The sequence below is a fragment of the Argopecten irradians genome, chromosome 2 (assembly GCF_041381155.1).
Source record: "Argopecten irradians isolate NY chromosome 2, Ai_NY, whole genome shotgun sequence".
NCBI classification, from domain to species: Eukaryota; Metazoa; Mollusca; class Bivalvia; order Pectinida; family Pectinidae; genus Argopecten; species Argopecten irradians.
Genome location: NC_091135.1, coordinates 50,212,676 through 50,276,316, shown reverse-complemented (window position 1 = coordinate 50,276,316; position 63,641 = coordinate 50,212,676). Strand labels below are relative to the sequence as shown.

The window sequence follows — 63,641 nt, the reverse complement described above, 5'->3', positions numbered from 1 at the left end:
TACGCCCTACATGCCGGGTTGTGAAATATTTAAAGTAATTAATATACAATTATGGCCCTCTGTGTCGGGATACATCTCTAGAGAATTGTCTCCCAGCCGGAGAGAAAATAACTCTTTCTAGGGAGACAATTCTAGATGTATCCCGACACAAAGGGACATACTTATTTTATAAAACAAAAAAAAACCCAAATAAACCGCTTGTTTATGGATTTATTCAACATCAACGTGTGTAAAAGTTACAAAAACACATAAAAATGTTCTCCTGTGTTGATACATTAGTTGTTCTCATTGACGTTGAAATTAACTACACAACTTGCAACACTAGCAGCTTCAGGGTTTTTTCTGTTTTCTTTAGATTGTTAACTAAAACTAACATCAACAAGTTCACCATTCAATAGACTGCGGACGTTACGTTAGATTAGGATTTCAGTGATGGTTCAGATTAATGACCTGAGACAGACGTAATGTCCCTTGCATGAAACGTATTAAAATAAAATAAAAACTATAATGGATGTAGCCCTGATAGAGTGATTATTATATTCCCATGAGAGTTTTGGTTGTTTTGAAATGATTAACATCATTTTGGACAAACTGTTCTTTCCAATAGAAACGTTGCAGTACCATACTTGATTTTTGTCCAATTCATCTGTCTTTTGGTACACATATTCTTTCTTTCTGAATCCATGCCAACCCCGAAGGTAGGTTTTGTTCGTTCCTCCCAGATTTTCCCTTTCACGTCTACAGAGGAAAACCATCAAACTTTTTGCTGCAGGCCAGAAGGCGTGTTTGGACTGTGGTCAATGCTAGTGTACAGCGTTTCCAATTCAGTTTCGTCTCTGGATTGTGTGTGGTCAATTTTCCATAGCCCTTTCCTCTTCAAATCCACACTCACGGCCTGCAATATTTCATTGGCTTTGCGAAATTCAGCGTCTTTGATTATATCAATGTCAAGTTCTGCTTTAAAATACCTTGAGAGCCCTAATCGTATAGCTTTTAATGCCGAAACTTTGTATTGCGATGAGTCTTTTTTTCTTTCATCCATGTAGAAACTCGCCAATAATGCTGCTAAGACTGTCGGATTGGAGTCATTTAGATTGATATCTCGCCCCAACTCCATGGTTTATGCCGTTAGTAATACATGGCACATTTCGTAGACTTTTTAAATTTTAGTGTTTCCAGCATCATTTTCAGAAAGAATTTTCACAACATCGTCGTCTGTTGACTTCCCAAACCGAGCTATTTTGGTTGGAATTTGCAGACGATCTTCCATTTCCGGTCACGCGCGCCGGGTTCACGAGGGGTTATTTCCTCGGGGTTATTTCCCTGGGGTTATTTCCCTGGTGTTAATTTCCTCGCCTACCAATTTCGGGGAGATATCCAAGTTATCCAATGTCACGTGATCAAGTGTAATCCAATCAGAACGTTCTAAATGAAAGTGAGGTATAATAACATATATCGTATAACCATTCATCAACAAAATATGTGACGACAGGTTGACTTCTGACTGCAATGATCATTAGGTCAACGTTCAACAAGCGTGTGAAACACGAGTTTGAGGTCAATGCTGATATAAAATGTCAAATAGGACATGACGTTTTAAAACTTCTGGGTTAACACGCGAATATGTTCTAAGCGTACTGTCTAATACTACCTTCACCTCTGTGGGAAGAAATTTATGTCTCTATCTAGTTCGTTGAATTTCTGTTCGATGTGTGTAAATATTCAGTAAAGTTGAAGTTGACGTTTAAGTTTTCTTTTGCAATTTATATATTCCATGTCATAAAATATACTTCTTACTTGGCATGTTCTCTACGTATTTCCAACATATAAACGCATGAAACTGATCCCAAGTGTTATTTGTATTTAGTTTTCTTCAAGATTCCTGAAGAGAAGTCTCAAGTCGCATATGCTTATCAACTACGTCCGTCGTGGTGCATCGATTATAGAATATATATGTAAACAATTTGCATTTCGACTTCTTCACCAAAACCAACATTCTTGCAGAAACTATCATCGCTAAAGATAAATTAAAATGGTAAGTTGCACAACCCATATTCCAGGGCAGAACGGGGTCAACTTGCCAGATAGCTTCTTGACCCCAGAATATGTTAATTAAAATTTAAAAAAAATGTGTTTAGAGGGATCTTTGTGTCCTCAAAATTGAAAAAAAAGATAACTAACTTAATTCCATGGCCCTGCAGGTAGGGCGTTAGAATTGTACCTGCTGCCCCTATTGCATGATCGTAAAAGGCGATTCAATTTAGGATCTTATCTTTTCTATTCTTCCTACCTGACTTTATCTTTCCTAATGCCTTCCTTGGCACAGCCTCACTTTTGGCCTCGAGTTGAGCGTTCGCCCCTGTGAGGAAGGCTCTGGGTTCTGTCCCATGGCCGAGACAGACCAAAGTCTTTAAAAGTGGTAGTTTCTGCTCCTCCTTGGCGCTCAGCATACAGGAAGTGGGACGACTGGTTCGCCCGTTGTCAGTATAATGTGACCGGGTGGGTGTGTTACTTGGTGTCTTCGGCGGCATGCTTCAGTGATATAGCACTATAAAAAGGGCAACAGTTCCACTATACAAGAATACACAACACGAACATACCACAGTCTCCCAAAACACGCACCTCGCACTTCACACACGCTACACACTGCATACATGGGAGGCCGTCCTTACATGACCCTGGCTGTTAATAGGACGTTAAAATAAGCAAACAAACAAACAAAACTTAATTCCAAGACTCTTTTTCCCATTTAAAAAGCGTTAATTTGTGTGGGACATATTTTGTGCATTATTTATTTTACAAATGCACATCCTGTACAATATTTCCATGACGAAATCATTCTTTTCATCAGAAGCTAAAGTCAATCTGATTTTTAATAATACAATACTATGCACATAGGGTTCTTGCTAACATGATACGGGGATAAGAACCAATCAACACTCAGTGAACCGTTTAGGCCGTTAATCACTACTCAACTGCAAGTTGTAGGCCACAAACACACGATGTGTTAAATGTAAACATTTTGGTTTGATGAGTGTAACGTCCTATTTACAACCCTGGTCATTTAAGGACGTATCAGGTAACGATAGCAGAGGAAAGTCGAAATACCAGTGAAAAAAGTCAGCGGCCAACGCTCAGTACCCATTTTGAGCGATACTAGCTAGTTATACATATATTTATTGATTATTTCCGAGTCATGTCGTCTAAAGATTGATTTCATAATCATATATATGTAATCAGTAACTTAAGCTATCCCCTAATATAACTCAAACAAATGAATAAAAGAACAATTAGAGAAAATGTACATCAGGTATAATATTAATAAAAATCCGTATGAAGCATTGTTAGAAAGTAAACAGATCGTTTTCATTTCCATAACAACACATTCGATTGGTTTATATTGTTGGCTCTGTTATACAAATAAAGTTACACGGTTTTAGATCAAAATTGATTTATTTACGTAAAATGATAAATATAATGTTAAAGGAGCGGGTCGGTGTGGCTTGTAAATAGTGTTAAATACGGTCTCTGTCACTCAGCTGACGGAGCATGCTGATTTCCACGCCGGAGACCCGGGTTCGATTCCTGGTCGGTGCACTCGACAGGAATGTGTATTTTCCTTGTTCTTCTACATTGGCGCCCAACGAAATAACCTATGGAAGGTGGTTAAAGAGTTTCGGTTGAGATTAAGGAAATCTCAAGAAAAACAGGGGGAGTAGTGTAAAAGGAGCGGGTCGGTGTGGCTTGTAAATAGTGTTAAATACGGTCTCTGTCACTCAGCTGACGGAGCATGCATCTTTGGCTCAGTCGGTAGAGCCGTAGATTTCCATGCCGGAGACCCGGGTTCGATTCCTGGTCGGGGCACTCGACAGGAATGTGTATTTTCCCGGTTCTTTTACAATAATAACAACAATGTCTCCGAGCATTATTTTCCCATCTTTACTACATATATATTCCGTCGACACATGCATACGTGATCGAGGTTACACATGTTATCATAACCAGAAGTAAGTGATAGTTGTTCATGCACACTTGACAAAGTAAATACAGTAAATGTTAGTAGGGTAGTTGTCGAAATTTTAAACTTGAGATAGTTTTATGATTATTTTGACGCACACATAGAAGTAGTGTAGTTGTAGATAGTGTACATTTAGATGTCTATACCTACACTTCTTCTATGTGTGCCGACACGGAACGAACAGTACTGTATTATCGGCTGATGACATAGCCTAGTTTATCACCTACACCACATTTACCCAGGACCGGCGTGAATACACCACCGGAGGCGTACACATTACATAGGTGAGAACATATAAATTCATGTGTGCATGTGTTATATTTTGCAGAACATTTAAGAGTTTAAATGCCAATGGGTTTAGTCATTAAATCACGTACGTTATGATTTGTGAATATTTCTACAGACGATGAAAATATGATTTTATTCTTTGATACTTTTACAGCTAGCCAAGGTCTACAAATTATTAATAAAATTAGAAGCTACTTAACAGTGGGTTCATTAAGTGAATACAGTTTTAGTTGGTAAGCCGACTCGGGTAGTGATATAGTACACATATACACGGAGTTTAAATGTCACAATAGCAAACGGAGTTCGGCATTTGGAACAATGATTAAGTTGAAGGCACATAGTCAATAGCAATGTATTCAGAGACCCGGCGTCACAGCACAGTTGTGAATTCAGTAACCTATACTGGTACTCCGGTCAGATAATGGGGTCACAGGAATTGACTGTTTCTTTCATACCTACAGGTGTAATACTGACTGATCTAGGGCAACAAACTCTTGTCGCCTGAGGCTGTATTGCATGACAACCCATGCAATAAATCCTCGTGACGTCACGGCGTCAACAAAATCTCTTTTTCCTCGACAAAATTTTAACATTTTTTCACAAATATGACCGGTTTTACTATAAAAGATGCAAACAACGGAATTTGTGTTGAAAATAAGTGACTTCCAGTCTTCGAATTTATTTCAAAATGGCGGGATATTATAGTTGTAAAATTGCAATAAAACGTCGAGGTATGAAAGAAAAATACTCTTTCATAAGTGGATATGAAGGATAGGAATATTCTACCCTCGGGATCACAAAATGTTGCCAAACCCTCGGCAAGCCTTGGGTTTTACTTCATTTTGTGACCCTCGGGTAGAATATCCCTATCCTTCATATCCACATATGAAAGAGTCTTATACTCTATACTCTGTGACCTTTTTGTACGCGAACCTTACACTAAAGCCTTATGAAAATGCGTGATGCATAAAAAACGGTGTGGTTTTATACTGAAGCCAATTAATATATGTGTGATATTTACTTGTTACATATGTAGTTGTTAGGGCCATTTTATACTGTTTTGTATACATCACGCATGCATATGTGCAGTGAAAAGGTAAAATGTTTACTTTAAGGCGCGGAATTTTACTAATGGCTGCGGATTATATCAAAGTATATTAAACGATATTAGTTTGATATGTTCAATGTACACATCACAATTTTGACATGTCTTCCTCTGGAAATAAATCACTGTCACCGGAAATGTTAAACTGGTCGATATTTCGCTCAAGCAATTATTTCATTTGTATATGAAGATTAAAATATGTTAGGTAAAGACACGTATGCATTCAATTTGTATTTCAGATATCACGGAGAAACATGGCGGAAGGTAAACCAAAACCCAAGTATACTCCAGGTAAGACGCATAACTATGGTGTTAATTGAGCGACTTTTGATTCAGATATCATTTACATCTTTACATACTAGTAGTTTGGTCACAATCCTCCATGGAATGAGTAACAGACCAGTAGTTTGGTCACAATCCTCTATGGAATGAGTAACATACCAGTAGTTTGGTCACAATCCTCTATGGAATAAGTAACATACTAGTAGTTTGGTCACAATCCTCCATGGAATGAGTAACATACTAGTAGTTTGGTCACAATCCTCCATGGAATGAATAACATACTAGTAGTTTGGTCATAATCCTCCATGGAATGAGTTACATACTAGTAGTTTGGTCACAATCCTCCATGGAATGAGTAACATACAAGTAGTTTGGTCACAATCCTCCATGGAATAAGTAACATACTAGTAGTTTGGTCACAGTCCTCCATGGAATGAGTAACATACTAGTAGTTTGGTCACAATCCTCCATGGAATGAGTAACATACTAGTAGTTTGGTCACAATCCTCCATGGAATGAGTAACATACTAGTAGTTTGGTCACAATCCTCCATGGAATGAGTAACATACAAGTGGTTTGGTCACAATCCTCCATGGAATGAGTAACATACTAGTAGTTTGGTCACAACCTCCATGGAATGAGTAACATACTAGTAGTTTGGTCACAATCCTCCATGGAATGAGTAACATACTAGTAGTTTGGTCAAAAGAGAATGGGGATCTTGTTTTGTATAAACTATGAAAATAGTTTAGTATTTATCAAACTCTTATGCGTTTAATTTGAAACCAAACTAATGTACATAAGCAACTCCAAAGTATCAGTGTAAATGATCAAACGCGGGTGAAATGACGAAGCACCTTTTGGTGATGATATTGCGTGTTGTTGTCTAAGTTGGATAGAGAATATATCGGCGATAACTCTGTAATACCTTTGCTTATAGATGTTTTGCGATGTAGTAGCATTACTTCGGAATTATTTTTCAAGTTATTACCTGTTACCTGTCGTCGAGGTCTATTATCATAGGCGGTCGTCGCCTCTCTGACCCATCACAGTGTTTCTTACTTCCGGTTCCGGTTGGTCTGAATAGGAGATTTCAGAAAAGATGGCGTGACGTCACAGAAAATTTACATCCGGGTCCTCAAAGGTACAAACACTGTATGTCGACTAATGAAAACAATAACAGATACGTACAGCCCTGCTACACAATCGATACTGTGGCAAAAGTATACACTTTCATACTTGCAAATTCTGATTTTAAAATGGTTTCTTATTGTTTAAGAGGCTACAGACATTTATATTTTGATATTTACAATTGTTTATTGCTAAATATATTTCTGTAGATTTAGTGTTGAAGCCAGCTTGCGAAGCGGTGCCGGGTCGTCACATCACACGTACCCGTTTTTTGTTCACACGTAGAAATCCATGTTGTGAAAAAGTTATGAATAGATAATTGATTTTATTGTGTCATGTTTCTGTTGTACATGAAAAAGCTGCTCACAACACTATATAACATAACGAAAGGTGGACCATATCTGGCCAGACCACGGCCGCTCGTGCATGGCTTCGTCGCTGGTAGATCACCGCAGGCCACAGCATTGTTTGGAAAATAAATCACATTAATAATTACCAACACTTTTATCTCAATAAGGACTTGTTTAAGATATATATTTTGTTATTTAATATGTACATGTTGTTTTAATGGAATGCTCTTGTATCGTAACAAAATGACGAATAGTAATTAAACTACTGTGTTACACGTACACGTATGGCTGCCGATCTCGAAAAATAAAATGGTGAAATCGTTCAGTTTTAATGCTGCAGATTTCATTTTTTATATTTCATTTTCAGCCGCTTTTATCCCATAGACTGCTATGTTAAGTCTCAAATTGAAGTGGTATTACTTTTAGAAAATTTGAATACATATTAGTTAGACTTCATTTAAATTGATATAAATTAATGATCGTAGTACTGTAAATGCCGACCAGGATACATTGCGTACGGCTTCGAGAATCATAAATACTCTAGTTTTGTTTGAAAATGTGATAAAATGAACCTACAAACTGACTCATTTGTATGTTATAAACTAATTCCCAAAACTGATGACAAAAAAAAATAACCAGAATACGTATTTTTTGACACTGAAAATGGACGAAATTCGGGTTCTCGGCTGTACTGTAATGGCTGCCGTGGGCTTGGGGTAATCTACGAAAGCAAATGTTTAATTTTGCACTAATCATACATTGTAAGGTGTTTTATCAAGTAACACTTCGAAAACAGAAATAACTTATAATAATATTTTGGGGGACTTTGAATTTAATTTGTAATTTCAAGTTGATATTTGCAATATGTCTGTCAATGTTATACGTAATGGCGACCGTGTTTTCTCGTAGCGGTCGAAAATGGAGTATAAACAGAGTAAAATATATGAATACCATATGTTTAAATTTGTATATTATTGTAAAATATTTTTATTTACACTTTTTGAAATTAAAATAACGCAATAGTTCTCGGTTTGCCGTACTATTTATTACAATAAAATGTAAACAAACATCGCAAGCGGCTGTGTTCCCACCATGTTAATGTGTACAGATATACGGAGTTGTACCTTTGAGCGCCCGGATGTACCTTTGTGTGACGTCATCGCCATCTTTTCTGAAATCTCCTATAGCAATCTGGACAGAACCTGATTTTTTGTTTCTTCCATAGTTCATTTACAGATGATTTGAACTGGTTCAAGGTAGGAGATGGCACTACTTCTTCAGATAAGTTGTTCCATATGTTTACCGTTCTTTGCAAGAATGAGAATTTCCTGACATTTAATTTACAGTGATTTTTAACAGCTTTTTAACAGTTATTTAAAGTTTTTTTACCACACACACATATATATATATACTAGTTGGTATGGTGTATACCCATTGTCCTAAAGCAATAGTTGTTGCGGGTAAAAGAGACCGACATATGATCGGGTAATCAACTAAATACTGTCCTATAGTTATTCTCGGCGTTTCTCAGGATTGTTCGACTTTATAACCCGCCATGTTTTATAATAGGTGAACTGAAGGACGAGGATATCATTAGGATTCCAGACCAGAACGGAAAAATAAAGGAAATCATCAAAGTGGAGGGAATAACGATCCCCTGTGAAGTTATCCGAAGTGGACATATCCCAGATATAAGGCTTAACCTGCCAAAGATTAGGAAAATGACGTGTCGGGAGGACGACATTTTTCTGTGTGCTTTCCCAAGATCAGGTTTGTGTGTTTTTATATCCGTTTGAACATATGTATAATATATACCGTTTTGGATACACAACAAAAGATGCACAATGTAACGAAACATGCTAACTTTAAACCACATGTTCCCGTAAGGTTTACGTACATGTGAAAATGAATATTTCAAAAGTAAAAAAACAACAATAAATGATAATCATCGCGCTCTTGTCAAATACAAAATAAATGCATCTATAACCGACGGAGAGCGGTTTGACGTATTATTGAATTGAACGTGATATCAATCATATAGACTACTTACCTAGTAACAAAAGGTTTCACTGGGAATTGGTTTTCAAGACTACGATAGCCTTACAGGAGATTATCCACGCGCACATGGTAGTGTCGGAGGGTTTGGTTTATTGGTTATAATTACGTCATATTAACAGCCAGAGTCATTTCACGACGGCCTCCATTCCATACATCATTTTGTGTCTCTTTGCAATAAGACAATTTAGTACATGCAATAGGGGCATTAGGTACAATCTAACGCCCTACATACAGGGCCAAAGTTTAATACATGCAATTATTGTGATACATAATCATTTTGTTTAGATCCTACCAATTAATCCATTACAAGCTTTTGTTTTAAGTCAATAATATTTTTTGTTCTTGACATTGTCTCCATCACAGTTTGCGATCTCTATCTCCTTTTTCGTTTGTTTCGTAAGGTACTCATTGGACATGGGAAATCATTAACATGCTCACAACAGGAAAACTGGAATACCTAAGTCAACCGAAGGAATCCGCTATGATGGAGTTCCATTATCCTGAAGAATTTGACAATATTCCGTCAAGGCGGATACTAAATACACACCTTCCTGTGAGATTATTGCCTACAGATGTCAAAGAGAAAAACCTTAAAGTAATTCTTGTACAACGTAACCCTAAGGATGTCTTGGTGTCAGCGTTTCATTTCTTGCAAAAAGCGAAATTAATGCCATTCGAGGGAACTTTTGATGAATTTTTCAAGATGTTCATGAAAGGAGGTATCATTATCATTTTAATCATTATGAATGGCGGAATGTTTGGACTTTGATTGACGAAATTAATATGGGATTACTGCGAAATATCCAACTGTTGGTACACGTAGTGGATGTTTGTTATTCCGGGATGTGACTAATGACGCATGCCAACAACCCCTTTTAATAGACCTTTATATTTACAACAATGCAATATTCATTAAAATTGTATTTAAAAAAATGTTCACTCATCGCAAAAAGCTATAAATGTTTATTTTGTCCAATTGTTAAATCATGATTCTACAATTGTAAATAGTATACGGAATTGATACATCCAAGTTCATCTGTATAGCATTTGCTTTATATTTTCATGCATGAGTGAGAATTCCTCTTCATTTTTACAGGTTTAAGACAATCCTGGTTTGATTATACCCTTGAGTCGGAAAAAGCCGTAAATGAGAAGGAATTAGATATGCATGTGATCAACTACGAGGAACTCAAAAAGGTATTGAAAGTAATCAATTAAAAATTATAAAGACTTAGAGAGTTCATAATACCTACCATTCGTTTCCCATGGTCGCCGCATTAAATGTCTTAATCGACATCAATCAAAAAAACCTGACTTACGAGACTTATATTAGGAAGTTGTCTTCATATTTGGCGGGATTCATTCAAATCGAGCCAAACATTATCATTTAAATGGTATTATAGTATAACTAATGTTATTACCAATATATTTCACACATTTAAATTGACAAGACATGTTCTGATTTAAATAGTGTTGTTAAAACAATTTTGTTGTCATTACTTCCTGACACCAGGCAGTGGTCTGCATATTACGATCACAATTATGGTCGATGGCATATAATACATACCTCTTGTGAGAATTCTGTAATTAAGGAAATTTTTTGTTGTAACTCTTTTTATACAGAATACAGTACCAACTATCAAGAGGCTCTCGGAATTCCTTGGGACTAACTGTGACGACGAATACATAACGAAGGTAGCAGAAATGTGCAGCTTTCAGGGAATGAAGAAAGCCAATGACGAAGTTAAAGATATTGACAAATTTACATTTGAGAAGGACTTAATGAAGAGTCATTACAGAAAAGGTAATGATATCAATGTTACACACGTCTGAGAGGTTGATAGAGTTATCTTATTTGATCTGTAAAATCACAAGTGTGCATATATTTTGTAATATAATATTGGCATATAATCTCATCATAGAACCAACACAATCCGAATATTACTCAAACGACGATATTCTCTAGTATATATGCGTAAATGAAATAACTTGAAAAAGTAATTATATAAACCAATTGCGGTTTTGCGGAAATTAACCGTAGAACTTGGACCGTAGTAGACCGTAGTTGTGAACCGTACTAACCCGTGCTACACCTTAGTAGGCCGTGGAAAATCTTAGGGAAGGTCAGAAATATTGAACATGCTCAAAATCTGACTACGGTATTTCGACCATGAGACATTGGGTATACCTAAGCCACGGTCACACATTTACGGTTCACCTCGCCGAATTAGCTACGGATTCAATCCAGCTACATTCGTGGTATTCTGAGATTGTCCGTAGATTTCCGTATAGTAGCCGTTGTCTTCCTTAGTTACACTTGGGTGTATTTTTGTATCCAAGGAAAATTTTGAACATGTTGGATGCGCATTCACACTACTTGCGGAAGTCAGTGTTCCGGTGTTTGTATTCTTGCGCGGCAACCACTGCGTTTACGCAAGTGTAAACAATTTCGCAGTTAGTAAGGTTATACAGGAAAGAGAAAACGGGAATGTAAATATTACTCTTCACTACGGTATTTTTGAACTACGGTCTACAACGGCGAGAACGAAAGTGTGTCCAGGCCTTAAGATAATGATACATTGTAACACAGAGAGAACATATCTTTGTTTACATATTAAATTATTTTACTTGTTATTATATATAAAGGCTATGAGAGTTATAAATATATGCACTTGCTATTTGGAAATAAGTAGACATATTGCATGCGATATTTGAACGATATACTACTTCCTTTTAAGCCTTTACAGAACATATTTTGAAAATTTACATCTAAACATATTAGTTTTTGTTATCTAACGACAAATATGCGGAAACCATCTGCAATTGCTCTTTAAATCAATTTAGTTTTTTCATTGACAGATTTACTGATGTTATGTGTTTTGTTTTAAGGTGAGATCGGGGACTGGAAGAACATGATGACAGTGGCACAAAGTAAACAGTTTGACGAACTATTCGCCGAAAAGATGAAAGACTCTTCCTTTAAGTTTGACTTTACAAAATAGATAATTGATGATGTAAATATCATCGACAATATCTTTTAAGTGAATCAAGAACTCCAGAACAATACTCATTGTGCATTCAAGATTGCGACAGCAAACGTTAATACCGTTCATTATATACTTATCTATTGTATCGATGTGATCAAGGAAATAAATGTACCTTTAAATATGTATTCAGAAAGGCGGAACTACAAAGATTAATGTTTAAACGAGTGTAATAGCTTATCTATATGTTTCGTGCTCATAGATTTAACATGCCTTTATATATCCTATTCAATCACTGGCTGACGTTCACATTGAGTTGTACGTTACGTTCATATTCGTAATTACACAGAAGGCTTGTTCACAGTGTCTTTTCCACATTCATTTCCATTGCCTTCTTCATTTCAGTACATATACTTAGTTTACAGTATAGTTTATATAATATATCTGAAACATATTATTAGTATTTTTCTTTAAATAAAATCACATCAGAAACCACTTAAGCAAAAATTATTAATTATTTCTTATACGCTTAGTCAACGTACGTTATAGAAACTGAGAAAACATTTTAATCCAATTGAAATGGATTGATATAACTTACATATCGTGGTGAAAAAATGAGAAGACAAACATCAAAATGACAAATTACGTCTACGTTTTATTCTTATGTAATTTGCATTGACTAGAAATGTGTACAGAAGCATTTGCATTAGTTACTGTTTCATCGCCTACATGACTCTACCTATTACCAGACTATGTGTAAAAGCCTGTTCATTACCACACATGTACGTATCATCATAGTGTAAAGAAAACCCGTAACGGTATATACAGTGCCATTACGATATTGGTTTCCGTTCTTCACCCGCTATCGTCATAGTTAACTTACTCACTGTTGTCATGACACCATTTTTATTTCATACTTATACGAAATTGACACTTTAAAATTGTATTTATTAGCCCACCATCATCAGATTGTGGGCTATTCAAATCGCTTTTCTTCCGTTGTCCGTACTTCCGTTCGTCCGTCCGTCCGTTAACAATTCTTGTTATCGCTATTTCTCAGAAAGTACTAAAGGGATCTGTCATTTCATCTAGGGCCCTAGTTGTGCATTTTGCAGTTTGGGACCAATCGGTCAACAAGATGGCCGCCAGGCAACCATCTTGGATTTTGATAATTAAAATTTGTTATCGCTATTTCTCACAAAGTACTGAAGGGATCTGTCTCAAATTTCATATGTAGGTTTCCCTAGTGGCCTAGTTGTGCATATTGCGATTTGGGACCGATCGATCGATAACAAGGAATTTGATAGTTAAAGTTTGTTATCGTTATTTCTCAGAAAATACATAGACGCGAAAACATGGCAAATATGTTCTATATACCTAATAAATAGCCAGTCTGATCTGCATTGATTCCTCTGTCGAAAATTGTCTTTAATCTATTAGCCATAACCACAAATGTTGTTTTATAAATAATGTTCAATCGAGTTATTGGTTTTTAGAAGCAGTTGTTCAAATTTTGATTGAGCTGCTCACAACAAATTAAGATAATTTGTTTTTATTATTAACGAACTTGCCAAAATATTACTTATGTTCTTTAAAAGTACATTGTACCCCATTCTTGTTACTGATCTTACGCAACGCTATGAATCTACAGATTGGTTTGATGTCGGTTATGTTTCAGTCGATTTTACGTTTCAAATTTGTTTTTAAAAGATTACAGATAATTCTTTGCTGACATAATCTTGGCTTCAAACATTTCAAATTATTCCGAGATGACAATTGTGATTACAAGTCCCTTTTTATACTTCTATTCAACTATCGGCTTAAAATGTTGATTCCGCTATGATTTCTCAATATTTCGATATTTTCTACCACAAGGCATAATACTGAAATTATATACATGTATTGTTGAAATTCCTAAAACTTACATGTACATGTACCACTTACAGGTACTTGTAGCCTACATTACAACTGTACGTACATGTAAGGTATTTTCCATTGACACTTACCTGATAAACATGACGACGTCTTCGGTAACAGTGTCCGACGGATACATTTACTAACGTCGCTTCATTACGTCGACGGAGATGGTGTGATCGGCAACTAGCTCCGCCCAATTTTTACGTCGCCTGGCAACTGATTGTGTGATCGGAAATAAGTCCCGCCCACCTCGAATCTGATTGGTTCGACGGAAATATCCGAGTCCGGGTGTGTGCTAGCTTCCAGTGGTGTGTTAGTTCGAAAGACTAACACACGGACTGAGCGAGATTTTGGGGGAAAAGTAGGGAGCTTGCCATTTTAACCAAGTCACTTTTATAGAGTGTAAATAAAGGAGAGGTATATTAACATATATTGTATATGAGTTATTCATTGCACCATACGGTACTTATATTTAATTTCTATTTATAACATTTCCAATAGATTAATTTACAGTATGTTTTCAAATGACTCATCTAATATCATTAAAACAAGATTATAAGATTAAAGATAACACGTCGCTACTTATGTTCCATTGTCGTACACCTGATACGAAAATATTTCAATTCAATTCATTTTATTCCGAATGCAAACAGCACATAGGATTACAATAAACATACATATGACAACATATTAAATATGTGCAAGATGACGGAGAGCAGAGCCAATGTTATACAACACAAAATACAAAAAGTATGTGTTAATATTAATAAGTTTGCCATCAGAAAACAAGAAATAAAATCTAGGTGTGTCATACAATTACAGTTAATTTGCAACTACAGTTTTCAATCCATGGCATCTACCATTTCGGTAAAATGAGTTTCTATTACAAAACAATAGTATTGGAGGTACCTGGAGACTCGATATTTTGATCATTGCTTTTGGCGCGAAAGTACAGATTATCTCTAGGTAAGAAATCACAGTCACTTGAGACTTCTACTCAGGTGACCTAAAAACAGCTTTATCATCTTTGTAGTTTCCACACACGTTTGGATGCTTTTACACACACATACTCCCTCACTCTCTCTCTCTCACACACACACCCACACACATACTCCCTCTCATTCACACACATACTCCCTCACTCTCTCTCTCTCACACCCATACACTCCCTCACTCTCTCTCTCTCTCACATACACCCTAACACACACATACTTCCTCACACTCTCTCTCACACACAAACCTATAGAGTCTTGTAAGCGTCAAGCCTTTGTTCTACATTGTGTTATCATCTGCTCACATGAAATATATTGATATCAGTTTTGCCACGTGTACACGGAGATCAGCGTGAAAAAGCTACACACTACATGTACCTAGCGGGGAAAGAAAGGTAAACAGACTTTTAGTGCTTGTGTGTCAACATTTTTTAAATGAGTACTTCAAAGTGACATTGACAAAGAATCCAGCCAGGCAGCGGTAACAATAGCACATACATTTTATATTATTATTGGTTTCTGTTATTTATTGAGAAAATGACTATTTGTTTGATACTTTTATAGCTATAACTTATGATATTAAAGCTAAGACTAGTGATGTTAATGATGGTAGACACTTTCATTGTGTTGGTGTAAAGCGATCACATTTTAAGGGCATCGTGCGTGTGTACACAGACTTAAAATATCACCACGGCAAACAGTTCAACATTTAGAACATGATAACATAAAATGAGTAACAGTCTCAGATGCATGGATGTTCAGCGCTATTCTGTTTTTATTAGAGTTAGCAATTGTATAGATTAAAGGTGTACTGTGGTCAAGTTATCGGTGACAAGATGTCTGTCAGCATACACGTCGACAAGGTCACTAATATTCGGTAGCTGTTGAAAGCTTAATTTTTTAATCCTAGTAACTTGCGCACCTACTTAGAACTCCTCATTCTTGTCAAGGTAGTGCGATGTACAGATATAACTTAGTACTATACATTTCCACAAGGATGATATGTTTACTAAGTCGTAGTAACTAAACAAAGAGAGTGTATTAATGGTATACGTTAAAGCGAATAGTCGGGCAAGTGACTGTAAAATCGGTAAAAATGGTATTAATATATCCGGTATAATTTCTTATGAATTAGAAAAATAAAACTTTCCGTCAAAATCGCTGTACATGCGAAGAAAATAATGATATCTATGGGAATCCTAAAAGTCCTCCCGGACGGCTAAGAGTGCAGTTCAATCTTAACGCATGCGCAACACCCACCACTCTCCGTAGTAAACAAAACATGGCTACCGTAGTTTTGAACCAAAATGTTTCCGCCAAAACAACCAACTGACACACCTAAAATGCGAAAGGAAAGGCAATGGAGCAGCGACAATCCCAACAACTGACTCGGTAAACATTACGACGCATGGAGAGTGTTAATACAACTTGTTATAGTGAAGAGAACAGTTCAAACGAGCACGCGGCTCCGGACCGCTACTGTACGTACCTAGGCCTACTACGTACCCGGTACTCCCTGCTCAGCTGATTGTGAGTGAGTCTTCGTATTTTGATCATTATGTAAATAGTCCCTAGCAGTATTTTTTCATAAATGAGTGGTCACATATGGTCACATGTTTCATACCTGTTCCCCAATCGCGTAAAACGTAACCCTGGGGTAAATAGCGGTTCTTTAGTGGGGCCTCTTTAGGGGTAATGAATGCCCTGTATGCTACCGGTCAATTCATACAGTTCTGATGTATATATTTATAGATTTTTAATTTGTAAATTTTTGTTCTGTACATGTTCTGGTAGTGTTATACACATACATTGTATATAGGATTTACATTGTAGGTTAATTGGTAAAATTGTATTGTATATGTTCTGATATACACATATACATATGTACATGTAGGTTTTAGCTTGTTCTTTAGATATATTTGGAGGACACATACAGTATTATTTCTGGTCATAATAATAAATAGTGTTTGTATATTTATTACAACTGTACCTGGTTCATGTGTATATGACAAACTTTACAGAGTTGAAATGTACTGCAGCCATGTACATGTATCATTAATAATTATTCTGAATTTTTGTTGGAACTATAGATAATGAATTTTGTATCTTTTTTGAAACAATATTTGATTCTATCAAATGCATCAGTGACACATTTACAACTTATAAAATGTTTTCTCTAAAATAAAAAAAAAACCTGTAGAATGAACCTACATTTATTCACTTATATATATTTGAAATTGATCATTTCAATTTTTGTCATATTCAACAGTATAAAAAAATTGCTGGTTCTTTTTTTCAGGCACCATGCATGCATAGTGACATGAATACAGAAAGTTCATCCCTTGGACCTGTATACAAGTGTATGTATACATATACATACAATTAGCATCATATGAAGACTGAAGAATGTTGATTTGAGTGCTCTTGAAAGTAAACTTTTCCAATATGGACCTAGAAGATCATGAACAGAACATTTAAACAGTATTAATTTATTAAATGTTCCTTTCAACTGTAATCATTAAATAAAATTATGATGCAATACTTTTTCATTGTTTAACTTTGTAGAAATATCTGTTTATATTAGTCCTCTAGATCCAGTGATTATAATTCTTGCATCCATATGCCTGCCCATTTGTTTGTCAGGGCTTGTGAGATAGCTTTTCAATTACTTTTAAAATATAAGGATTTTTTTTTTACATATAGCAATATAGATAACATTGTCTTAGGATTTCTAAATTCTACTTTACAAGAGAGTAGACTCAACATATAAATAAAACCATAAAACTAGCAAGTTATCTGAAATGTTAAAAATCTTTTTGTCTGAACCAAATTTCACATTTATTGTCTATGTGTAACTTGTACATAGACCATTTATGTATTAATACTGTAGTAACAGTGATTACAAACACATAGACTGAAATGTAGTATGTAGTACTATGTACATCTGTCTTTGATTTGAGTTCTAAACAAAAAAGTGGTACCTATTGGGAAGTTGTGACTTGGGCGGAGGGTGAAATACAGAAGAAATAGCTACACATGGAAAAAAGAAAGATATACAGTACCATATGGATTCAAAGTTGCTCCAAAATCAATGAGACTAAATAACCAAAAAAAAAGCCATGTAAACCCCAAATATGCAATGACCAGATCAATGATAAAGCACCCTTCCACTTCCAGTTATCTGTAGCTATTTCTTCTATATTTCAACCCCCCACTCAAGTTACAACTTCCCAACCTCATGATTCTTCTGTCTTTTAGCCCCCCCACCCCCACCCCCCAACACACACATACCTGATTGATTGTCATGTTATTTCAGGTTCCTATTCAGGTATTATTCCTAAAAACCAAAAAGGGTATACACACTGTGTACTCTCAAAGGAGGGGAACCACTTCATTCAAAAATGGAATTTACAATTTCATCTTAATTTTGAAATTTTCAATTTAATTATTAATTACTGGACTATTAAAACAGTATAGAACCCCTCGGCTACAGACAAAGTACTGTGGTACACATTTCTCTTAATTAATTACTTTTCTTCAACTCAATCATCTTTTTCTCCAGAGCACAAAAAAGAACAGGAAACAACAGAAAAGGAAAGTAACATACATGTAGGCCTATATGTTTTCTGGAAATATATATGATGTGTTAATTCTCACAGCATAGGCCTACATGAATGTGAAGAATTAAATATTATCAATGTTTGAGAGAATTTCCTAGTTGTAATTCTATAGCAGCTACATGGAATGTACGTTTACATATATACATTGTACGAGCTAATTTATTTTCACATCTTTGACAGCTACATGCATGGACGTTCTATGGAACGTTTTCGTGTGGTTTTAAATGGGAAATTATGTTACGATTATTTGTATTTAACCTTCATGATTCGGTTGATGTAAAATACGACGAATGCTATGCTGCAATAATTGCCCCTTGCCGGGGCCCCATCTCTGCATCGGCCGAATATTTGTGTCGATTTCCATGTACAAGATGCTTTTATCGAAAAATGATTACAAAGCATTGTCATTAATGTAAGAATACTTCATTTGCATCAAATGTATCATCTCAAAACAACAATTTGCATACCGCATTAGTGGTTTATCACACGAAACGAAACCGACACGACTGAGAAACACATGTCCATGTTGACATTTCCACGCAGCCTCGTTTTCAAAGAGTTTGGAGAATTTATATTTAGAACTGTGCTAAATTTACACGGGGCTTCCCCAAAATTTCAATGGTCAAAACTGGACACCGTAAGCAGAACTTGACCATCATTATGGTATACAATGACTTTTGGAAGGCCAAAGAACGCATTTAGACTGGTTTCCTTTGCCCGACTATTCACTTTAATCTATGGTTTGAGTCATTCTAGGGATGTTAAACTGTATTTGAAACAATTACTTGGAGAAAAACGTCATTCGTATCATGTGTAACACATGTATATATTTTAGATAATTCAGATAAACAGATATGGAGGAGAGTAAACCAAAGTACACTCCAGGTAAGTGAGTCATAGGTGAAGTGATAATTCGGCGGTTTAAAGGCCCACTACCTTTCCGAAACGGCTTTTAATTTTTAAAATGGGAATGTAAAACAAGATCGATAACTTTGTAGAGTCCTAAAAATTATTAACTTACCGTTAATACTACATTTATCATCACCTTCTGAACGATTTGGTTAAAATAAATAAAATGTTTATTTTCATAACGCGGGTCGTATTATGTTTCCCGCCGTCGTCCTAAATACCGCGCGGTAGTTGACTATCACTGCGCCAGACGGCAAAACAGCGAATTGACTCTCCACTGTTTTCATATATTACGCAGGCAATCTTGCATATGTTTGGTGTCGTAACCTTATTTTAGATCATCGGTATGCATTTTCTGGTGTTATTAATGTTTTTTAAGAAACCTTTATATTTTGCTCCGGAAAGGTTATGGGCCTTTAAAAGCCAAATTGTTTTTTGTGTAATATTTATTCTAAATATTTTTCTGTCTTTGTTTCCGACTACGGTCCCACGAATTTGATATACTGCAATGTGTGCATGCATGTACTTAAATTATTTGCTAAATATTGGTAGATTAAGTAAAAGAATCACACATTGATCGTGATATTGCATTTATTCAAAAAGTTTTTTGATAACTATCATTAAGTATTTCAATAGATATCTAACATAGGATATACAGACTGTATGATAATCAAATGTAGATAAACAGTTGCCAAATTAAACAGATAAATATGTGAACCCTGTAGATAATATCTTTATCTACACAAAATAGGAACAAGAATATCAATGTAATACTGATGTTCTAAAACATAATGTTTCTTTCATTATTTATGATATGGATATTGAAGGAAACGAGAAATCAAACTCTGTTTCTTTCTTTTTTTCCAATTTGATTTTCAATTTTTGTCAGTTGAAGCAACGCAACCTGATAAGATTGAAATAATTAAGCATGCAAAAAGCTATGAACGGAGAAGAAGAATAAGACCATATTTAACCACTTTGAACGTTACAATAACTATAACATTACATTTACGTTACACAACATTACATAATGTTATGTAACGTGATTAGAAGATGAACCGGTATGATATTTAATGTTACGGTTCAGGTTACATGTACTTGATAATACAACATACAATTTATTTTTTTATTTTTATTTTTTCCATTTCATTTTACGGTACCAAAAACTAATACTTTCTTGTTAGCCATGTGATACATTGTATAACTCCATGTTTTACAATAGGTGAAGTGAAAGAAGAGGATATAGTTCGAATCCCAGATATGAAAGGAAACATCAAAGAGGTGATAGACGTAGAAGGAATGGTAGTTCCTTGCCACATTATCCGTAATGGACACATCCCCGATATGAGGGAGAACCTGAAAAAAATCCGTACCATGAAGTGTCGTGATGACGACATTTTTCTGTGCGCTTACATGAGATCCGGTTTGTGTTTGCATTTTTCCTGTTCTTACAATGCATGCAAAGATAATCAAATTATATATTTATATATAAAAGCGGTTTACTACTATAAGTATACTTAATTAAGTAAGTCATTAAGTGTTACGTTATTCTTCGTTACTGCCTCTTTCTATCTTGTTATGAAAAACAGTAAACACTATCTAAACATGTTGTTTAGGTTGAAAGGTATGGTGTTTGTAATGATAGTGTTTTAGACCACCAGAGTAAATATATACTGTATAACCTATACGACGTAACACTGGGTCATAATGTCACCGGTTTTAGTTCATCTCTACCGTTTTGTAAATGTGGTGGGTTTCTAAGCAATAGCTTACTGGCGTCTCTTCATCAATTTTATCAAAAGGTACCCACTGGGTCTGGGAAATCGCCAACATGCTGACAACTGGAAAACTTGAATATCTAACCAAACCGAAGGAATCCGTTATGATGGAATTTCATTATCCTGAAGAATTTGATAACATCCCATCGAGGCGGATACTAAATACACATCTGCCACTCCGACTACTGCCTACAGAGGTCAAAGAGAAAAAACTCAAGGTCCTTCTAGTACAGCGAAATCCCAAAGACGTGACGGTCTCATCCTTTTATTTCTTACAGAAAGCGAAAATGATGCCATTCCAAGGAAATTTTGAAGAATTTTTCATGATGTTCACGACGTTAGGTTTGTATTTATCATCAGATTTTTTTTATGATAATAATTATTTTGTTGAACGTCGATTATTCTTTGGAAATGGCATTGAATTTTTAAACAAATGAGGATATTCAAATACATATGTACTATTTGTTTGATTGACAATAAGTCGAGCAAATCATGATGAAGTACAGTTATGCCATTTATTTTTTAATGAAAAACATGTTAGCGCCATACTATGACTGAATAGGTAAGCCTACACGCCTCTAAACACTGTTATTGGTCTTTTCAATAACAAATCTCTACAGGTTTAATGGTATCCTGGTTTGACTACACTCTCGAAGCAGAACAGGCTGTCAAAGATAAGGAGCTAGATATACACGTGCTCTACTACGAACAACTCAAAAAGGTATGGAAAGCATTTCCTTCGAGCTTAGAAACTTGTGGCCATAATAGTTTGAATTACTCTACATTTGTCAATCACGGACAATTTCTTACTAGTTTGGTATTTGCTCGCTTTCACTTCATTTTGAACTGTATCGAAACCAGTAACAAAAGAAATGTTCAATCCATATTAATGCTTCATACTAATGCTTCCACATACACGGTATATTAATTCATAATAAGTAATATGATCTGGAGTTAACTAAGGACATTATTCATGAAGCAAATTATATTTAATTTTCGCAAGAAATTTAAAGCATGAACATTGGAATGTTTAGTTCAATATACTCTCATGACACTACCAAACATCTGCACCATGAAATCGAAAGTAAAAACAATTTCACATGATTCGCAGGAATACATAAAATAATATTAGAGAAAATGACTTAAGATTATAAAATCTTTTACAGAACCCTGTGTCAACTATCAAAGGCCTCTCGGAATTTCTTGGTACTGACCGTGACGATGAATACATTGCAAAGGTTGCAGAAATGTGCAGTTTCAAAGGAATGAAGAAAGCTAACGAAGATGTCAAAAACATCGAGGAATACATGTTTGAGAAGGACCTAATGAAGGGTCACTATAGAAAAGGTGAATATACATACACAGTGAAACCTATCTTATCAGACAACATGGAAGCAACTCTTTCGGTCGGTTTAGACAGGATGTCTGAAAATTCAGGTAGTGTAGTTTACAAGGGAATATCGAAATTCTAAAGCTGATGAACTAGTGTACATTGTAAAACTGTTTAAATTCTTTAAATTGAACAGCGTTAGTGGGAATGCTAATTGAAATTAAAATGAAACCCGAGACTGAAGATAATAGTCAAGTATAAAAATCATTTTCTTAACATAATAATCATTAAAATTTCCCTGGAAAAAAGGATTAACTAATATAATGTATGTGATATACGGTGTACTATCAATGTCATTCAAGGAGAAATTTATATACATAGCATATGTGAATACATAATTGAATTCCTTTACATTATTAAGTTACACCAAATAACACCAACTGTCTTAAAGTACAGATGTCTTTTAGACCTAACATTATCAAATACTAGAGACTTATTAGTCATTAACAAGCTATGTAATGAATCTATACCGTCGAAGGCTCTTTGAAATATTTAAGTAAAAAATATTATAAATAACTTCAAACAAATGACTCAGATCGTATGCAATATTCTCCTCATCGCATGACATAAATATGTTGTTATCGTCCATTTCTACAAAAAAAAAAAAAAAAAACAGAAATATTTTAGCGGATTGCCATTACTTTCGATAATGTTATTTGCGTAAACTTCCACTGCCATCTGCGCAAAGAACTACGTTAGGGACAAAGAACGACAACTCTATTATCTAACCCCAATACGATATCGATCATAATAAGACTATATCTTGGATCGTTGTTTTAACTTTATTTGTGGACATGAAGGATATTTCGCTCTCGGAATATCAAAATATAGTTGTAAAACCCTCTACAAAACTCGGGTATTAGCACATTTTGTGATCCTCGCATAGAAATCACAATGTTTCCTTACTACATGTCAATGACATTACTTTATTTGATTTTCTTATTTGATTTTTTTATATCATTAATTGTTTGTTTCCTACTCTGCCTGACACTAGTCTACCCAAGGATTAAAATATCAATTGAGCTTTGTTTTCTTTGACACGTTTAATGATGATTTCCTGCTTTATTTGAAGGTGAAATCGGGGACTGGAAGAACACGATGACGGTAGCACAAAGTGAACAGTTTGACGAAATATTCTCAGACAGGATGAAAGATTCTTCTTTCAAGTTCGACTTTTCAAAATGATTTAAAAACCATTGACGGTTTTAATGAATTATTGAATAGTTTCAGAACAAATATTTTACAATCACGTTCACACTGTGGGCGTTTTGCTCTTCTTGTACAATCAGTGACCAAAGAAAAAAAAATTCGAAAAGAGAGCAATAAATAATCAGCCATAAACGAGTGAACACTATCAATATCGAATTAAGTACTCTTTCGACATAATTAATTTACTGACACGTCTACATGCTGTAAACTACTTATGCGTTCAGCATACATAGCTACTTTTTAATTTTCACTTTTCACTCGTTTGGTTCTACTATCATTCTGCTTGAATCATTGATTACCTTTAGCGACTTGTATCGTAAACGTTTATCAAGCGTGACAGGACGTTGGTTACAGCATCAATGACTGGAACACTGTTGCAAAAACGGACATTGTTATATAGCTTTTCATTCAGCTATTCGAAAAATTATTTTTTGATATTTTTTTATTTTTTTTTTTACAAAATCATTAACATCTGTAGATGACGTGCTTATTTTCATCATGCTCTTTGAGCGCGCTCCGGAACAACGTGGTGAATTATTTGATGATATCCAAGTTAATAAGATATAAAATGAACAACAAATAAATGCATGCACGGTATAAAACGAGTTATCTTTATTTAACAGTCTTTATAATTTTGTAATGACTGTTTCTATTCCTTGATTTTATCACATTTTTATTATATCGTAGAAAAGACAAAAAGGTTAGACAAAATTGTCTTCATTTTCTCAGTAAATTGACATAATGATATCGTCCAAATCTGGTAGTTTATAATTCTCAATTTGAAGCTTTTCTTGAGCATCCATCTTGTACTTAAACTCGATAATTTATCGACAAATCTTAATGATTTATTAAGATTTTTTTATATATAAAATACAGCTGCTTGTATCGGGTAATATTTTAATTGGGAGCGATTAACAAGTCTTGCGTCCATCAATCGTTCATTCAAAGACATTGTTTCACTTTCTTCTCAATTATGCAATTACCTATCAAGTACAATAACAGATATATTTACAGTTGCTTTCAGTAAAATAGTCTAAAACATTAGAGGACTACAACTTAAATATTTGACTGATGTCAACTTGCCTGATCGTTTGATTGGTGTTTCTAGTAAATCCATAAGCGATGAAACTTCATCTTTTGGTAATTGTCAAATCAAATAAGCGAACTCGGACAAATTAGATGAAATCAATGAAATATAATGACAGTGTGTTAACAACAGTGAATTACTTACATTTTGAACATCGAACTGAATCCATGAAAGCAATTTTGAATTTTCTGCAGAATATAACACATACAAATAAAGTACTCGCAGAGGCAAACCAAGTCAGACAATCTCAAACAATGCCGGCCAGATCCAGTTTTCTATTTTCAAACATATTTTCTGAATTACCTATTCCGGATATAGTATAATAAAATAAAACTATTGAATTTGGTAACTCGGCTGATAGAAAGATGCACACATGTGCCAACGACATATACGCAACCTGAAATCATGATTTCGAAGATGCCGATTGAAGCTGTGTATTTGCTTTAATGTAGCTTATACCAATTAATTCTAAAACAAAGAGACAGAGGCAAGGCGAAAATAGAAGAATCGACGTTCTAAGTGAGAAGCTAAAACTCTTCAAGTCGTTTATCAATTCCTTGTCGAATGATTCTACAATCAGCATCGTGGTTATGGTCTTATCATACTCAAACTTCGATTGAACTTCTAGAGATTCTGCATTACATAGCATTGTGATAGTCGGGACAGCAAATGCCAGACGTACACAGAAAGTAATCACACTGTATATAATGGTGCTCTTGGTTTTCAATAACTCCCCTACCCTGAAAGGAAACGAAATGATGATATATTTCTGAAAAGCTATTCCTATCGATATAAAGACTGAAACAGTATGAAATAATGATGGAAAGATATCGACAGAAAGAAATACTATTACACATATTGGGTATTCCAGAAAGTCAGAATTCATCTGAAAAGTGGCAAAGTACAGGAGAACTGGTATTTCAAATACTACGACAAGTGTATCAAATATAGACTTCACGCGTAATAAGATGATATTACTATTTGTTAACATATATGCTGATGAAATAAACAATATCAAACCATTTGTTACAAACGTCACAGTTCCTAAAGGTCATTTAGAGATGTACTTAAATATCGTGATTCCATGCTGAAGACAAACTGCTTTTGTAGTAATGTTCGCCACAGAAGCCAGTAAGTCCTCGTTCGTTACAAAATAGTTCATAGAATTTCCATTTCATAACAACTTTATCTGGTTTGCTGTTTCGAATGCTTCGACCATACGAAAGCATTGCCAGAACTCCGCAGAATTGATATCGTTGAATATATCTGACAATATACCGAAGATCTTCCGCATTCTTCGGTGCATTTCATGTCGGGAACAGTTCTTTGCATGTAAACCGCTTTACAAAATGCCACTACATGTACTTCTGCGACTGTTTTCAGAACTAGTGGTAACGCGCCCCATATAATATATTCTTAGAGGAATTGCTCCATACAAGCATGGTTAACATAAAAACGAAATCTAATCCATATATGATATCTATTACATAAATGTTCAGTGTACCCTAATACATGCGTTTGCGACGATTGCCGAGAAAACGTTATCAACAGAGTTTCTTTCTTCAGAATGATTATTATTAAAGTAATTAAGTAGAAACTGCCGTTTGAAATCAGGAACGGAAAAGTGCTTGATATGTAGTCTCCTGCTTGGTAGCCCGCCTACGTTTTGTCTATGCAATGGTGTTATTTCTGACCGGCTTTAATCAGCAAAGGATGGTATTTGTAATGTGACCTTGCAACGCTTCTGGTAACACAATTTGTAAAGTGACATGTACGTAAAGGATAGGGTGTTAAAATAAGATGACAGTGGAATACCACATGCTGAGATGAAACAAGTATTTCAAATTTCTGATTGCAAATGCGCCCCTGGTACATTTTGCATAGTTTTTAGGTATGTTGAATGTCATTTCTTATATAAGTCACCTGGTTATAAGTGACACGATTACAAATATACAAGAGGCATCTGCAACCAATTTAAACAACATCTCAACACGAATATTTTAACATGCATTGTCTGCTTTAACTTGATGCATTGTTCATTTTTAATTCTCCCATTTACCTTCTTGAAACTAATCATACAACAACAAGTGGAACAAACTTTTGGATGAGAAAACATAAGAGGCATAATACATCTTGTGTCGCCTATGTAAGGTGTATGGGTTCACTGTGGACAATGCTATCACATCAAGTATCATGGTAAAATGAACTGTTCTAGATGTATACATTATAATCTACACATAACTAACTATCACTGTGTCTTAAGAAATGTATATCTGCTGGAACATTGGGAAACGAAATTTAAAACTTTTTTTACAAAATCTCATGAAATGAACACGTACTACACTAGTGACACATACACATTTAAATGTATTACACGGGCGAAATCGCTGGATATCAGAAGCATTATACGATACAATGTGATATGTCACGAGCATTCCCATATACTGTTGTATTTAAATGATTTGACCTGACCCGAATTTTGACTTGTAATGACCCCCTAACAATTCTGGAGCCTATACAAGTTATTTTATCGGTTTTGGCTGGAATAGAATAGAGCTATATGTATATCATTATACAATGTTTCTTTTCTGTGAAAACATGTAAAATCAAAACTCCAAGTCAGCTACCAAATTATGCTAAATGTTTTGTAAATCTACTAACGTTAGAAACAGATGTAAATTTATAAATAAAAATACGATGTATCATTTTAAATTGTATACATTTTAATCATAATTATAACAGGACTAGTGATATACCTGGAAAGTAACGAGAATTTAGTTCACTGTCTGCCATTCCTGCTCAACATAGTCAAAAGCAGGAAATAGAATACTTTAGTTTTTATTTTGTTATATTAGTTGTACAAGAAATCCTTCCATCGTGATTTGAAAATTGTCTTTAAAGTACTGATTAGTCTCATCAGCTAACGAATAACTGGGCCCTGCGCCCTAATAACCTAAAATTACTTTAATCCAAAAGTCACCCAAGAGCAATTATTAAACGCCTTTACTTTTCCGGAACGGATTTGAATTTTCAAAATGGGGATGAAAAACGATATTGTTAATTTTGTCGAGTCACAAAAAATTTATTAGCTAACCGTTAATTAGTCATTTATCATTACCTTCTGAACACTTAACTTACATGTAAAATATAATCAATGTTAATTTTCATTACGAGTGTCGTCATATGTTTAACGCTATCGTCCTAATTACCACGCGTTTTTGACTATCATCGCCGCAGACGACAAAAGCGAAATGAATCTTCACCGTTAACATCAATAACGCAGGAAAATTGTTTGGTGTTGTAACCTCATCTTAGGTCATCGATGTAATTTTATCATTTGCTTCATAACCAGTGTTCTTTTAAAGAATATTATGTTAAAAACAAATCAACAAAACATCTTCCTTATTACCTTTAATACATAAAACCTCATCTACATACATTTTGTATGTATAGCATGATTCTTGTGCAAATCATGATTCCTACGTAGCACGAGTCTATTTTTAGACAATCAGTTGTCCATATCCCAACACTCTCTGTTTGCAAAGTCTGTATATTACAAAGTCTGTATTAGATTGATGAATAACAGTTATATTTTATCTCGCTAGGTGATTTAGTTTAAATGTTTTTCAGTCTTGTTTCGCATCCATCCCACGTGATGAAATATATCTGTTTCTCATCAACAAGCAAGGAATATCTTCATCGTCATTAATATGTCACTTGACTAAATGTCTTTAGAGGCACGCCATTTTGGTTTTGCCAGTCTTATGTCAATCAAAGTATTGAACAAAAGTTAAATTGTTGAAATTATTCATATTACTGTCACTGATGTAAGACATTCTAGATACAGGAATTCTTTAAAATATTATAGTACTTCACGTTTATACCAATGTATGTGATTAAATGAAACCAATCACATGGCCGGTGAATGATGAAGGATAGGTATACTCTACCCGGGTCACAAAATGTTATACAACCCTCGACAAGCCTTGTGTTGTACATAATTTTGTGATCCCGAGGGTTAAATATCCATATCCTTCATATCCACTTATGAAAGAGCATTTTCCTCTTTTACCTCAAAGTTTTACTGCAATCTTATTACTATGATTTTCCGCCATTTTGATATAAATTCGAAAGAAAACGGGACTGCAAGTCAATTCTCCATACAGGATACTTTCAACTAATTCCCCGTTTTAGTATCTTTTAAAGTATATCCAGCCTAGGTTCTGAAAAAATGTTAAAATTGTACCCAAAAAATAGTAATTTTTTTAACGTTGTGACGTCATGGGGCTTTATTGCATGGGTAGTCATGCAAAATGCCTCAGGCGACATGAGTGTATTGCTCTAGACCAGCCAGTATTACACGTGTAGGTATGAGTGAAAACATCGTATTTCCCCCCAGGGAAAATAAAATATCTCATATTCCATAAATGACAACGACTCAAACCGTCCTGTCATATCATCATAAGGCCAACAATTGTTATAATTAAACATTAATATTTTACTTTCAAGGTGTGAAACATTACATGCTGTAATTTCCGGCACTCTATGTTACAGAACATTTCGTGTTGTGATACCAAACTGTTTGTGTTGTGATACCAAACATTTTTTGTTGTGATACCAAATCTTTTGTGTTGTGATATCAAACATTTCGTGTTGTGATACCAAACATTTCATGTTGTGATACCTAACGTTGTGATACCAAACATTTCGTGTTGTGATACCAAACATTTTGTGTTGTGATACCAAACATTTCGTGTTGTGATACCAAACATTTCGTGTTGTGATACCAAACATTTTGTGTTGTGATACCAAACATTTCGTGTTGTGATACCAAACATTTCGTGTTGTGATACCAAACATTTTGTGTTGTGATACCAAACATTTCGTGTTGTGATACCAAACATTTCGTGTTGTGATACCAAACATTTTGTGTTGTGATACCAAACATTTTGTGTTGTGATACCAAACATTTCGTGTTGTGATACCAAACATTTCGTGTTGTGATACCAAACATTTTGTGTTGTGATACCAAATGTTTTGTGTTGTGATACCAAACATTTCGTGTTGTGATACCAAACATTTCGTGTTGTGATACCAAACATTTTGTGTTGTGATACCAAACATTTTGTGTTGTGATACCAAACATTTTGTGTTGTGATACCAAACATTTCGTGTTGTGATACCAAACATTTTGTGTTGTGATACCAAACATTTTGTGTTGTGATACCAAACATTTCGTGTTGTGATACCAAACATTTTGTGTTGTGATACCAAACATTTTTTGTTGTGATACCAAATATTTCGTGTTGTGATACCAAACATTTCGTGTTGTGATACCAAACATTTCGTGTTGTGATACCAAACATTTTGTGTTGTGATACCAAACATTTTGTGTTGTGATACCAAATTTGTGTTGTGATACAACATTTGTGTATACATTGGATACATATTTGACAAATTTGTGTTGTGATACCAAACATTTTGTGTTGTGATACCAAACATTTTGTGTTGTGATACCAAACATTTTGTGTTGTGATACAAACATTTCGTGTTGTATACCAAACATTTGTTTGTGATACAAACATTTTGTGTTGTGATACCAAACATTTTGTGTTGTGATACCAAACATTTTGTGTTGTGATACCAAACATTTTGTGTTGTGATACAAACATTTGTGTTGTGATACCAAACATTTTGTGTTGTGATACCAAACATTTGTGTTGTGATACCAAACATTTCGTGTTGTGATACCAAACATTTTGTGTGTGTGATACCAAACATTTTGTGTTGTGATACCAAACATTCGTGTTGTGAATACAAACATTTCGTGTTGTGATACCAAACATTTTGTGTTGTGTACAACATTTGTGTGTTACAAACATTTGTGTGTTGTGATACAAACATTTGTGTTGTGATACCAAACATTTTGTGTTGTGATACCAAACATTTTGTGTTGTGATACCAAACATTTCGTGTTGTGATACCAAACATTTTGTTACCAGATGTGTTGTGATACCAAACATTTTGTGTTGTGATACCAAACATTTCGTGTTGTGATACCAAACATTTCGTGTTGTGATACCAAACATTTTGTGTTGTGATACCAAACATTTCGTGTTGTGATACCAAACATTTCGTGTTGTGATACCAAACATTTTGTGTTGTGATACCAAACATTTCGTGTTGTGATACCAAACATTTTTGTTACCCACCAGATTTTTTGTTGTGATACCAAACATTTCGTGTTGTGATACCAAACATTTTGTGTTGTGATACCAAACATTTTGTGTTGTGATACCAAACATTTCGTGTTGTGATACCAAACATTTCGTGTTGTGATACCAAACATTTTGTGTTGTGATACCAAACATTTCGTGTTGTGATACCAAACATTTCGTGTTGTGATACCAAACATTTTGTGTTGTGATACCAAACATTTTGTGTTGTGATACCAAACATTTCGTGTTGTGATACAGTTTGTGCTGTGAAATTTTTTTGTGTTGTGATACCAAACATTTTGTGTTGTGATACCAAACATTTTGTGTTGTGATACCAAACATTTTGTGTTGTGATACCAAACATTTCGTGTTGTGATACCAAACATTTCGTGTTGTGATACCAAACATTTTGTGTTGTGATACCAAACATTTTGTGTTGTGATACCAAACATTTCGTGTTGTGATACCAAACATTTTGTGTTGTGATACCAAACATTTCGTGTTGTGATACCAAACATTTTGTGTTGTGATACCAAACATTTTGTGTTGTGATACCAAACATTTCGTGTTGTGATACCAAACATTTTGTGTTGTGATACCAAACATTTTGTGTTGTGATACCAAACATTTCGTGTTGTGATACCAAACATTTCGTGTTGTGATACCAAACATTTCGTGTTGTGATACCAAACATTTTGTGTTGTGATACCAAACATTTCGTGTTGTGATACCAAACATTTTGTGTTGTGATACCAAACATTTTGTGTTGTGATACCAAACATTTTGTGTTGTGATACCAAACATTTCGTGTTGTGATACCAAACATTTCGTGTTGTGATACCAAACATTTCGTGTTGTGATACCAAGCATTTCGTGTTACCAAACATTTCGTGTTGTGATACCAAACATTTTTGTGTTGTGATACCAAACATTTTGTGTTGTGATACCAAACATTTTGTGTTGTGATACCAAACATTTCGTGTTGTGATACCAAACATTTTCGTGTTGTGATACCAAACATTTGTGTGTGATACCAAACATTTTGTGTTGTGATACCAAACATTTTGTGTTGTGATACCAAACATTTTGTGTTGTGATACCAAACATTTTGTGTTGTGATACCAAACATTTTGTGTTGTGATACCAAACATTTTGTGTTGTGATACCAAACATTTTCGTTCGCTGTATGCATTGAAAATGATCTGAAGATTATATCTATGTATAGGATAAATTTCAATTTCGTAGTCTTTATATTTCATTGGGCGAAACCTACCTTTAAACATACAGCACATTTAATTTAATGGTATAAGACGATTTGTTCACCCTCGGGATAATGGGAATTGTCGCGGGCGAACAAGTGGTCATATACCACTAACTAAAGGGCAATAAATTATTTATTATACCTAATAGCGCCAACACATTATACATGAGTATTTGCAACCCTCCATACTCTTATTGTTGAAACAAATCGTTCAGTCCTGTCTTATATAGCTAAAGGCATCAACATTATTATCAAATATTAACAGTCAGTAGTGTATTCAGTACTGATTGTATGATCGAGGAACATGTATCAAAATAGGTTTGAACACATGTATACATTCTCGTGTTAAAATGGAGCATTGCTATAGTTAAGCACTACCGTATCTCTTTGAGTAACGTGCGTAAGATAAATATTCAATGTTGCACTATGTACAGCTTTGCACATTTTGATGACATCGCAATGTTGTGTCGGCAACGCTGTGTTGTAACATTTTAGATTCATGCAAAATATAAGACATGTAAGGACAACAATTTTTGAGATGGATAAGTTATCTAAACGAAAACAACATATTATACTAGTACAACTGTAGTACTAGCCGCAATATTGTAGTTCAAAAGACTTTTAGACAGATAATGGTGTCGTCTTTAGAGCTACAATTGGCGCGTATTACTGCTATTGGTGCAAAGAAATGTGTTTGCAAATCATTATTTAATGTACGTATGCATTTTATCTTACTTGTTTGAGATCACTATGTTTCCACATATAAATATGATGGTCTTTTCGAAGAAAAATTATACCGCAAGTCTACAAATTATGAATTTCACGTCTTAAGAGTGATAAAGTAGATATTAAGACCGGTCGTTATAATTTTTTGGACAAAAATTATACATAAATGCATGTATATGCTTAAAATAGTTAGAGACCTACAAAAAAGTCTAGAAAACTGTGCCCGAGTTATTTTAGAGGCAGTGCTCTACTAGAACATATAGCGATCATTTCGTACCTGGCCGAAAGGCATAGTAGGCCGGGTTACAGGAATCTAAGAATTAGTTACAGATTATATATAATCATGCACCCAGAGAGTGCCCTAAGACCATTTTAAGTTGTTTTAGAGGTCTAGATAAAAAAAACCCGGTAAAAATAATACTCTACATGGTACTATACGAGAAGAATGGAAAGCTCACAGACTCATCTTCATACACACGGGTTCAGTGTGAATGTGTTTAATTCCCCTTTTTCGATACGTTGTTACCGGTACGGCTGTTCATACTTTTCTTTGCATATACTCATTAATAAAATCACAACAATTCAAGTCTTCCCTTCTCTTCTCTGTATTTTCCATAAGCGCCTTTCTGACGCAGATATACATAATCAAATACAAAACGGAAACGAATACAAAATTATCCGGAAAACTAATTATAACAAATATTCAGAATATAACAAAACCTTGACTCATAAATACATAATTTACATTACTTTAGAAATAAAATAGATTTATTGTAACATTGTTATGATTCAGAAATAAACTAGATTGATAGCAAAGTAGCATTTATATAATTGGAACGATAAGTAAAAGGAGAATAACTCTGATGAGCTTATAGCAAATCAACACACATATAATGTAGTATATAACAACGTCTCTGGTGCTTAGTTGACGCTAGAGATAAACTACGTTGCGTCTTGAGAAGAGAGACTTCTTATTGCAGCGGGAGCCTCGCTCATGCATATTATTTATCTCACAAACACTATGAATTTTAAGTAGATGATTGTCAAAAATCTAGAGTAATGTTTGTCATAATGGGGCTTAAATCGTCTTAGTGACGGCACTTTGCATAGATGTGTAAGATGATTTTGAAAGGAAATTTATCGCTCTTTCCAACGGTAGTAACGGTTTTTATGACAATGTGCTAGAAATGTGCTTTTATAATCGCTAAAGGTAGGCAGTCTGTGAGATTGCCACCCTTCTCGTATATTGTACCATGTAGAGGTCATTTTTACCGGTTTTGATCTAGATCTCTAATACGTCTAAAATGGTCTTAGGGCACCCTGGTTGGTCCATGATTATATAATCTGTAACTACTTCATTCTCAGATATATGTGTGCCAGGATGCTTCGACATATTCATAAAACTAAATCCTAGAGCTGAAGCTTTTACGATACTTATAATCGATATGCGTAGAGTTTATCGAAGTGATTGACAGACGTTAAGCTGTCATGATTCATTTGGAAAAAAACCTCCTAAATCCGGGGAAACAATGACATATATCATTATAACATCCCTGTATTCAAGTAATTTTAGATGTGAACTGATCAAAGTAGAATTCAAGTGATCACAAAGTTGAAGAAAGTCTCTAGAGGATTATCACAACTCCTTCGCGTAGGCGATTTGAATCGGACGCCGCAACACAACTACGTGTACGTTAAATATATTGTCACGTTATGAATTGTGTGAGCGTGTCTAATTATGACTATGCAAACGCCTAAAATTAAATGATTTGCATTGTGGAGTTTTTAACATTAGATAAACAAAACGATTCATAATTTGATATCAGGAAAAACAGATATATGATTCATCTCACGTAACTCATTTTATTTTTGTATTCATCGCTATATTGGCGTGAATTCCCGTCACTTCGAGTAGCTGTTCCCAATGCCTGGTAAAGCCATACTATAATAATTAAGACTGTAATCATAAGGATTAAAGTATCTTTCTGGTGTTCTATCGAAGGATAAAGTCGAGTAGGGTATCGGTATTTGTTTCCTAGACCGCACAGTTGTTTTGTATATGTTTTACAACACACAAGGCGTTTGTTTTTATTACATGAAACTCTACTTTCGACAATGTTAGTAAAACTCATGTTTGTGATGTGGGCACAACGTTAACAGAAACATTAATATGGCTTTTGATTTTGGTGTTCAATCGGCCCAATTCATTACATTTTTTCTCAGTGGTAGATATATTTCATCAGGCAGATGCCACAACACGTAAACACCTGTACACCGAAGTAAGGATCATATACACAAATATTAATTCAACAGATTACACCGGTCAGGTATTGTGTCTCGTCTCTTTAGAGTGACCATGTCGTTTTCAAGCACTGTGTGATACTCACAACATGGTATTGTTCCTTTTGTGTAGAGTACAGATCGATTCACTTTCATATATTTGAGGTTATTGAAGACATTACCACGATTCTTTGGATAAGGAGCATTTTGATGAGGAGCCAGAAGTGTCTGAGTGGCATCGATCACTATATAACCCATTCGTCTAGCGTCCCAAATCATCCAATTATCGTAAAAACTTCGCCAAAGCTGAAAATCGGGGTACAAGTGCCAATGATAGCTTGGAGGTGTTATGTAATAGTCAATTCCCCACATCTCGTTTACCAAAACCCCTCTTTTCGAAGCTCTTTCGATATTTTCCCAGGAACTTGCTTCCTCCCGTGTAACATTTGTAATATTTAGTTTTCTCCCTGTTAAAAAGTACGTTTTATCCTTAAGTAACGGCGATGAGGTTATATCATGCAAGTTTTTGAGAAAATTACCTGTTAAAAGAATATCGCCGTTGACCATAGCGTATACCTTTGATTCTGGTTCAAGTTGCATTACTCTCAGATACAAGTCTTTTACAACACCACAACCTTCGATTGTTCGATATATGGGTAGTATTGTCCATCCTAACTTTTCATACTCGAGCTGACCCGGTATGAAGTCATTGGTGAACAGATAGAGCTTCACATGTGGTTGTAGCAATGGCCAATTCCGCAACGTGTTGTTAAATACTTCATATCTTTCAGGAAATGTACTCCATGCTGTAAACAAAGTGATGTTTGGATGATCGCTCTGGGCCTTTTGTCTTTTGGAGATACGTGGGATGAAAAGCAACATCAGAATCAGACATCCAAATGCCATGACACATTTCATTTTCTTCGTCATCAGAATCATTATGGAAATCAACAGTACGCCTGAAATTATAAAAGAACGCTATTACGACAATAACAGCACACAATCATGACAATAATAACATACTATCACGACAATAATAGCACACTATCACGACAATAATAACAGACTATCACGACAATAATAACACACTATACGACAATAATAACATACTATCACGACAATAATAACATACTATCACGACAATAATAACATACTATCACGACAATAATAACATACTATCACGACAATAATAACACACAATCACGACAATAATAACAGACTATCACCACAATAATAGCACACTATCACGACAATACTAGCACACTTTCACAAATAATAACACACTATCACGACAATAATTACACACTATCACGACAATAATAACACACTATCACGACAATAATAGCACACTATCACGACAATAATAACACACAATCACGACAATAATAACACACTATCACGACAATAATAACACACAATCACGACAATAATAACACACTATCACGACAATAATAACACACAATCACGACAATAATAGCACACTATCACGACAATAATAACACACTATCACGACAATAATAACATACTATCACGACAATAATAACACACAATCACGACAATAATAACACACAATCACGACAATAATAGCACACTATCACGACAATAATAACACACTATCACGACAATAATAACACACAATCACGACAATAATAACATACTATCACGACAATAATAGCAAACTATCAAGACAATAATAACATATCACACAATAATAACATACTATCACGACAATAATAACATACTATCTATCAACGACAATAATAACATACTATCACGACAATAATAACACACTATCAAGACAATAATAACACACAATCACGACAATAATAACACACAATCACGAGCAATAATAGCACACAATCACGACAATAATAACATATATCACGACAATAATAACACACAATCAAGACAATAATAACACACTATCACGACAATAACAGCACACTATCACGACAATAATAACACACAATCACGACAATAATAGCACACTATCACGACAATAATAACACACAATCACGACAATAATAGCACACTATCACGACAATAATAACACACAATCACGACAATAATAGCACACTATCACGACAATACTAGCACACATTCACAATAATAACACACTATCAACAATAATAGCACACTATCACGACAATACTAGCACACATTCACAATAATAACACACTATCACGACAATAATAGCACACTATCACGACAATAATAGCACACAATCACGACAATAATAACATACTATCACGACAATAATAGCACACTATCACGACAATAATAACACACAATCACGACAATAATAGCACACTATCACGACAATAATAACACACAATCACGACAATAATAGCACACTATCACGACAATAATAACACACAATAACGACAATAATAGTACACTATCACGACAATACTAGCACACTATCACGACAATAATAGTACACTATCACGACAATAATAACACACTATCACGACAATAATAGCACACTATCACGACAATAATAACACACAATCACGACAATAATAACACACAATCACGACAATAATAGCACACTATCACGACAATAATAGCACACTATCACGACAATAATAACACACTATCACGACAATAATAGCACACTATCACGACAATAATAACACACTATCACGACAATAATAGCACACTATCACGACAATAATAACACACAATAACGACAATAATAGCACACTATCACGACAATAATAACACACTATCACGACAATAATAGCACACTATCACGACAATAATAACACACAATAACGACAATAATAGCACACTATCACGACAATAATAGCACACAATCACGACAATAATAGTACACTATCACGACAATAATAGCACACTATCACGACAATAATAGCACACTATCACGACAATAATAACACACAATAACGACAATAATAACACACTATCACGACAATAATAACACACTATCACGACAATAATAGCACACTATCACGACAATAATAACACACAATCACGACAATAATAGCACACTATCACGACAATAATAGCACACAATCACGACAATAATAACACACAATCACGACAATAATAGCACACTATCACGACAATAATAACACACAATAACGACAATAATAGCACACAATCACGACAATAATAACACACAATCACGACAATAATAGTACACTATCACGACAATAATAACACACATTGACGACAATAATAGCACACTATCACGACAATAATAACATACTATCACGACAATAATAATACACAATCACGACAATAATAACACACAATAACGACAATAATAGTACACTATCACGACAATACTAGCACACTATCACGACAATAATAACACACAATCACGACAATAATATCACACTATCACGACAATAATAACACACAATCACGACAATAATAGTACACTATCACGACAATAATAACACACATTGACGACAATAATATCACACACTATCACGACAATAATAACATACTATCACGACAATAATAGTACACTATCACGACAATAATAACACACATTGACGACAATAATTGCACACTATCACGACAATAATAACACACAATCACGACAATAATAGCACACTATCACGACAATAATAACACACAATCACGACAATAATAGCACACTATCACGACAATAATAGCACACTATCACGACAATAATAACACACAATCACGACAATAATAGCACACTATCACGACAATAATAACACACACAATCACGACAATAATAGTACACTATCACGACAATAATAACACACATTGACGACAATAATAGCACACAAACACGACAATAATAACACACAATCAAGACAATAATAACACACACAATAACGACAATAATAGTACACTATCACGACAATATAGCACACTATCACGACAATAATAACACACTATCACGACAATAATAACACACTATCACACGACAATAATATCACACACTAACACGACAATAATAACACACATCACGACAATAATTGACACAACAAATCACGACAATAATAATAACACACAATCACGAAAATAATAGCACACTATCACACAATAATAACACACAATCACGACAATAATAGCACACTATCAACGACAATAATAACACACAATAACGACAATAATAGTACAACTATCACGACAATACTAGCACACTATCACGACAATAATAGTACATATATCACGACAATAATAACACACATTGACGACAATAAACAGCACACTATCACGACAATAACAGCACACTATCACGACAATAATAACACACAATCACGACAATAATAGCACACTATCACGACAATAAATAACACACAATCAAGACAATAATAGCTTACTATCAAGACAATAAATTATCAAGCACACAATCAAGACAAAAATAGCACACTATCAAGACAATAATAACACACAATCACGACAATAATAGCACACTAACACGACAAATAGCACACAAACAATACAATAATAACATACTATGCACCACAATAAAAAGCACACTATCACGACAATAATAGCACACTATCACGACAATAATAACACACCATAACAACAATATTAGCACACTATCAAGACAATAATAGCACACTATCACTGGCAATAAAAGTACACTATCACGATAATAATAGCACACTATCACAGACAATAATAAAACTCACTATCATGACAATAATAACACGCTATCAAGACAATAATATTACACTATCAAAACAATAATACCAAACTAATCAAGACAATAATAGCACACAATCATGACAATAATAGCAAACTATCAAGACAATAATATTACACTATCAAGACAATAATAGCTTACTATAAAGACAATAATTACACACTATCACGACAATAATAACACACTATCACGACAATAAACAGCACACTATCACGACAATAATAACACACTATCACGACAATAATAGCACACTATCACGACAATAATAACACACAATCACGACAATAATAGCACACTATCACGACAATAATAACACACAATCACGACAATAATAGCACACTATCACGACAATACTAGCACACATTCACAATAATAACACACTATCATGACAATAATAGCACACTATCACGACAATACTAGCACACATTCACAATAATAACACACTATCATGACAATAATAGCACACTATCACGACAATAACAGCACACAATCATGACAATAATAACATACTATCACGACAATAACAGCACACTATCACGACAATAATAACACACAATCACGACAATAATAGCACACTATCACGACAATGATAACACACAATCACGACAATAGCACACTATCAAGACAGTAATAACACATTGTCACGGTATTAGGACACAATCACGACAACAGCACACAATCACGACAATAATAGCACATTGTCAAGAATAACAGCACACAATCACGACAATTATAGCACACTATCACGGTAATAATAACACACCGATGGTTCCTGATCATGTGAGAGATGGGTAATTTGGAGCGTTTCGTTTCCTACTTATATATTTATTGTATTAATACAGTTTCGGATTTATTTGAATTAAATGCTAAAAGTGTTGTTGTCGGCAAAACAAATTATAACGGAATCAAAATAAGAAATAATATCGTTAATATACACCAAGAAAAGCGAAAGACCTAATGAAGCACCTTTGGGTACTGCAGCAGTAGTAAATACCCACCTGAAGCAGCTATTACATTAGAAAATCTTAAAACCAGGATATACATATACCATTTTATGAAGTTTGACAATTAGCCTTGATAAAGTCACAATATATCGAATGTCTTTGCCTGAATCTAGAAAAAGCGTTAGATATACAATGCACTGTGTAACAACTGACTTATAGCTTGTTTGTTTGTTTGTTTGTTTGATTATAATTAACGTCCTATTAACAGCTATGGTCATGTAAGGACGGCCTCCCATGTATGCGGTGTGGTGCGTGTATGTTATGCGAGGTGCGTGTTTTGGGAGACTGCGGTATATTCATGTTACAGCGCTACTTATCTGTGGCACCATGACAGAAGAACTCATAACCTGTAAATAATTATTCATTAATGTCAACTCTGTTAATCGCCGTTAATCGATTAATCAACTGACAATAAATTTCGAGCCATTCTATGATACATGCAGTACACATTGATTACAGACGTTTAATGAAGACATCATTTTTTATAATATACATATTTCACGTCACTCGTCCTAATTTGGAAAGTTAGGTCAATAGTTATACTTTTGGTGTGGAATTATTGTTAACTTTTAATCCATATCTATATTTATTTACCCAATAAGTCCAGTCAATATAGGGTTTTTCTAACCACAATGGTGCTCGATTTATTCAAACTCTCAGGCCATTGTTAATATGTAACACACCGTTGATTATTAATATATATATTGATATTCCACTAGTGGAATATAACCTTCCGGCGTTTTTGATTGGTGAAACAAAAAAAAAAAAGGAGGATGGAGAAAAAGACCTTTGACCGTATCCTACTTTTTTCCTACCTCCACGTGATCAATGTTTACGTCGTCTGCTTTCAACTTCAACATCATGGCTGCGAATGGACGTGAAGATATGGTCAATATTGGCGACAGAGTGGGAACAATGTGACGGGTGAAAAGGTGTATAAACAAGGCTGATACAAGAGGCAGACCACTAATTATGGTATCGACCGATTTGAAAATTCAGTTTGATTCCAGGCAAGAAATAGCACCTGAAGCCCGGTATCGGTTCGACGTCATACCGTCATGCCGGAGTCGCGCGACGTTACAATATCGCAACAACTCACGTTTAGACGTCTGTCCACGAAATCGGAAACAATACAGAGGTACATTAACACCCCAAGTTGATAAGCCCCATCGGATCTATATTTGTCCAGACAAAGATTCATTAGAAAGATTTTGAAGTTGACAGATTCATTGCTTGCAGAGGTCTACACCAAAACACTAATAAAAAAATGATTTAGATATGAAAAAAGTACGAGATTTTTTTTCAGAGTGTTCTCAAGGAAAACAGGCCATTAGAATCAATTCCGCCAGATTCAGCTGAACAAGTTACTTTGTATCTTTTTTATGAATGTTAGAAACAATCATGGAAAGGAATATGAAAACCTGCTACCATTAGAAACATGGCATGTAGCATTGATCGGTAATTGAAATCGAAAGATTACGGCAAACAACTAACAAGTGTAGAGTTTTCTAAGGTAATGGAGGTTATCAAATCTAAACAAAAAAAGCTAAAACGAGAGGGAAAGGGCAATTTAGAAGGGAGGAGCTGATGCTGTTTCAGACAAAGACATAAGATAAATTGTATGACGATAGGTCAACTGGTTCACACAACCCTGGACAGTTTGTTAAGAACAGTTTGGTTTTCTAAATAACTGTGTGCATTTTGGCATGCGAGGTTTTACTGAACACAGGGCTATGTGTTGTGGGGGGGAAATTTAAGCATAAAGTAAAGATTCAGAGAATAAATGAGTTACATTGAATTTCGTGAACGGCAAACTAAAACAAGGCCTGGATCAAATCCTAAGAATGTAAGGCCGGGCCCCTCGACCCCCCCTCCCCCCCCCCGACCCAGCGCGCGCCTGTGGCTACCCCAAAAACCCCATCACGCTGCCCTGGTCGGCCACTTCCTATTATATCGCCACATAATACAAGATATGGACAAATCTAGCAGGTGGATTTAAGTGCCAGCACTGTCGGCGTAAATAAACTGGAATGATTTCATCGACTGACAATGAGCAGAAAATGCAGGAACTATTAAATGAATTCATCCAAAACTTCCATTATAATAAGACAGCTAGCTGTTCCAACAAAATAACGAAAACTAAGCCCGCCCCTTAACAAGGATTGTACACAGGCAAATAGTACAATGTATTACAAGTGGGTACTGAAAACAGTACACGATGTCTTGTTGCATTACAAAAATGATTCACACAACAGGTCAAGGTCGATGAGTCCCTGGTAATTTGCACTTTAATACTAAATGATTACTGAATAAAGACCCTTGATACCAGGGATTGTTTTCAATATGTTGCAGTAAACAATTTTTTAGGCTTGACGAGCACAACAGGGGAAAATGGAATAGCTGCCTCACGAACCATATGCGCAAGAAAGTATCTTTGTACAGAAGTTGAATGATAACGGGTTGCCTCCCAATCAGATTATAATGTCAGTTTATTTTAATAAAACAAAAAAAAATATATCTTCTTGTATGGTTAAATAATAACAAAATGTGTGTTTTTAATGGCAGACTTACCTTTATTTAAGAAAATACATCCCATCCACAAAATATTACCGGTATAGTCAGGGCTACTGTAACTTTTTTACGAATCACTTGCATATTTTTTGCATTTTTTTTTTTATCCTTTCAGATTTCCGACACAAGAAAAAAAAAACATCCAGAGTATTAACAATTATTCGCACAGGGACCCTGGCACGAAATGTTTTTTAACCAATAGTATACATACATATATTATAGTATCAAGGGTATGGAACACGGCGGTCGAGAAAAACGGCACCTATTTTTTTATAACCATGATTATTTTAATAAATGGGTTCTATACAACATTGACTGATATCTTACACTAAAGAGAAATAATTTATCTTTCCATGTGAGTGCTTGATGAACTAAAATGGCCAAGTATTGACGAAGTTATGGCTTGATGAATCGGGAAATTTACGAAAAATATGCTAGGTATACCATTTCCCTGTCCGGTCGAAATGTACGTCTCGGCTCTAATGGGTACCACATAAACCAAGCCAAAATCACAAAATCTACGCTTGTGGCGCTAAACACTACCCATAACTGTGTTCATCCACAATCTCTTTTGGAGGTTTAATGCCCACGTACTTTGTAGAAACTCCATTTAAACATCGTGAAGCTCACTTACACTAACCGTCACCTGCCATGTTCATTTGTTCTATCGGAACGTTTCTCGAGTTTACCGACAAGCACAACATAACATAATTTGCATAATGTAGTCATGATATGTAAAGTCGAGAAGCGTTCCGAGAGAAAAATGAACATGGCGGTGACGGTTAAAGTAAGTGAGCTACACACGATGTTTAAATGGAGTTTCTACAGAGTAACGGGTCATGACACCTCCAAAGGAGAATGTGGATGAACACAGTTTATGGGTACAGTGTTTAGCGCCACAAGCGTAGATTTTGTGATTTTGGCTTGGTTTTTGAGTACCCATTAGAGCCGAGACGACATTTCGACCGGACAGGAAATGTCTACCTAGCATATTTTTCGTAAAATTTCCCGATTCATCAAGCCATAACTTCGTCAATACTTGCCAATTTTGTTCTTCAAGCACTCAATGGAAAGATAAATTATTTCTCTTTAAGGTAAGTTATCCGTCAATGTTGTATAGAACCCATTTATTAAAATAATCACGATTTGAAAAAAAATAGGTCCGTTTTTCTCGACCGGCTGAGTTCATACCCTTGATACTATAATATATATACATGTATATCTGGCTAGTTTAAAAAAAGTCGTGCCAGGTCCCTGTGATATATTCGACAATAAACTCAAACCAACATAGGACGATCTCAAGAACATTGTCGAACGCGCACTCAGAGCAGATCGGTCAGCCAGCAAACAATCCATCATCCGGCCCCCGGCCATCATCACTAGTGTCATCAAACGGTGATGTTCAACTTCAAAACGTAATCAAACAGACCACCATTACCAAACACGCTCCCGTCATTGTTTTCGGGACCCATTAATGGTGGATCTTTCACAAATAAACATCAAAAACAAGTCCGTGTGTACTTGTAGGAAACGCCAAAGGCCAAGGGTGCTTTACTCCGACAGTGACACGGACTAGAGTGGAGTTGAACATTCCGCGCAACGGGAAAATTACGTCACATGCCGAGGCCACACAACTGTTTAAATTTGCGCGCATATAGTCCCCCGGTCAATATGATTTAAAGAGAACGAAATGACTGGGTTTCGGATATCAAATGCATTTAAATTATCATTATTTTATAGAAATATTTGTGTACTATCAATTATTAAAGTAATAAAAAATAATTACGAAATTGAATGTTTTGCATATTAATTAGTTTCTGTATCATACAGGTTATATCACTACGCCTAATTTGCATACGTGAACTCTAGTAAAAAAAAACGTGGGCCTATTGTCATGAAAAACATTGTGGTAGAAAACAGGTCACACCACTCGCAACTATTGGATATTGAATTAATTTCCCTCTCGTGAATTATGTTTTAAAAAGTTACAAAAAGACACTCGCTAAAGCTCGTGTCTTTTGTAACTTTTAAAAAATAATTCACTCGAGTGAAATAAATTCAATATCCAATAGCTGCTCGTTGTGTAACCTCTATTTACCTCAAACTAATTGCAATAGAAGTTATCTTTGTTTTTTTATAACTTCGTATTATAAAAAAATATCAAAGTGGGGAAAATGGTTTTTACCATTTCTAAGCTTCAATAACTGTCCTCTCTGTGGCACAAGATAAAAGGAATCAATGGTATATCAAGATCATGCTATGCACATGTACAATACATATATCCAAAAATGTTCACGTGGAACTATTCTATAGGAAATATACAAGCTTTAAATTGCTATAAATGTTGCTATTTTACCAACCATATTAGCCTCTGTTGGCTTTTTCATGCAGAATATTGCTATAATCAGCATAGCTATTGATTATCGATTGTATAAAGATTTTTTATAAATTGTTTGATAAATTGTTATAATTAATTTCTTAACAACAAAAGAAAATTTATTTTCACCCTTTAGAGTATAAGGTCACTCAAAGTTGGCCTGTTGATCTAAGCTTTGGAATTAGGCATGATATATCTCAAAACTTCTCACTAACAAATGCCATTGATGCTTTGTCTATATAGGTTTTTCTTAAGTACAAATGACATTTAAGTTCAGATATCTATCAGTAATTATTTAATTCAGGTCCATGAAAAGCTCATGTGGTGATAAAACTTCAAAAATTATAATTTAGAAGCACAGACTTTGGGATATGTTTTTTGTATCACATTGTATTTTGATATCTTTTTTTGCAAAAATCTTGTATTAAATGGGGATTTTTTCCCAATTTCTTCTATAGAAACTAATAGGACAACACATATTTTCAAGAAATGTATCTAAAAGTTATCTGTGTGTTAAATTTAAAATCAAATAAATTAATTGAAATGTTAAAATTGCCATATCCCAAAACATATTTCGCTATCTTGATTGCTTAATTATTTGTCGTGGAATCAATCATTTTTCTCCGTTTCAGATTATATGTACTACTAAAATTGGACTCCATACTCAGTTAATTGTATACACCTAGTATTACATATGAGGCAAGCATTACTCTTTATAAGTTGTCATTTTTTTTAATTTCCCTATTTTCTTGATCTTGTGATGCGCGAAAAGGTGTTTTCCTAAATTTGGATTTCCAATAAAAAAATTTTCACTTGATATAGTAATGATAACTAGATCTACTAATCCAAAAAAACATTTTCTGTTGCAATTTTTTCTACGTTAGGCTTATATTTTCACTAAATTGACTGGACTATAATAAATTTAGAGCAGACTTACCATAAACGAAACGAAATCCACAGACGATCCCATTTCCATGTCTTCTTTATATAGATTTTATATGCCCTTGAGCATAGCACGAGTACACCAGAACATTAGGCTAATTATAAATTTAATTAAATATTTCATGTGAAGTATATTGATTACAACTTAGATTATTAACGTCGATAGTCACTGTCTTCAGCAAATATCCATTAAAGTGAGACAATATCGTTCCTAAACATTCAGTGTTTAATCCAAGACTGTCACTTTACGGTCACATTATATTGAACAAGAGGCCCATGGGCGTTAACGGTCACCCGAGTTAAATATATAATCAAACAAATTAAAGACATATAAACGCTATATACTGGGCCTTGAAGTTGGTCAATGATTTATAAATTTGACTTTTTAGGCTATGAAGAGTATTTGCTTCCATCAAACCTGTGAACTTAGAAGTATTTTTTGAAATTTTAATCATTTTGACCCTGTTTGGTCCTGCCCCTCTGGTCCCCCAGGGAGTCATCGAGGAGTGATATGGATGTTAAAATGCTATATCTTAGGCTAATAATTCTAACCAAGTTATGAATTTCTAACCAAGTTTGACTCATTTCCTAAACTTGACCCCTCCCCAAGGGGAAACATGAGACCCTAGGGTCATATAATTCACAATTTTTATAAAACACACTTAAGACCTTTTCATCTATAAAGTATATTTGATTATACCATTTCCAGAGTTTTAGAAAAATATTTTTGAAGTTTTAGCCTATTTGACAATTTTATGGCCACGTCCCTCTCCCCCAGGGGGGCGGTGTAACGTTGAAAATGGACCTCCGTTGAAAATTGACCTTGGGTCAGTTTTCAACGTTAAAAACGGACCCTGAATGCCGTTGAAAATTGACAGTGTCTAAGGTCAATTAACAACGGCAGGTCTGTTGAAAAATGACCGTTGAAAAATGACCTTGGCAAACTATCAACGGATGGTCTGTTGATATAGCTGTTGCACAAACATAATTCTTGAATTCTGTTATCGCCATTGTATTAAAATTACGTAATATCCTCGATTTGATTTGAAATTTGGTATCGTTATCATCGTAACAAATACCTCATTTAAATATTTTAGGTGCTTGTATGTTTATTATAGAGAATACGGCACTACAAAACTTTCATTTTTTCTACAGTCATTTTGTTCGTCCGTGTAGATAATGTTAATTTAATTTTCTCAAACTGAGGAATTGCTATATAACACTGAGGTAACGTTGTAAATAAAAAGGAATTGTTGTTATCAACTGCATGCAAAGTTTGTACTGTGTGGTGTTCACTTCCGAGTACCAGTGGATAGTGTTAAAAAACTATAATTATGGGATATTATTAATTTGTTTCTTAATGATTTTTTATAATAACATTTTCGACGATTTTAGCGTTGTTCAGATATTCAGTAATTGTTAATATTTATTTATTACCTGCAATACTAAAATGCATGTATTATATATCTGCGTATGTATCAGTTATGTTGTGTTATGGTATGGTTGTCTTGTGTTGTTGTGTTATTTTGTGGTAGTGTGTTTTTGTGTTGTTTATTGTGTGGTGTTGTTTTGTTGTTGTGTTATTATGTTGTGTGGTGTTGTATTGTTGTGTGTTGTGTTGTGTTGTGTATTTATGTGTGGTTGTGTCATGTTATTGTGTTGTGTGTCATTGATGTGTTGTTGTGTTGTGTGCTGTGTGGCTGTGTTTTTTGTGTTGTGTTGTTGTGTGTTGTGTTGTTGTTCCGTGTTTGTGTAATGTGTTGTTACGTGATGTTTTTGTGATGTGTTGTTGTGTTATGTTGTGTGATGTTGAGTTGTTGCCGGGTGTTGTGTTGTTAGGTGGTGTTGTATTATTGTTGTGTTATGGTGGGGTTTTGTTGTGTGTTGTTGTGTGATGTTTTGTTGTGTGATGTTGTCGTGTGTTGTGTTGTTGTGTGTAATTGTTTTTGGGTGGTGTTGTATTGTTGTTGCGTTGTTTTGTGCTGTGGTTGTGTTGTGTAATGTTTTGTTGTTATGTTGTGTTGTGAGGTGTGTTGTGTTTTTGTGGTGTTGTGTGTTGTTGTTGTTGGGTGGTGTTGTGTTGTTGTTGCGTGTTTATGTGTTGTGTATTTGTGTTATGTTGTGCGATGTGCTGTTGTGTTGTTTGATGTTGTGTTGTGTAGTGTTGTTGAATGTTGTTGTTGGATGCTGTTGTATCGTTGTTGCGTGGTTGTGTTGTGTGTTGTTGTGTTGTGTGATGTTTTGTTGTGATGTTGTGTCGTGTTGTTTTGTAATGTTGTCTTGTGTTTTGTGGTTGTGTGATGTTGTGTTTAGTGTGATGCGTTGTTGTGTTGCGTGATGTTATTTTGTGTGATGTTGTGTTGTGTGATGTTGTGTTATTTTGTTGTGTTTTGTTGTGTGGTGTGATGTGTTGTTGGTGTGTTGCTGTGCTGTGTCATGCAGTGTGGTTTCGTGGTGTTTTGGTGTCGTGTTGTGTTGTTGTGTAAAACGAGTTTCTATGGGGTCACTTTTCAACGGGGTCAATTTTCAACGGGTCGGTGTAAAAAGTGCGCTTGAAGTTCAGTTTTCAACGGTTTTCGGGGTCATTTTTCAACGTTGAAAAATGACGCGAGGTCAGTTTTCAACGGGAGTCCATTTTCAACGTTACACCTGCCTTGACCAATATGGATATGATGTTACAATGCTATCTCAGGCTAATAATTCTAACCAAGTTTGACTCTTTTCCAATGAAAATTGAGCAAAAAATGCTCATAAATGTGTTTTCTCTATATAAACTATAGTAAACTTCACCCCCTCCCCAGGGGGAAACATGAGACCCCAGGGTCATATTTAATTCACAATTTTTGTAAAGGACCTTAAGACCTTTTTATCTATGAAAAGAATTTGATTCTACCATTTCCAGAATTTCAGAAGAAGATTTTTGAAGTTCTAGCCTATTTAACCCCTTTTGATCACGCCCCTAAGGCCCCTGGGGGTCAGTCTTAGAAAATTTGTTAATAGGATTTAATGGCCATCTCATACTGACAATTCTGACAACATTTGACTTATTTCCTATTACAAATGACCAAATAATGCTCAAGAATGTGTTTTCCCTATATAAACTATAGTAAACTTACCCCCCTCCCCAGGGGGAAACTAGAGACCCCAGGGGCATATAATTCACAATTTTTGTAAAGGACCTTAAGAACTTTCTATCTATGAAGAGTATTTGATTCTACCACATCTGTGAGTAGAGAAGAAGATTTTTTAAATTTTACTCAATTTTACCTTTTTTGGCCCCTCCCGCAACCCCTGGGGAGTGGGGACCATATAATTCACAATTTTGATTGGCCTTATGCCTTAGAAGGTTCTTGCAAAATTTCATTGAAATTGCCTCAGCAGTTTTGGAGAAGAAGTCGAAAATGTAAATTGTTTACGGACATACGACGCACGACGCACGACGGACGACGCACGACGACGGACAAAAGGCGATTAGAATAGGTCACTTGAGACTTCGTCTCAGGTGACCTAAAAAACTAGTCGTCCTCCCCATTATACTCATCGCAAATCAGTAACAGAAACTACCACTTGTATAGACTATGGTGTGTCTCAGCCAGGGTACATAACCGAGTTTTCCTCACAAAGAACACCCGGTTGTTTCATTCCAGTTATGATGAAAACTAAGCAGCAAAAGAATATCGAACACCTCTCTCAAAGAGTTGTCAGTTACTCACGTTATCATCCTACGCTCTGATAGGGTATACAAGTAGTGTAATTTAGACACTGTTTTGCGATGGTGCTATTTTGTAGTGAAGATATGATTTCAAAAAACGTTTAATCCCGAATTAGAATGAACCAAAACAACAATTAATCAGTCACAGTTATGTTAACTAGAATGAACGACTTATTCAGTGTGGTTAATGTAAGGACGACCTACATTGTAAACGCTTGTTACGTACATATATAGTGTATAGTCACTGTGTTCTGGTGCGCTGTTTTATTGCTTGATTAATAATGAAAATATGTGTCTTTAATGAGTTTATTAACACGACACAAAACGAAGAATTCAATTGATGGATGAGTTACGTCCCTTGGATATGACGGTCATCTTCAAAATTGCTTCGTAAACCACCTGGTATTTCAATGAAACAGAAAGAATATCAGAGGTATGTTCAACGCATTATATATAATTCTGAACTGCTGAACACCGTTATCTACTTCCTTAGCATTCTGTGACTGGGAAAGTGATATTTTGTCCATGCTGTAATTGATTGTTTAATGAAAGACTCATGTCTATTTACAGATATGTGTACTCACCTGTACAGAATAGTGGTACGGTGAGCACGACAAGAATTTCGTCACGCATCGGTAATCTGCAAATACCTGAATTGACTTACCGATCTTTAGAAATAAAGAAATAGAAGAGATGTCTGAACATTTGGATGAAAACTTCGTTAGAGAAATCACGGATTTAAATCTAAGCAGTAAACTCCATACTTTAATTACCCTTACAAATGTGCCGTATACATTTACTGACAATGATTCTTGGCAAGGTGGACAGGATTTTGTGTAAGCAATAATTTGTCCATTTACTCTCAAAATGAATCAATGAACGAGTCGCCCTCTCTTATTTCTACAAATAGCACGAGTTTTGGCTCCGAATTTATCACTGATCTCTATAAAATTAGAGATAAACCCAGAGAACTGTTAATTGATCAGATTCGTACCATCGTACACGATAGTGTCCCAGATTTGAAACAACTACGTCATGAACTTTTTAGGAGGGCCCATTCTAGAGACGATCTGTAAGGACGGTTACCTATGACAGAGACTCGAGGCTAGAAAAGTAGGCGCTGCTTCTGTCCAAATGAAATTAGTCAAAGATTACCAAGTATTGCTACGCGCTGTAGACGGGGAGTACGATAAAGACCTCTATGATGTGGTACCTTCAAACAAATATATTGAACCCCGAATACCTGTACCAAATACTGCAAGTGTCGTTGTTACTGCAGGTATGAAAGTCCTTCAAGAAACAATAGCTACTGTAAAGCTGATGTACATATGCTTAAAAAGGAACAAAAGGCTTACAAGGAAAACACTAGTCCGATAAACCTGCCTATATTATTAGGCTTTTTTATTTTATTTATTTTTTTTTTTTTTGGCCTAATATATAGTCAGCTCGCGGTACCTCTTCAAAATGTGAAATCGTAGGCCAGATTTGGCCTACGCTACGTCAGCGGCATATTTCTAATATATCGTCCATGCAATGCCGGGAAAACGTACACATACCTATATATTGGGATCTTATGTACTCCACTACCCCCATGTTACATCCCATTTATGTAATTAAACAATTCTGCACAGTGAAATACTTCCGAGACCCCTTCTATTTCACACATTTGTAATGGCCGCCGTATACACATTTAGTAGAGCAAACGGCAGCCAATCAACTTCGCTTCCGGTTTTATTTTAAAAAAACCACGTGTAGTTGAAAGATAAACAAAATGCTAACCAGTTAGAGATTTTATAGTGAAATTATGGTCGACATACACGACATGTTGTCAAATATTCAAATTGAACACGACTATTGCTGGTACCGCATCACTTTCGCGATATTCACGTTGCATATACATGTAGCATATACACGGTAGAATTTTGTTTAAGTCATTAGAACAGATGCTGGAAAAGCACTTTCCATCGCACATAAATACATAACTCAGTACTACATTACTCTATTATGATATGTAAGGATGGATTCACAAGACAAATCGTTCTCAGCCCCATCTATGTATGTTAGTGAAGCCATGTGAAATCTAGGTGGTGTACGGCTCATAGCTGATGTGTTGATTGTTGGGTGTACGGCTCATAGCTAACGAGGTGTAAGGCTTATGGTTACCTTGATGTCGATAATTATCATAAAGATATTAAATGAGGTGTAAAATTGTATAGATAATGTTTGTTTGATGAATATACATGTATTTAATTCTATTATTTTTACTTTCAGAGGGATGTGTCGACCATTTCCGTAGATATATCGCTTGACTTGGGTTCTCCCATAAACACATACGATTGTGTCGAATGTGATTACACAACTAAGGATAGAAGTAACTTGAGGAAGCACAGACGACGTATTCATACTAGTACGCCTATACAGACGCCACCGACGTTCACGTGTGACACTTATTCCAAAAGCTTTAAAACTAAGTATGGACTATCTTTGCATACGAAGACTAAATATGCACAGAACTTCCAATTTATCTGCGCAGTGTGCTCAAAAGGTTACAACCAAAGGATACCTCATCGGTTCCATCTTTCGACGCACTCCACCGTAGGATTAGAGGCCTGCAAATTCTGCCACACCGAATTCAAAGCTTTTGGATCTCTGAAAAGGCACTTGGAGACCTGCCAGAGGAAATCGGAGGACTTTGTTTATAACATTTGTCAGGCCACCTTCAATAGAAAATACAAACTAAACGAACACCACCACGGTAAACATGGCGAGAGGATAAATGCATGTGAATTCTGTGGAATCAAATACAGTTGGAGATAATCTCTAAAGAAACATTTGGGCTGCTGTAAATCTAAATCCACCAATTGACATTTTAAAATAATCAACAATCTCATGAATTGTCTTAAAACTTGTGCAGGGTGATGCACCATAGCCCTGGTGGGACGCCCGTAGGGGACCTTGGGCACAAAGTTCTACGTATGCGAGGAGATATATACCCAGTTTCGCAGTGCCCTTATTATTATTTTGTTCTATCAAACGCGTTGCAGGTAGCAGATGTTCATACAAATTGGTGTTATTTTATGTCTCTTCTAGTGGTTATTTTTACATCTTGCGAGCCAGTTTTATTCCCTATAATATGATGTGCCAAATCTTTATTTTTGCTTCGTAGAACTATTAAAAGGACGTCTCGTGATACACATGTTCTTTAAAATGTTCGCTGTGGAGTTTTGAATTTGAGGAATTACGAATAGGAAAATGGTAAATGTTTTCGACATGTCTTTTTTTCTCAAAAACCAATGTACAATACTATTTAGTTTATCAAATCCACTAGGCAATTGGATTTTTTTTAGAATTTACCGTGGATTGGTAAGTGTTAATTTTTCTCTACTTTTGTTGAAAACATAGGTGAATATATAGGAGCCTGCTGATTGGATATACTCAAGGTACATCAGTTAATGGTTAATGTGTGGGTCGGGCAATACATGTAGATGTAAAATTTGTAAAGAATTTTGATAACTTCATTTAACCAGAATAGTAGCAAACGTTAACACGGTCCTCTGTAGGTTCTGTGATCTCAAAACGGCCGGGTAGTTTCTCAAATTGAACCGGTTGTGTTTGAACATCCGGTGTCACAGGTGACAGCTCTGCCACACACATAAAAGGTTTTTAAACCTGTCAGTTATTGGGTTTGTAGCATTACTTTTGTTGTTTGTTTGTTCAAATGTACGTCCTATTAACAGCTAGGGTCACGTAAGGACGGCCTCCCATGTATGCGGTGTAGCTACACATGTACGTGCATTTACGCAAACACGTGTACATTGTTCATATATACGTGTACATGTAGAACTTAAAACATCTCGAAAAGTATTCAAAACTAAATGAAAAAAGACCTTCGAAACGGCCCGTGTGTATAGAAGGTTAAGCCCAGGACAAAATTTTAACCCGGCTGCTGATTGGCTGGCTTATTATGAATTTCAAAATTAAAAATGTTTTCTGACAGGTAATTATTCCTTGATAACCGTGATATGAATTTGGAAATTCAGATTGAGATTTAGGTTCAAAATATCAATTTTGATAATGAATAGGTAAACACATTAGAATTTCAGGTTTTTTTAAAGTGCAAAAATTCTCCATTTCTTATAAAGATCTTGGACCAATGCGGAATAACTCGTACGAGTTTTAGTATTAGAGGATTATCTCCCTTTGATGACATCATGTAATCTCAACTACTGTACAAAATCGCTGAAAGGACAATTGATGTTCTATACCTCCGCCATTTTGAATCATATGACATTGAAATTGGTCAATATATGTGTCTGAGAGCGTGCCCTTTCACATTCGATTCAAAACCTTTCTCTTGAAATTTCTTAAATTACGGTAAAATTTACGTTAAAAAAGTGAACGAAACGCTATATTCGGAGGGCTGTATTTCCGCCATTTTCTAATTCGTGATTTTGAAATTATAACCCTGTACAGGCAATATGCCAATGTCTACATTCACATAAAATCAACACCCTAAATTAAATGAAAAAGGCTCTACGAGCTCACAAATTACGTAAAAAAATAAGGAAATGGAACAAATTGACATATGTGAGGAGCTATATTTCCGGCATTTATCTATATAACCCCTTTAAAATCCATAACTTTTGAAGACAAAAGTTTATACAACATAGGTATGAAAAATCAACATTAATCATACAGGTTTAAAGGCGCTGAAACGTCTCGCGCAGGGACAAATATAAACTAAAATTTCGATTTTTCATGTCCTATATCTCCGCCATTTTGAATCATATGACCTTGAAATTGGTCATTTTATGTGTCTTAGAGCATGCTCTTTCACATCTAATTCAAAACAATTTTCTTTGAAAATTCATAAATAACGGTAAAATTTACTTTAAAAAAATGAACGAAACGCCATATTCGGAGGGCTACATTTCCGCCATTTTCAGTGTTATGTCTTTGAAATTGGAACACAATACAAATAATATGTTAAAGTCTACATATACAAAAAATCAACACCCTACATTAAATGATAAAGGCGCTTCGAGCTCACAAATTACGGTGAAAAATAAGGAAATGGAACAAATTGCCATATTTGGAGAGCTATATTTCCGTCATTTTTCTATATAACCCCTTTAAAATGCATAACTTTTGAAGACAAAAGTTCATACAACATAGGTATGAAAAATCAACACCGTACATACAGGTATTAAGGCGCTGAAATGTCTCGGGCAGGGGCAAATATAAACTAAAATTTCGATTTTTGATGTCCTATATCTCCGCCATTTTGGATCATATGACCTTGAATTTGGTCTTTTTATGTGCCTGAGAACATGCTCTTTCATATGCGCCCTTCGAAACATTTCTATGGTAAAGTTCATTTTTGACCTTTGTTTGACCTCATTTGACCCCATAGTGAACTCGTGACCTTGACATAATTTCTGATAACATGTAATGAAAAAAAAAACGTGAATTATCGTGATCTACATGGAGAATGAAACGTACATGTTGTGTAGCGTACGGTTATGAATTTATGAGCGTTTAAAGTTCGTTCGAAAAAAGCACTTTTTTTTATGTCTGTGACCTTGACCTTGAACGTTATCCTCCAAAATTGAGAGTACATTTTAAGAACTCATGTACGTACATAACGTCTCCAAATTTCAGCGCTCTACACCTCTTATTTATTACGAAGATGTCGTTTAAAGATTTAAAGCTTTTTTGAACCATGTGACCTTGAATGAATGTCAAGGTCAATAAAACAGCATAAGTTCTGTAGACATTCGTCCATGCTATGTCTATACAAAAAATCAAGCATGTGTGTTAAGTATTAAAGGCGCTGAAACCTTTAATATTTTTGGCGGGAAAACGCCAAAATAGCCTTTTTTCAAAGGCCTATATCTCCGCCATTTTGGATTTCATGACCTTAAAACTTGTCATTATATATTTCTGAGGGCATGCCCTTTCATATCCAACTTTCAAAACTTTTCTGTGTTGAATTTCGTTTTTGACCTTTGTTTGACCCCGTAGCGAACTCTTGACCTTGACATAATCTCTGATAACATGGCATGGGAAAAGCACGCGCAATGTCAAGATCTATCTGAATAACAAAACGTGAACGATGTACACCGTACGGTAATGAAGTTATGAGCGCTTAAACTTCGTTCCAAAAAATTGTTTTTTACGTCTGTGACCTTGACCTTGACCTTTATCGTACAAAATCGAACGTACGTTTCAAGCACTCATGTACCTACATCACATGTCCAAAGTTGAGCGTCGTACCTTATTCCGTTCGTGAGATATCCTGCTAACAAGATTTGTGGAAATAAGAAAAAAAAAGAAAAATAATAAGAAAAAACATAACAATTACAATAGGGATTTCCATCCGTAAATGGAAATCCCTAAAAACAGAACAATAACAATAGGGATTTCCATCCTGAAAAGGGATTTCCATCCTGAATGGAAATCCCTAATAAGATATTAAGCACGTTTCCCATATAAGTAAGACACATTTTTCATATCTAGATTAAAACTCCATGAAGATGGTTTGTACATTCACAAACAAATATTGACATTGTATAAATTTGTGATAGTATTCAATCTAATTGTGATCTCATCTTTTTAATTATATACATTTGTTGGCACTCTAGGTAAGAGTGGGTTTTTATGGATAATTTTTTTGTGTTTTTATCAAATACATTCAAGTTCAAAATTGAAAGCTGTTGTCATCTTTTTGAAACACAAAAAATCCAAATATAATGTGACATGAACTTTTTGATAACACGCCATTGTTCTGGTAGTGAAACGAAGAAATAAAAGAACAAAGGAAAAACTGTAGCGTGACGCAAACTTACGCGCAAGTAACAACATTGAATTCAATGCCCGGATAACCTGCGAAGGCATAAAATCGACCGACTAACCAATTACTGGTATGTCTGAAAAATGTGTTCAATCTTGATCGTGAACATATATTCGCCCCCTCCCCATATAAAAATAGAATGAAGGATCAAAGGTCGCCCAAGAAGCGTCGCCCATTCAGTTTATCATACAAGGATATTATCAAACAAACACACTAACATTGATTGCAACGTCAAAGAATCACCCATGAAATGTGACTATATTATCTATTACTTATCAGTTGTTTTATAACTTATCTCAAATTCAATTCAAATCACATTTCTTGTTTGATGTAACATCAATTTCAACGTATTGTGGACCTTTTAGTATCGCTGAACAGAAAGTTTACTAATATTTCGACTGTAGGACATATGTAAACCGTATTGTATCTATTCACTCAAAAAATCAATGCCAAGTGTCTTATGATCATGAATTTTGCTTTCATCACACTTGTAATGTTGTGGTACAGGGGCTACTCCCCTGGCTGCTTCTGATGGTAATGCAATCGTCACGAGTTTTCGTCGCGCCTTCCTCTTCGCCCGTTCAACATTATCGAAAGTATGATCCCTGAAAAACATAACATTAGGAAACCAACATAACTAGAAAACTGACCAGAATATCAAAATACCAAGTGTCTTGAGAAAATTGAACTGCAAAAATTGTTAATCAACATCTTGAATATTTTACACACAGAGGCATTCGAATCCTTTAACCACATTGAAATAAAAATAGCCCACGTTCCTCTCTCTGCAATTATGTTTGGTATCGCATTGAAATAAGGATATGGTTTTCCAAACAAAAGGAAAATATTTCTGGAAGCGATTGTTTTATTCATTTATAACAAATACGCCTATCACTCCAATAATAAAGTTTAATACTAACCTTGAGATAATACGGACAACGTGATTTGGATAGATGTAATGCTGTGGATTGCTGCCTTCCCTCTCGGCCCCCGTGAGCAGGTCATTAACGGGGTACACCTTTGCTTTGGAAAGCGTCATGTGAAATTTCCGGTCTGGCATTAGTCTTGCTCGATGCATTTGACATGCTAATTCAAGAGCAGTCGGAATGTCCTCGGTCTTTCAAACACCCGATCCCTTGAGGCCCAAGTCTTAAAACTCACTAAAGAAATTTCAGCTTCTAAGCTTCCTAATGACCTAACATTATATTTCCTCGACTTCACATATGGGAAAATCTGTACTCTCCTTTCAATATTTGTTATGTATCCTTGAAACATGACGTTAGGTACTCCTTTGATGTGAGTTCCATGTGGAGGAAAAGTACCGAAGTTGACATCCTTCAACAGCCAATCGCGAAGCTTCAAGGGCCTGGTAGATCTTTCAATGGCTGGTATACCATGCATATCTTCTGCTTCGTGGAACTCTCGAATCAAGTGACAAAAAGTCTGCCTCGTTTGGGTTACCAAGTCGTTTCATTTCGGACTCGAACTCCAGTGAAAACGTTACCATTGCGATTGAATCACTTTGTTTGTCGACGAGGTCTTCGACGTGTGGTATTTTCAGGTTCGTATTATTGGCCCTTGCAACATCTATCCATGCCTTCTGCGAGATATTACGTTCAGGAAATCCATCCTTGCATACCATAACTTGGTGCGACAATTGGTCAAAAGATGGTGGGGATCTAGGAAGGAAAACACATGCGACAACGTGGATGTATTGTATTCTGGCACAGAATACCATATTATATCACCTATGTTTTCCACAGAAGTTGGTGTTCGCAATGGACTTCGTTGTTGCCATGATTCTACTCTAGACTTGAGCTCGTTCTCTGCCACGATAACATTCAACACTTTCTTGGGTAGTTTTCTCACGACCTTTTATGACAAGGCGATCAGAAATAATGGGTTCCTTTTGCGACCGGAAGAAACAGTTTCGACATAAGAAGACGTACTTGCTTCGTGAAGTTTGTCAACCACATATGGCTTTTTCCAAGACTTGCATATCCGGAGTTTGGTACTACCATGCAAATGTGTATAGACGTTGTAGCAGAACATCCGTTACGATTTTGATAGTTTAGTCATTGTCTCTTTTGTTTTCATTGTCAACTCAAAGTTTTGAAATGTTTGTTTCGACCACTTTGAACTCCATTCTTTACTTTTTGTAATTCTTTGAATATTGTTTCCAGGGTTTCTGAGGTTATTACGAATGGTTCAGATTCCGATGTCATTACAGTGTCTTCCAGCAGGAATTGTGATACCAATGTCGCTACTGCGTTTATCTCATTCCTTGGCCCGTGATAAAATTTCTTTTGGAGATCATCTGGGATTTCCTTCTTTGGTCTCTGTTCAGCCTTTCGTTCTAAGTGTTCTTGTTGGTTCTTCAATCCATTCAGACCTATCGTTGTCTGGATGGTGCTTCCAGTGACTGCGCATCCCTTTCTAAGTTTGTGCCACACATCGGACCTCTTCTTAAGCAAAGATGGGTGTTCAGCAGACCCGTCATTTCCCAGGCATACCAGATTGGCTTGAGAGAAGAGTGGTTTTCGTTTTTCCGAATACAAATATGTTGATGCTTGTCCGATAATTGCTGCCTATCAAAACTTTTTTGATTACTTTGACAAAGCTGATTACATTGTTATAGCAAAGTCAGTATATGAGTCTGATCCGTTCAGATATTTATGTAGTGTAAGAGGCGGAGAAGCGCTTCTTTTTAAAAACATTTTTACATAAGGTTCAAACAATAGAGATAGATAACCCCAACAATTGTGGATGCTGAAATTACTCTATCTAATGAAGTAACTATTTTTGTTTCTCTATTTACATGCCAGCGTCGTCAAATATTGTATACTCCAAACACGAGATTAACTATTTAGCCAATGAGACGACTTGTTTAGATCCTTTCTTAATTATGATGACCAATCAAAGATGATGTATTAATTGGTCAAATGGTGCTGCCCATGCGTCAGGTCCCTTGCTCATATTTCTCATTGACGCGGTCTTGTAGTGACATAATCCTAATGCGCCTATCGCTAATTAATCTGTCATTCAAACAACTCTGGCTGACAGCAATAAAGTCCAATTTAAAGTCTTTTGGTTCGACATAACTGTTACCAATTAATACATTAGGAATGTTGGCTGTAACAATAATCTTTACAAATTTCGAGCCCGGAACATGTGCCAGCCGGCTAGATTGCATTTCATTTGTGATTTACCTAATCTAGTTTTTTACATCCTACAAACATTATTATCTTTGTTGTTTATAGCTTACTGCCAAACAGGTTTTTGAATTCAACAATTCGTTCTCCTTTAGAATTTGAGAATTATTTGAGAAACTTTTATTTTCTGAACATAGCAATATTTAAAATGACATATAATTTTCAATTTATCGTCCATATTTAGCTAGAATAAATTTCTACTAAAAATACGGCGTGAAAGTATATATATGATGAATATAGATGTGGTGAATCGCTATGCGGAAAAGGAGATTTAAACAATTTTTCCCGGCATTGAACTGCATCGGTTCCTCCCTATCTGTTGAAACATGTGGTGGTAAATGCTGATGTGGTATGTTGACATACATGTACATGAAGCCTGGTATAATCCTTATGATAACTGTAACCTGGTGATGGATCACCTCAGGGGCACTATCCAGGAGATGTAAAATTGTTTGACATGTTGATGTATAAAACGTTTTTTATGTGAAGATTTGTAAAAGGAACTCCGGGCGATGATTTGATGAATACGGCATACATAAAACAAGTCCATAAACAACGAAGTTACCATTAATATGTACATGTGTACTGGATAAGTCATAAGTACATGTGTACAGGATAAGTCATATGTACATGTGTACTAAGTCATATGTACATGTGTACTGATACTGCACATGTGTATGGATAAGTCCACATGTGTATGCACATGTGTACTGGATAAGTCATATGTACATGTGTACTGGATTAGTCATATTGTTATGACCCAGAATAACAGAAATGAGAAACCAGCAGCTAAATTCAAAACACAATTTAATTATATATAAAATATTATACAGAGATGGTTTACAATATCTAAAGTAATTGGTGGTGGTACAAGAGTAATACGATGATTTAAAGTGTTACTTATCTGTATGCGAATGTCCTGGTATAACCCTTGATCCTTTCAGGTTTCCAATTAACAATAATCACAAATCCACAAGGAAAATGAATGTCCACAGATGATTTGTAAAGTTCTAGGCAATATGAATAAATCCACACAAAGTGTTGTAATAATCCACAGATAAAGTCACAATAGATCTCCCAATATAATCTTATATGGCGCTGAACAATTCTTGATATGTCTAATTACAGGTCTCATTACAGTTCTCATTACAGTTCTGATTAGCTTTGGACAGTTGGAGTATATATAGCTAAACCCTAATTCAAGAATATTGGAGAACCTTCTACTTCTAGAAATATCTAACTAAAAACAGTAAACAAATAAACACACAGAACTTTCTGGAAATAGATCATTCTAGATCTCTACTTATAATCAAAATGTTTAAAAACATATTTGTTTATACATGATAATATTCTAGAAAGTTCTATAACCTAAATCAATGATATGAACTTTATAGGATGTATTGATAATAAAGCTATAGGAGTTATCTCCCTTATCTCATAACTACATGTATTTAGTGTCATACATAACACAACCCTCCTTAAGGAAAAGAAAGTTTTCTTGAAAAGGAAACTTTCTTGACATATCAAATCATATTTAAATCCTTGATAAAGCATCAGCTAGAATATTGTCTTTTCCTTTGATATGTTTGATGTCAAGATTGTACTCTTGCAAAGTCAAACTCCATCTGAGAATTCTTTGGTTTTTGTTTTTCATTTTCCCAATGAATGTCAAAGGGTTGTGGTCGGTGAAGACCACCATATGGCACAACTATAGTGCAAAGATACACATCAAATTAGTTAAAGGCCAAAATCAATGCTAAACATTCGTTCCCAATGGTGGAATAATTTCTCTGGTGTTTGTCAAATTTTTTCGAGAAATAACAAATTGGATGGTCAATTTGTTCAGAACCTTCTTGCATCAAAACAGCACCAACACCTACATCGCTGGCGTCAACAAACAGTTTAAACTGTTTATTAAAATCTGGAGCAGTCAGAACTGGTGAGTTTGATAGTATGGCTTTCAGTTTTTCAAAGGCAGACTTACATTCGTCTGACCAGACAAATTTGACATTTTTCTTTAACAAAGCAGTAAGTGGAGCTGCTATAACAGAGAATTTTTTACAAAATTTTCTGTAGTATCCAGCCATACCAAGCAATCTCATCAGCTCTCTCTTGCCTCCAGGAGTTGGAAAATCTATAATTGATTCTACTTTGGCCTGAACAGGTTTAACCTGCCCCTGTTGTAATAAACGATGATTGCCTCTGTGGGTTCATGTGTTGTTTATGTCAAACATAGTAACGTACAGCAGCCCACCAAGATGGCTGGGGCGGAAAGCATGGTCATCAAGGGAGATAACTCTAATGTACAACTCAATGAAACTATCGGTGCGTTCGTTTTACAATACTTATTACAATTCTCCCCCTTGGTTAAGATCTCATACAATATCACAATAATCTGTTATATGAGTTATATGAACTGATTATTCTTTACCATGTCCAATTTAATCAAATTAAATCTTACTTTCAACCAAGTCCAATGTATTCAATGTTTGTAATTTTCACTATTCACTTTTCAGCACCATAGTTAGAAGTATTAATGATGACTAGATTTCTCACTGACTAGAACATTATCATTATTATGATTGTCCACATGAATAGTTCATAAAGTAAACACTCAATTCAACTGGATAACTCAACTATTGAACTAAACTAAACTACTAGAAATCAAGGTAGACTGCCTTGAAATCTGAAGATTGCTAGGGAT

General features: G+C 35.1%; 3 protein-coding genes across 4 annotated transcripts; 2 read left to right on the top strand and 1 right to left on the bottom strand.

The window, feature by feature from the left end:
- Positions 1-3,567: 3,567 nt before the first annotated feature.
- On the top strand, positions 3,568-12,711 carry LOC138315822 (sulfotransferase 1C2-like). Of its 2 annotated transcripts, XM_069257111.1 has the most exons (8): positions 3,572-4,302; positions 5,651-5,702; positions 8,400-8,430; positions 8,744-8,944; positions 9,634-9,951; positions 10,329-10,429; positions 10,856-11,036; positions 12,122-12,711. In XM_069257111.1, the coding sequence occupies exons 4-8, from the start codon at positions 8,896-8,898 to the stop codon at positions 12,232-12,234; spliced, it is 762 nt and encodes a 253-aa protein (XP_069113212.1). In that variant the 5' UTR covers positions 3,572-4,302; positions 5,651-5,702; positions 8,400-8,430; positions 8,744-8,895; the 3' UTR covers positions 12,235-12,711. The 2 variants fall into 2 exon arrangements, with proteins under 2 accessions (XP_069113211.1, XP_069113212.1); XM_069257110.1 differs by lacking the exon at positions 8,400-8,430 and having other exon boundaries at positions 3,568-4,302.
- Positions 12,712-15,169: 2,458 nt separating this feature from the next.
- On the top strand, positions 15,170-24,484 carry LOC138315823 (sulfotransferase 1 family member D1-like). Its single transcript, XM_069257112.1, has 7 exons — positions 15,170-15,520; positions 19,581-19,630; positions 20,877-21,077; positions 21,457-21,774; positions 22,053-22,153; positions 22,599-22,779; positions 23,895-24,484. The coding sequence occupies exons 2-7, from the start codon at positions 19,600-19,602 to the stop codon at positions 24,005-24,007; spliced, it is 945 nt and encodes a 314-aa protein (XP_069113213.1). The 5' UTR covers positions 15,170-15,520; positions 19,581-19,599; the 3' UTR covers positions 24,008-24,484.
- A 10,682-nt stretch (positions 24,485-35,166) lies between these two features.
- LOC138317011 (uncharacterized) lies at positions 35,167-36,547 on the bottom strand. Its single transcript, XM_069258644.1, has one exon. It carries the CDS (start codon positions 36,540-36,542, stop codon positions 35,625-35,627), a length of 918 nt encoding a protein of 305 aa, XP_069114745.1. The 5' UTR covers positions 36,543-36,547; the 3' UTR covers positions 35,167-35,624.
- Between the last annotated feature and the right edge of the window lie 27,094 nt (positions 36,548-63,641).

What these genes read in the sequence shown, in the direction of transcription:
- LOC138315822 (XM_069257110.1), top strand. Translation starts at nt 5,666, where the DNA reads ATGGCGGAAGGTAAACCAAAACCCAAGTATACTCCAG. An exon ending in GTGTGCTTTCCCAAGATCAG is followed by an intron (nt 8,945 to 9,633) that starts GTTTGTGTGTTT and finishes TTGTTTCGTAAG; the next exon opens with GTACTCATTGGACATGGGAA. An exon ending in CAAGATGTTCATGAAAGGAG is followed by an intron (nt 9,952 to 10,328) that starts GTATCATTATCA and finishes TCATTTTTACAG; the next exon opens with GTTTAAGACAATCCTGGTTT.
- LOC138315823 (XM_069257112.1), top strand. Translation starts at nt 19,600, where the DNA reads ATGGAGGAGAGTAAACCAAAGTACACTCCAG. An exon ending in GTGCGCTTACATGAGATCCG is followed by an intron (nt 21,078 to 21,456) that starts GTTTGTGTTTGC and finishes TTTTATCAAAAG; the next exon opens with GTACCCACTGGGTCTGGGAA. An exon ending in GAAGGGTCACTATAGAAAAG is followed by an intron (nt 22,780 to 23,894) that starts GTGAATATACAT and finishes CTTTATTTGAAG; the next exon opens with GTGAAATCGGGGACTGGAAG.
- LOC138317011 (XM_069258644.1), bottom strand. Translation starts at nt 36,542, where the DNA reads ATGATTCTGATGACGAAGAAAATGAAATGTGTCATGGCATTTGGATGT.